Source organism: Vipera berus (assembly GCF_964194415.1).
Source record: "Vipera berus genome assembly, chromosome: W".
Taxonomy (NCBI): Eukaryota; Metazoa; Chordata; class Lepidosauria; order Squamata; family Viperidae; genus Vipera; species Vipera berus.
The window spans coordinates 32744414-32816502 of NC_138210.1; positions in this window are offsets into that span (position 1 = coordinate 32744414).

Sequence of the window (72089 nt, forward strand, 5' to 3'; positions counted from 1 at the left end):
TGTAATTCACAAGTCTGTGCAAACCAACTTAAAAGCAACTTTCCTGTTTCTTCCTTCTATTATCCATTCCTTCACTGCCATTCTGCCACTCTGACCTAACTTCTGTCTTTTTTTACATGAGCCAACTGTTTCCCTTAGCTATTAATCAGTCCTCTACATTTCTCTTCTCCAAAAGTATTGAAGACTCCATAAGCATATTCTCCTTTTCCCTTATTAACAACGTCAACGCTTGCTGAAAGGCATAAAATGCACAGGTTAGTGCTGACCAAGGGAGGGAAATTCTCCCAGCTTCCACTCACATTTTCTTCCTCCCCATCTACTATCGCACCTTCATTATGTCTTTCTTTTTGTCTTTTGTTTTCCCAACTACTTTGCTATGAACAAGTGGTTACCTCTTTTCGTCTTTCTGATTTAAAATTACCCACACTTAATAAAAAATGCTAACCACCAAGACTTCCCCAAATGTCAATTTTAGACAAAAATACTACTGGCTGCCTCTTTTCCCCCACTTCTGGGTCTAAACCTCCTCCAAGCCATTTCTTTGACTATATTTACAAACAAATTACCTAGTGAAGCCAACAAAGGAGCACTCACCAAACTCTGTTAAAGCTTGTTAACATTAGGCTCCTTTTCTAACAGTTTTCAATACAATTTTTTTAATCAAAACAGCATAGCTCATATATATAATCCCCAAAATTTTCTCAACTCCTTTGTTTTAAACAAGGGTTGAATTACAATTTCTTCAATTCTCTTAGGTATTATTTTCTATCAGTGTGTCCTACACAGGGGGGGGGGGGGAAGTAAAAGAAACTTTACAAACATCTCACCATTAAAAATAGTTTGCTCTCCTTTACATGCATTTTCCATAAATTTACTCACACATCCTCCATGGCTTTTACAACAATAAAATCTGCAGTTTACTGTTCCTTTCACAGCCTCATCCTCTCGTCCCTCGTTTCTGACATTCCCTCTGCCAATGACCTTCTTCCCCACAATACGCACACTGATTTAGCCCAAGCGGTATCTTCCCTTACAAAGCTACCGCCAACAATTCCGTTTTCCTCTGCATTCGTGCTTCCCTCTCTCTTTCTCTCTATTAACATACACTTTCCTATGCCACCTCCAACAATTCACTGGTATTCTTTCCCAGAACTCCTTCCAACCTCTGTAACTTCTTCCTAATATCACCATAACTTTGTGTTATAAATCTCTCATTCAGCATTCATACATTATCTGCGTGTCTCAGATCTATCTGTGTATACAGCTCATAAGCCTCTATCAGCCGTTGCAAAAAACTCTCCGGGCTTTCATCTGCTCCCTGCATTACCAAAGACAGTTTAGACATATTCACAGGGGTTTTTCCTGCCTTCCGAAGCACCTCTACCTTTAAATTCTGATATTCCCACAACAACGTCCTTTGCGCTGCATCTCTAACGTTTCAATCTGGATCCTGCTCCAGTGCCCTTGTCTGTAATTCTGCCTGTATATTCTGCACATTAGGATACCTGTCTATAACACACTTCCTAACCGCGACTCTCCACTTGTTTTAGTTCGATTAACTCTTTGGACTTCCCTGACAGATTTGTAACATTGTTTCCAATTGAACAAATCAGTTGCGGTGAAGGGGACATACTAGCAAACAGGTTGCACCTTCGCTTGTCCCATGGCATCAATGACTCTCTGATCAGCCTGCCTTCAGGGCGCCATTAGTTCCCCCCTCTCCTTTTATGCTTGGCTACCAGGGACGCCACCCCTATTTCTTCATCTTCCTCCTCTCTTCCGCCTCCTACCTCCATCTGGACTCGAACCAGGGGGTTCATTTATTTGGCTGTATTGCCATCCTTCAAACTTTTCTTGGTGGCTTTCAGATAAGAGACCCCATATTGGGCATAATTGAAACATGTATCAAACATGTACCTCCACCTATCTCACCACTCTTGCTCACAGAGAAACCCCCCTTGTCCTTAGGAGCCATCGGCTCCTTTCTTCTCTGCTTCTATCTTACTGCTGACTGCACTTTACTTTAGCGCTGCAGCAGCTGCTGCCTGACGTGGCACATACGGAGGGGGTCTAAGAATCACCTCCTCCTCAACCAATACCTCTTTTTAACACAACCTCCAGCTTCTTTCCTTTAGATCTAGCAATACAGAGGCGAACCATCTCAGCCTGACATTGTAACAAATCCTCTGCCTTCTCTTCTACTGCATTACACCACTGATCTATATACTGATATTGATTGGGGTACTTTTCCTCATTTGTTGCTATCATGGCTCTGAGGTCATTGATGAGCTGGTTTTTGAATGTACCCTCTGGCGGCCACCCAACTCCCATATGTGACCACTGTTTTTCACATAGAAACCTCAGTCTCTCTTTCGTCACCTTAGGATAGGGGACTTTATACTGCATATGATTAAAATAATCATCAAAACCTTTCAACATACAGTCCAGCGGTGTGCTGTGAACACTGCTTCTCCCCCCCATTCTAAAAACACTGCCACTGACCTACAGTGCCGGACGTTCCAATGGTCACCAATAGGAACTGCAATGGCTTAACCTCCCACACACACACAACCTAACACGGACTACTTTAGGAATCGCCGTCCCGAGTCCAGGAGGGTGATCAGTCCCCCTCTTCTATTTTCAGGTGAGATAGGTACTTTACAACTTTAACTTATACACAACCTAACACACGGACTAGTCCCAAGTTCAGGAGGGTGATCAGTCCCCCTCTTCTATCTTCAAATGAGATAGGTACCTTTCCCCTTTAACACATAGTCGCCTGAGGCGTCTTCACACTTCATCAACTCCCCGTCCTGGCCAGGATTCGCGTTCAGACCTCTTTTCCTTTCCTCAAGAGATCTTAGACTAGCCGTCAGCACCCTCAGCCCTGCAGAGGTGTCACTGCTGTCTCCCGGAGGTGCTTTCCCCCGTGGCGCCTGGAGAATGTTTCAGAAGTGGCCTTTCGTCGGGTCCGAGGGGTCGGGCTGCCCTCAGCGAAACATCGCCTAGCAATGAAGTCCCACCAGAGTTGCCATGGAACTGTTGTAGAAAGAAGAGACTCACACCAGCTCTTCAGGAAAGGAAAAGTTTAATGCGCAGGTTCAGAAGGCTTGAACAAAGCAAAAGTCTGAACCCCGAAGGGCTCATAAACAGACATTCTTATACACCTCTAATTCCTAGTTATGCATTGTTATACATTGTTATACATTGTTACTTTTGTGATTAATATTCTATACATTCTTATTCTAAGACAGTTTACAGAAGAAAATTACTTGCAGTACGTGTAGTTTCACAGACAGGATATGGTTATCCCAATCAACATCTGCCTTAAGGACAAGACTATGTTTGCTTAAACAAGGACTTTGGTACATTCCTCTTTAAGACAGTCACCGGGGAATACATGTAGTTACGCTAACAGGATTATGGCTTCCTTGATCAATGTCTGTTCTAAGAACAAGAATACTTTTGTTTCACTATTATTTTAGTATATTTCCTCTTTAAAGCGGTGAGAGAGACAGAGAGACAGAGAGAGAGGAAAGGATTTTGGAGGAACGTGTGTGTGAATGGGGAGTATATTGGAGGAACGTGTGTGTGTGAATGGGGAGGATATTGGAGGAACATTTGTGTGAATGGGGAGGATATGGAGGAATGTGTGTGTGTGAATGGGGAGGATATTGGAGGAACGTGTGTGAGAATAGGAAGTGCCGGGTGAGCCATGCTTTGCAGGATGGAGTGGGCAGACCTATGCCAGCAGGCCTGTTGGCGTCAGGAAGGCTCCAAAGGAGGTAGCTGCGGGGGGTGGGGGGAAGCAGGAGGCTTTTCAGCAGAGGCCACCAGGCCTGAAAACACAGCACTGCCCCTCTCCTTTCCAACTCCGAAATACTGGAGTAAAGTTGGGCAGCCTTTGAGCACTGCTGACAAGCTGCAAATCTGCTGTACTCTAGGCTGCTGCCCCCTTCCTTGGCTGAGCGAGGCTGCAAAATTGATTCATTATTCTTGCCTTTAGCAGCAATAACTGCATTCTTTGACAACTTTGCTAGCAACCTGCAGGCTGTTAACTTTCCTTTCCCCCTTGGGAAAAGAATTCAGGAGTGCTAGTTTTATTTTTCTTGCTAATTACAGTATACTTTGTGGGGTTTTCAAGGAGCTTATGAGAAAAAGATGTGTCTGAAAATTAAAGGATGTATGGATTGAGTTGTGAGACAGGGAAGGGAAGTACATGAACTTATGCACTTCCAGTTGCTGACAGGTGTGCCACTAATATTCTGACTGGACACCTGCATGCTCTCAGGGCCCAAAGATTATCTTCATTCTTCATAGGGTGGTATTGTGGATTAACTACCGTATTTTCCGGCGTATAAGACGACTGGGCGTATAAGACGACCCCCGACTTTTGAGAAGATTTTCAAGATTTTTCATCTTATACGCCGGAAAATACTTACATGCCAGTTGCCAAGTGTCCGACACAAGCCCGATTCAGACCCGTCTGATGCAGATGGTGCAAAGCCCTGCCGGTTCCCGCCGGTGCCACCTCGAGAGGGAAGGGCGTGAGGCGCCTGCCACGGCTCCCCAAGGACTCCTTAGCAGCCGGAGAGAGCGCGTGTGTGCAGGACTGCCCTGCTGGCTCCCGCCCAACGCCGGACGGCTCCGCCGGTGCCGCCTCAAGAGGGAAGGGCATGAGGTGCCTGCCACGGCTCCCCGAGCACTCCTTAGCAGCCGGGGAGCGCGCGCGTGCACAGGACTACCCTGCCGGCTCCCGCCCGATGCCAGCCTGCCCTGCTTCCTCCACAGTGAGAGGGGAGGGCATGCCTTCCCGGGCTCGTCGACTTGCAGCCACGCCGGAGCCGAAAGGGGCTTTTCCTTCCACCCACCCTTTGGAATAAACACAAGAGCTCCCGGGGTCTGGCGTTTGCAAGGGGGAGAGGAAGGGGCTTAGAGGCTCTTGGGGGTGGGAAGGGAGAGTCACATTGGAGGGGGGACTGGACTAAGGAGGCTTGAAGTTGCTTTGCAAGAACGGGGGCGCTCGATTGATTTATGTACTATTTTCCGGCGTATAAGACGACTGGGCGTATAAGACGACTGGGCGTATAAGATGACCCCCCAACTTTTGAGAAGATTTTCATGGGTTAAAAAGTCCGTCTTATACGCCGGAAAATACGGTAATTTTTTCTGGGTTCTGATTTTAAGGTGAGTGTCAACGCTGCTAACATTGGATGTTCTTGCTTTGACAACATGTGGAGAGGCAGCTTTGCTTCTTTAAAACTTGTGTGTTACTTTTAGAGTTAGAATTAGTTGATGCTGGGGGGAGGAGGAAGAATGTCTCTCAAGGCTGTTTTGAAATAAGAGAATTTGGTGGGTTGTTAAACAGGAGGGAAAGCTTACAATTCAAACTAATTGGAGAATGTGATTTATGATGGTTAATTAGAGGGAGGAACTGTGCTTTGATACTGTGTGCTTAGGGGAGGGGAATCCAGATTTCGGCTTGACTATGTACGTGCCGAAGCTATGCTCTTTTGATTAAAGACTCCTTAAGGTAAACAATGCCTTGAGGTTCTTTGAAGAATTACATCTGTCGGAACCATGACAGTGAGTATCCTTAGCTATGGAGGACTTTGATCTTCTTCTTAAATACATAATAATAAAATAATGAGAACTAAAGGCTCATAGGGAAGACAGATTAGAAAGAACAAGACCTTTGGGGGTCTTTAATTCCCTTCCTGTTAAGAGTTCCTTAATAAGGTTTGCTCTTCCTTCCTAACATCAATAAAGGTGGTTTTTCCAGAAAATATATGAAGAGCTGTAATTAGTGATTTAACTATGTTTTCTTTTTGGCTGTGTTTTAATTTATATATAATGTATGTTTAATTTGAGGAGGGCTTGGAGAGGTAAAAGTGGCCAATATGGAGGCTGCACCTTGCCCTCCAGATCTCTGTCTCCCCTGCAGATCTCTGGAGAGGAGGAGGGGGTGGCAGGGGAGCTGTGTGAGGGAAGCCTGGCCCAACAAGTCAGCATCCTTACCACACATGATTGGAAATGGAAATTCCATTTTGAGAAGGGCCAGGCTCCCTTGTGCAGGACCCAGATCTCTCCAGAGATCTGTCAAGACAGAAGTTGGACTCGGAGGAAACTGCTTCCTGCAAACGTCCTCCACCTCCTGCTTTGCCGGGAGGGGGCACCGGATAGGGAAACACTAACAATGTATGGGATTGGGAAAATAACATCTCTTTAGTGTGCTATACATGCACACACGCAAATATTCCAAGCTTGGAGACTTGTATCCACATCTGAGCTAGCAAATTGCCAATCATGCCTGGGCTTGGGGAGAAGGTCCTCTCCTTCCTCTGTGGATAAAAGTCTCCAAACCTGGAATGTGGTGTGTGTGTGTGTGTGTGTGTGTGTGTGTGTGTGTGCATGTGCTTGACTCCTAGCAGTTTGGGGAGGTGAGGAGTTTGTGGGGCACTGAGTTGTCCCCACATTGAGTTAGCCAGTGCGACTTGTTCCGTTCCAACCCAGCTGTCTTGAGTCAGCTGTGTCCAGTGAGTGGCGTCGAGCAGGCCACGCCTACCTGCTAGGTGACTGGTGGTACTCAAATATTGCCATATCTTGAAAGTGGTACAATCTCTGAAAAGGTTGAAAAGCCCTGATCTAGAGAGCATCAACAGGAAAAACAGATTGATTAGGCTTAGTGTTCTGTCCACTACACGTTATCCTGTGTGCAACTTGACATGCAGCTAAACCCACCTAGCCTCCAATAAACCAGACTGTGTGCGTAGATCTGGGTTCTTTATTAAAGGAACAGAATGGGTTAAACAGGGAAAAACAGAAATACAAAGAGTAAAAAACCAAATACATAATAAGTGGTGTTGAGTTGCTGGTGAGCATAACAATTAACAAAACTGATAAATCTAAATCTAAATCTAAATCTCACCAGCGATGCTGTGTGTATGGGATGTGGATTTTTGTTTTCATATGAACATGTGTCACAGATTAGGCTGGATTCTTCCCTGTGCTTCTGTTTCCTCAGAATGCTAAAGGAAAATGGAGTCTAGCTTCCCAGGATGCACTTATTTTTGGAATGAGGGATGATGGGAATGAAGTTCTTAAAGCCCTGGATCAGTTTCAAAACAATAAAGATTGGTATTTAGCCCTGGCCACTAGATGAGGCCAGAGAACAGCAACAGTATATACACAATTTATATGCTGGGAGGGCATGACACTCCGCACCTGGACTCAACTGATAACACTCTTTGAGTCTTCAGACGGTAGCAGTGGTGGCAAAGGAAGGGACTCTCAACTTTGTACATTGAGAGTGAAGAGTGGCATGTTCTGGTCGCATGGAATGCTACAATCCCAACACTGACATGTCCCTATCAAAGGAAAAATGAAAGATGGGGTAGCAGGGACAAGATATGGGTCCCCTCAAATATTTCACAAGAAAGATCAGCTTCTAGCTGTTGACAGGTACCAAGTGGTTCCATTTTTAGTAGGGATGAATTAAAGCAGGGCTTTTCAACCTTTTCACCGATTGTACCACTTTTAGGATATGGCAACATCCAAGTACCACCAGTTGCCTAGCAAGGTGTCAAAAACTTGATGACCAAAAAAAAAAAGGAAAAAAGTGATGAAGTACAGGTAGTCCTCGACTTACAACAGTTCGCTTAGTGACTGTTTGAAGTTACGATGGCACTGGAAAAAGTGCCCCCCAAGCCACAGCCGAGCAAGACACCTGCCTGCCCGCCCGGCAGCGCTCTTCTTCCTGTCCGAGGTTTTCATAGTTGTGAGCATTTCTGTTGAGGATTGGCAGCAGGGGTGGGGTGGGGGGTGTTTGGTTTTTATTCCCCCCATCTGCTGGATGGTTGCAGCAGGATTTGGACACTTCACATGACCCTGGGACACTGTGACCATCATAAATATAAATCAGTTGCCAAGCATCTGAATGTAAATCACAAGACCCTGGAGATGCTGCAACATTCCAGCTGATCGGCACTTCTTCTGGGCTCAGCAGAAGAACCAGGATCAGCACCGAGCTCCAGCTGGAGCCTGGCACTGATCCTGGTGCTTCTGCTGAGCCCTGACAGCCCTGAAGAAGTGCTGATCCTGGCGCTTCCATTGAGCCCTGACAGCCCTGCAACTCCAGCCGTCTCTCGCTCAGGCTTGTGCGGTGCTGCCACCGGTTCAGCTCATTCCCCTCCCCTGCTACCACTTTTCTAGGATGGTTGCGTACCACCTGCCAGGTGCCAATGTACCACAGGTGGTACCCATACCACTGGTTGAAAAGCCCTGAATTAGAGGCTATTCCCTGCATCATGTTACTGGAAGCGTTTAGCTGGTGTACCAGGGATAAACCCAGAACAATTGCACGAAAATATTAGGTGAGCTGCCATTGCTTTTTTCTTAATATGGCTGTTGATAGAGTGATGTGACTGCAGTTTCCGATGTGACTGGGAACTTGACAGTGATCTAAGTTTGGAATATAAGATCCCATTGCAAGTCTCTCCCTTAGAATTGCTGAGGTCATCTGATATATATCCAGCACTATTTTGTAGCAATGGAACACGAGTCAAGTCTGAAGGAATCTGGGCAATGACTTGGCTTTGAGGCTGGCACATCACTGCTTCTGTTACTGTGAATTTGTCTTCAGATTCTGCGTTGGATGAAGAATTTCCATTCATCAGGGATCTGTGAGATGTTGAACATTCTTTCTTCAGAAAATGCTCTTGCTTGTGAGCCACATCCACTAGCAAATGTAGATCAGAGGATTTGCCCTTCTGTGAACTGCTTTTTCTTTCTCTGCATTTGGTTTGGATGGATGAAACTGAATCTTTGGCATATTTGCTGAGAGGACCCACCTCTGAAGCGAGGAAACCAATTTGTTCTGAGGATGCAACAGTCTCTGATGTATTTGTCTCACACCTTATGTTAGGATCCTCCTATGGCTGATTGAATGGAAGTTCCTCTTGAACAAATACCGTGGAAGACACTGCAGAAGACTGGTTCAATTGCTCTTTTGACCTTTGCTGATGTTTGTGGTGTGCAGGGCTTTTTTTCTCATAGAACACTCAGAACGGAGTTCCGGCACCTTTTTGGGATGGAACCTTGTAGGGTAGGCAAGGAGGGTTGTATGACATGTGTGAGTTCCGGCACCTTTTTCTTTTACAAAAAAAGCACTGGTGGTGTGACTGTGGGCTGCTGCACCATTTGAGCTGTGGTATTCTCCACATGTTCTGTGGTATGAATAGCATAGATAAACTGGAGACTCTGGCAAGGATTGTGCTATAGTTTGTTCCTTATTGTTAGGTAGGTGTCGCCTCTGTAATCTGAAGGGAAGAGGGCCAACCCAGTTGTCAGTATCTTCTTTGACTAATCCCTGCTCCATCATTTCTAAAGGGAGTTTGTCAATAGACATTGTCACCCAATTGTCATATTTTGTCTTTTGGAAGACTGTGCATCCTAAATCATCTTGGTCACTATCACAAGAGACGTTGTCACTAAAGGACCCTATGAAGGAACAAGGCAAATGGGTAGTGTATAGTGATTCCTTTAAGATGAATTGGTTGTGGCGTGGCTGAAAAATAGAAGGACGTCCATTCGCTAATGTGCTTGTAAGCGTGCTGTTAACAGAGGTTGGTTTGTGCATGCTTTCTAAACAGACATCTCCTATAATGACCCATCCTAGGTCTAATTTCTGAGTGTACAGAGCATTGTGGAGACCACTGATCTGAGCTCTTGCTTTGTGGACTCATAAGATATCTCTCCCTAGGAGCAAGATTATCTGAGCCTGAGCATCAAGCTCTGGTATCAGGTGTGCTATGCGGTTCAAATGTGGGTGATGAACACTGCATCTGGTGTAAGGATTTCAGATCTATGGTCAGGAATCTGGTTGCATTCAATAAGAGTTGGTAAACTCAGGCATGTTTTCCCATCTACCGACTTGACTTGGTAACCAAATGCTCTTCTCCCTGCCGTCTCCACAATTCCTGCACAAGTTTTTAAGGAATAGGGAGTGCTGGGGCCTTTAATGCCAAAGATATCAAAGAAGGTTGAACTGGCTAAAAACCTGTTACTTTGGTCATCTAGAATAGCATAAAGCTTAATGACTTTGTTCCTTTGGCCTGCTGGGTAGACTCTGACTAAACAGATTTTGGAACAGGACCTGCCAGCTACAAATCAAATTTGTTTGATTTGTCTCATTCATTGGAACCATGACATACAGTTCCTTTGCAGACTTTTCTCCATTTTGAAGTGATTTCTGTTGTGGTTGTAGCAGTGTGTTCTTCCTCCCTGCCATACTCACTGGCACTGTGAGTGTGTTGTAAAGTACGTGGAGCTTGCCCTGGGTATAAAGCTGTGTTGTGACCTGTGCTGCCACATTCTGTGCATTTTACACTGACCTTATAGTCCTTGACAAAGTGAGGGGCTGATGAGCAGCACTTGTAGCAAATGTTGTTTTCTTTCAGGAAAGCTTTGTGGACTTCCATTGACTTCTCTCTGAAGTCTCTGCATTTTAGGAGAGGATGTGGCTTCTGGTGTAGAGGACACTGCTTATCAGAATCTCTGGTCTCAGTTTCTGTGTGAGAGGAGCTGGCAGTCCTTTTAAAAGAATCTGGAGGAGTCACGTTAGCTTTGTAGATGGCTATTGGAGGTTTGCGGGGATCAAATGCTGAAGCACATGACAATGCAAAGTCAAAACTAGGATCATTTATTGTTTTAACTTGTTGGCACACAAAGTCCACAAAAACAGAGAATGGGGGAAACAGAACATTGTACTTGCTTTTGTGTTTGAAGCCATGTGTGATCCACTGCACTTGCAAGTTATAGGGTAACTTTTGTACAATGGGGTTGACACCTCTGGCTGTGTCAAGGAATGCAACGTTCAAAGTTACATGATAAGCGCCCCTTAGCGTTTACAAAAAATTCCCAAAATTATGAATGTTGTCGCACCACAGCAGTCATTCACCTTTTCAATGACCACAGAGGCACTGCAACATTCACCCTGGCTATTCTCTCCCCCCGCCTGCTCCGGGTCTCCCTAGGCACTAGATCTGTGGATACTCACCTTGCGAAGATCTAGAGAGTCTTCGCTTTCTTGGCTGTCTCTGTCAACACTGCTAACATCGGATGTTCTTGCTTTGACAACAGATAAAAAGCAGCCATTTTCTCTTTTCCCTTTCCCTTGCTTTTAAAATTAGTTGGTGCAGGGAGGGGGGATTGGGATGCAAGCTCAGTTACCCATAATAATAACTCTCTGTGGGAACTCAAGGACAAACTGGGTCCGGAGCTGATAACATTTTGGTGGGCTGGAGAGCTGGGGAGAAAGCCCGTGCTATAAGCTAATTAAGGAATGTGCTTTATGACTGATTATTGGGGGTGGGAATTGAATTTTGTTACTTTCTATCCAGGGGAGGGGAATTTAGTTTTGGGGTTCAACTATCTAGTGCTGATACTTTGTTTCCCGAATAAAAGATTCTTTAAGGAAAACAATGCCTTGAAGTTCTTTTGAAGGGTTTCATCTGTCGGAACCATGACAGTCTCACTACTTCTGGCCTTCAGTGTGTTCACAGAGAATAGAGGCCTAAAGTACCACAACATCACATGAGATCAGTGGTGCAAGATCTCATGCTACTGATCTCGCATGATCTCACAGTACTTTGGCCTCTGTTCTCTGCAAACGGAGGCCTGGATGAAATCTGCAGCAAAAGGCTTTGCAAATGGAGGTAAGGGCTGAAACATCGAAGCCTTCCCTCTGTTTGCAAAGCCTTTTGCCATCTTTGCAAAAAGCCTCTGCTGTAGAGAACAGAGCCCTGGGTTGATGCGCCTGTCTCCACTGGCCTCCATTTCACCAGCAGAGGCCTTTAGGCCCCCTTTAGGCCACCCAGAATGGGCCTATGGAGCCACGTGGCTGCCCCCCCACCTCTCTTCTGGGCAGCAGAGGCTTGGAGGAGGCTTCCGATGCCAGAATGGGCCTCCAGAGCTATGCAGCTGCCCCGCCTGACCTCCATTCTGGGTGGCAGAGGCCTGGAGGAGGCCTCCAATGCCCAGAACGGAGGCTGGGGGTGGCAGCCGCATAGGTTCGGAGGTCCATTCTGGGCGTCGGTGGCCTCCTCCAGGCCTCTGCTGCCCAGAATGGAAGTCAGGGGCAGTGGCCGCGTGGCTCTGGAGGTCTGTTCTGGGTGTCAGAGGCCTCCTCCAGGGTAAACACTTTTCGGCCAGAGGCTGAAAGCTTCTGGGGGCCATGATCTACTGCTCAGGCACCCATCCGCTTTTTCAGAGAATGGTTCCTGACTTCCTGTGACATTAGGGCATCCAGACGTTTTCAGGCTCTGTGTGAAAAGTGTTTGCACACCAACAGGAGATTTGAAGCAATATGATTTCATTGCCCCAAACCTTCTTTCAGCGTGGAAACACTTTTCCGCACTGAGCCTAAACCCTTTGGAGGAGACTCACCGAGGTTGTCTGCCACTCCAGAAGTGGCTGGCAGCCAGTGAGTCAGAGAAGCCAAGCAGGGCCCGCTTGTCCTGCTTTCCCACTGGTCTTGCCAGGAGAAGACAAAGAAACAGAGAGGCTGGAGAGGAGACAGATCTTCACAAGGTAAGTGACCTGGCACAGTAGGATGGGGGGGAGCAATTGTGCTTTTACAACTCAGTGTACTCTTGTGTTTACTGTGTGACTCTTGCTGCTCTCAGTACCCTTCCTTGTCTGTGCAACTCTTTGGTAGCACAAGGAGACCTCTGCACAACAAATTCCTTAACAGTGATGTCCATGTGTAGAGCCGTCTCTTGGGTTGTTGGAAAAGAGTGTCTGCTATGACCATCGTATTCTCTTGACAAAATTCTATCAGCCTGTGCCCTGCTTCATTTTGTACTCCAAGGGCAAACTTGCCTGTTATTCCGGTTATCTTTTGGCTTCCTACTTTAGCATTCCAATCCCCCATGATGATAAGGACATCATTTTTTGGTGTTAGTTCTATAAGGTGCTGTAGGGCTTCACAGAACTGGTCAATTTCATCCTCTTCAGCACTGGTGGTTGGGGCATAGACTTGGACTACTGTGATATTGAATGGTTTGCCTTGGATTCGAACTGAGATCATTCTGTCATTTTGGGGATTGTATCCCAGTATTACTTTTCCTACTCTTTTATTGACTATGAAGGCTACTCCATTTCTTCTGAGAGATTCTTGCCCGCAGTAGTATACCTGATGGTCATCTGAATTAAATTCACCCATTCCTGTCCATTTTAGTTCGCTGATTCCTAAGATGTCGATGTTCAGTCTTGTCATCTCTTGTTTGACCATGTCCAGCTTGCCTTGATTCATGGATCTTACATTCCAGGTTCCTATGGAGAAAATTTTTTTACAGCATCGGACTTTCCTTTCACCACCAGATACATCAACAGCTGAGCGTCCTTTCGGCTTTGGTCCAGTCGCTTCATTCTTTCTGGCACTACTAGTACTAGCCCTCTGCTCTTCCCCAGTAGCATATTGGACGCCTTCCGACCTGAGGGGCTCATCTTCCAGCATCATATCGTTTTGCCTTTTGGTACTGTCCATAGGTTTTTCATGGCAAAGATACTGGAGTGAGTTGCCATTTCCTTCTCCAGTGGATCACGTTTTGTCAGAACTCTCTGCTATGACCTTTCCGTCTTGGGTGGCTCTGCACGGCATAGCTCATAGCTTCATTGAATTACGCAAGCCCCCTCGCCATGACAAGGCAGTAATCCATGAAGGGGTTGCACTGTATATAAATATGGAAAATCATTTGCAATCAAATTACTTGCAGTTGGAGATTGGTTTAAGGGATGGATTTGGCTCTCCTTTCCAGAAATAGAGAGGAACTGCATAAGGAGCAATATCTTCTCCCAACCAAAACTCCACTTAGCCTCCCACACACACACACACACAGAGAGAGAGAGAGAGACAGACAGACAGACAGACAGACAGACAGACAGACAGACAGACAGTACACAGGTGATGGCTACATTTACCCTTGTCAAACTTGCTATTCATTTATATTGAGTTGCTTTGCAAAATGAGGTGGGCAGCATATAATTAAATAAATAAACAAACAATTGCCAAAAATGGATCAGGAACATATCTGTGAGTGAGAAGAAGCAAGACAGGAAAAGTAGCTGTGGGAAAACAATCCATCTCAATCCAAGGAGGCTTCAGATAGTTTTCATTTAAGTAAAGGGATCACTATAACAAATGTTGGGAGTTGTGGGCACTAACATGCTTGAACAATACCCAATTTTAAATCAGGAGTTTGCATTTTTATTTCCAACTTGCCTACAATGTAGTTTTGCACCTGCAACGTCTTCAAATTCTAAGCTTATTTTTTTAAACACTACTGCAGTGTTTTACTTCCTTTTTAAACCAGAAGTCCTAAATTGACATATCCCAACAGATTCTAGAGAAGTATCTATTTTGTTCTGTTTCAGAAAAAAAATTCCAAGAATGAATCTTATGGTACCAGCAAATTTATTATAGCAAAACAATACATTCCACAGTTAGGATTCCACAATAGAGAAATATCAACTGCTTCAACAACCATCTCTATAATGATGCTCTTCCACACAGCAACATATAAGTTGTTTTATCTAACAAAGAAACATGAATGTACAATTTCCATCTGGCTTTTTAAAAATTCCTCAAAGCATCATTTCAACTCTCCATAAAATCCTTCTAAAACTGGTAAAATCCTTCTAAGATTAACGTTTAAGAATATAAATTTCAGTTTAATTTTTCTTTTTTTAAAAATCTAAATTTTGGGAATTTTGCAAATGAACTTCTAGAATTTTTAAAATTTTGCGGGAAAAATCCATTTAATGAGGTGGCCCAGTGGCCCAACTGAGAGTCAGCCCAGCTGAGAACTGTCCCAGTCGAGAGGAGTCCTGGAGGCCCATCTGAGAGAAAGAGACACAGCCCGGCAGCCCAGCTGAGAGACAGGGAGGCAGCCCAGCGACCCAGCCCGGCAAATGGAGGCCACTGAACAGTGGTGAAATGGAGCTAGGTGGCAGCAGACCAGTGGCTGTGAGCAGCACAGCAGACCAGCTGAGCAGCAGCAGTGTAGAGCTAAGTGGCAGAGGAGCAGAGCACCCAGAGGAGTGATTGAGAGCAGTGTGGCAGACCAGCAGCAGATGAGATCAGCACGACGGACCAGCTAAGCAGTGGCAGAACAGAGCTAAGTATGACAGTGGACTGGAGTCAGTGGTGGGATTCAAATATGTGAACAACCAGGTCTCTGTGTGGATGCCGCTTCCAGAAGTCCGTTCTGGGCCTGGGCAACAAAAAATTAGCTACCGGTTCTGCCGAACTGCTGTGAACTGGCTGAATCCCACCACTGACTGGAGTGCCCACAGCAGTGGCTGAGAGCAACACGGTGGACCAGATAAGTAGCGGCTAAGAAGAGCAGAGTGCCCAGATTAGCACATCGTACCTGAAAACCCCAGCAGTGGCTAGGCAACTGAAGGGCAAGAAGTCAGGGATGGAAAGGATAAATACAAAATCCTTGTGGACAGGGAGGAAAAGTATGAACTTTGAAGGCAGGGAGTAGAGGGTTAAGAGCAAAGCATCTCCTAGAAAACAGCCTGAGATTTCCAGCAAAAAGAAGGGCATACCACTTCATAAAGGGCTAGGAACCTTTATAAATTTTTAAAATCTCTCAACTTTTTTTAAAAAAATGTTTTTTAAATGTTCAAATTTCTTTTTTAATTTTAAATTTCTTTTTCCATTTTTTAAATTCTTTTTTCAATTTTTAAATCTTTTTCAATTTTCAATTTTTTTTTCAATTTTTTAAAAAATTATTTATTCATTTTTCAATATTTTTTTCAATTTTAAATCTTTTTCAATTAAAAGATTAAAAAAACAGTTTGCTTATTTAATTCTTTAGAAATTTTTAAATTCTTAATGATCAAAGAGGAAAAAAAATAAAAAATAAAAAAATCACAGAACAAGAAACAGGCACTTCAAAACAGGGAAGATAGTGATGAATATTTTGAAATAGAATAAAGAGCCAAGAACTTTTGTAAACTGACACTTCACAACAGGGAAAATATTTAATTTTTAGAAATTTCTAATTTTTTAACAAACAAAAAGTAATTATAAAAGTTCATTATAGTAGCTTGCAAAATATGTCATATGTTTGAGCTTATGCCCACAGAACACCCAATTTATGTTTGTATCAAATGTAAATTATATGAATTACTAGAAGAAAAAGTTAAGCGTCTAGAGGCAACTCTAGCCACTCTGAAACTCAATGAACAAAGTGAGAAATCCCAACTTAAACAAGACTACACCAAAATTAGACACAATAAGGAGCAAACACCTGAGGACTTCCTGTTTGGCAGCCATCGGGACAACTGGGAAAAGCCGCTGCTCGGCTTTCCAGATTGGTTTTTCTTCGTCTAGCGACCCTTAAAGAGTCAGAAAGTTGCCCTGGAGGGGCAATGAAGGAGCAGGGATACTTCAGGAGCTCAGATCGGGGGGTACCCAATCAGAGCAAACTGTAGGACCCTCTGGAAAAACGAAGGAAAAGGCTGTTAAAATCTATCAGCCATAGCCGTCTCCAACAGGAAGCAGAAGGACCATAAATCAGCGGAATTTCAACTCCGTGCTGAAGCTGGGTGAGCAAGATTTTCTCTTTCCTTCTCCTTGAGGATTATAAATGTTGAGCCCCTGATTGGAAAGGGCTGGAAAGTAAAGACCCCCAGAAGATTTATGAGTGGCAAGTAATTATAACAGGGGGAAAGACTCTTTGTTAAAAATATCGGACATTGATAAATAAGCCAAGGAGGACATCTAGTGGTGAAAGAAGAACAAAATTTCTGATATATTGTTGTTGATTGAAGTTAGCCTTGACAAAAGACACCTGCAATGATAAGACTGCCTTTTTGTGAGACTGAGATTCAAAGCTACTTTTATTGACTTTGGCTAAATTTAAATAGACGTTGTTTTGGCTGTAGATTGTAAGCTGTAAAATGACTTCATCGAATATTACTAGACTCATGAAGAAAACTTCTTCTGCACCCTCAGTAGGACAATCCAGTCCTACAACACAGGGATCTATTGAAGCAATGTTGCATAGGGAAAATGTAAGTACTTCTCAAAGTGAAAGACAGATTTCATTAAAATTTCTTCAAGATCTTATGTTAAAGAATCAAGAGACTTTGGACAGGAATCATTTAGAAATGCGAGAAAATCACAGAACTACACAAAGTAAACTGGAGAAATTAAATGAAGAAATTTTGGACATAAAGGGAAAATTTGAAACTCAGAATCAAATGATAATAAAAAATCAACAGACGATACACAAAATTGAAGAAAAAACAGATGAGAATGATAAAAAGATAGAAATGCTACTACAAGAAAATGAAAAATTAGAGAACGCAATTAAGATTTTAGACATGGAAAAAGCGGAACATTATTTAAGATTTCAAAACATTCCTGAGGATAGAGAAGAAAACATAGCGGAGGTGATTATTGACATCCTGGAGGAGATTTTGAAAGCGGATCGAGGAGAAATTCAACTTGAGTTAGATGATATTTTTCGCTTCAATTCAAGCTATGCAAGAAGAAATAAGCTGCCAAGGGAAGTACATGTACGGTTTACAAAGAAGATAACAAGAGATGAAGTACTACGGAAAGTTAGAGATGAACCAATACAATATAAAAATAAAGAGATTGTTATAGATACACGAAGACAGTACCATTTTTTGACCATGAAATTGATTGCCAATGGCATAAATTTTAGATGGTTGATGCCGGAAGGTATCTTAATAAACTGGAACAATACAAGGTATAGACTGGACTCAATTTGGAAAGCAGAAGACTTTGAAGTGAGGAATAGGTCAATTCTAGATGAAGGAGTAAAATTAAGTCAAGGGGAGAGTAAGGAGCAGAAACAAGCAGAAGAGAGGACTCAAGGAGCAACTGCACAAACAGAAGAACAGAAAGAGGAAGATGACCAAAAGGGCGAGGATGAAGGACTTGCTAGAGAACAAAGGACTACTAGATCTACTAGACTGAAATATAAATAAATAGAAATGGATACAGAAAATGGAATCTTCTCAGTAAACATAAATGGACTGAATTCTCCAATTAAAAGAAATAAGATTTTTTAGGAAATTACGGAAATTGAATTTGGATATAATTTGTTTGCAAGAAACACACATAAAAGTAAAGCATCATAAATTATTGGAATATACAAAAATTGGGAAACTTTATTATGCATCAGCACAACAGAAAAAAAAGAGGAGTCGCTTTATATATTAAAGAGACAATAGATTCTAAAATGGTATATTCAGATGAAGAAGGAAGAATTTTAATGGTAGAAATTTATCTGCATCAAAAGCAAATATTATTAGTGGCAATTTATGCAGCGAATAATAATCAAAAAATTTTTTACAAAAACTTACCTAGAAAAATAATAGAAATGGAGTATCAAAATGTTTGCTTACTAGGAGATTTCAATGCAATAATAGATGGAAAAATTGATTATAAAAGTAACAAAACAGGGAAAAATGGAAGAGGAAGATTACCTAAGACATTTTTTGATATGGCGGAGGAAATTGGAATTCAAGACGTTTGGAGGGAAGTGAATGCACAAAAATTGCAATATACTTTTTATTCAAATAGCCAGAAATCCTGGTAAAGGATTGATATGATTTGGATGACTGCCAATCTGAGAATGAATGTTCAGGACATTGAAATAGAAACAGGCATATGGGCAGATCACAATCCCTTGAAAATGACCTGGAAAGGAATACAAAAAGGGCCAAGATGGACTTTAAATCATTCCATATTAAAGGAAAAAGAATTTATAGAGTTAACAAAAAAAGAAATGGAATTTTTCTTCAAAGAAAATAGAAGATACTACTGTAGAAAATCTATGGGATACAGCTAAAGCTGTTGTGACCCCGGCCCCGGAGGGTGCTTTATCGTGGCATACCAACTCGGAGGATGAGTTGGAGGAGGAGGAAGCTGGCACGAGCGGCGTGCCGGAGGGGCCGACTCCCTTGGTGAGTCAGCAAGAACTGACTGTGGCTGACGTGCCTATGGACCCCAGCCAAACAGAGGGGGAGGCAGAACAGCAGGCAGAGGCTGGCAGCACCGAGGAAGAGCCCCTTTTGGATGCAAGGGAGAGACATAGAATACGTCGTCAAAAACAGCAGCAATTGTTGCAACGTCCCAAGTGGCATGGCTGGGAGACGTAGGGCCACACCCTACAGAGTATAAAAGGGGTGTGGCTGCACAGGACAGGCATGGTGGACAATTTGTTGGCGTTTGAGTTTTGTAGCATGTCTGCTTGTCCGTATCTAGGCTCTGAAGCTGCTGGCCATCTGCCAAGAACCTGGGAACATTGCCTGGTAATTACAACATTGCTGTCTGATATAAACTTTGGAGAGAGTTAACTGTTAGAAGTCCAGTTTTCATTTGTTCAGCTTATGTTTGGCTTCTGTTGGACTTTTGAGCCTCTTTGAGGCTACTCAGTGGGAGAGGACAGAACAAAAGCGTATTTCAGAGGTATAGCGATAATATATATGACAAGAAAACATAAACAGAGAAAACAGCAATACGTATTATTAAAAGAAGTATTTGGAAAGTTAGAATTAGAACTGCAAAAAAAATCCACAAAAAAGACTTTAAAAAGAGAAATGGACATAATAAAACACAAATTAAATTTGTTAGACTCAGAAAAAGTGGCAGAACAGATAAAAAGAGCGAAACAATTTTTTTTTAAATGCCAACAAGCCAGGAATATGGCTAGCTTATAAACTTAAAAAACAGAAAGAAAAAAAGATGATACATAATTTACTTGATGGGAAAGGTTATTTACAATATAAAAATGAAGAAATAAAAAAGATAGTTAAAGAATTCTATAAGGAACTGTACGATAAAGAGGAGACTTCAAGAGAGAAAACTGTAAAATACTTGGAAGAAAGTAATCTTCCAAAGATTTCAGAGACATTTAAAAATATGTTAGATGAAGGGGTTACAATGATGGAAATAACAGAGGCCATAAAGAGACAAAAAAATGGGAAAACTCCTGGTCCAGATGGACTTCCAGCAGAGTTATATAACAACTTACAAGAGATATTAAGCGAACTGTTGAAAGATGTTTGTAATGGACTTTTATTAGAAGCTAAAATGCCAATGACGTGGATTGAAGCAAATATTATTTTAATACCAAAAGAAGGTTCAGATTTGACTCAGATTAAGAACTATAGACCGATTTCATTGCTCAATGTGGATGATAAAATTTTTACTTCAATAATGGCGGAGAGATTGAAAAAAAACTTGGTTGAATTTATACACCCGGATCAAAATGGTTTTTTTACCAAAGAGACAAATTAAAAATAACTTAAGAGTGATAATAGATGTATTGGAATACTATGAGCTACATCCAGGGAAACAAATGGCATTAATAATCCAAAATAATCAAGAATGCCAGCAAGGACTGTGATGTGGAGGCTATTGTACATCTTGGCACTAATGATCTGTCCCAAAAAGATGTACTCTCTGTGCAAAATGATTTCCAGAGCTTGGGGCAGGAACTTAGCAGAATAGGCTGTAGGCTTACTTTTTCAGAGGTTTTACCAGTGTATAAGGAGCAAAATGGAAAAGGCCAGCGTATAGCAGAATTTAATATGTGGCTAAAGGAGTGGTGTAAAGGAGAAGGCTTTGGTTATATTAGTCATGATGTCTGTAGCTGGTCCAATGAAAAAATGTATAAAAGAGATGGTCTGCATCCATCCAAGAAAGGGACTGAGTTACTTGGCAATAAAATCACAGCTTTTTTGGAGGAACATTTAAACTAAATAATGGGGATAGTGAGTTAATTGATACAGTACATCACTGTCCCCGGCAATCTAAGAAAATAGGGGAAGCCAGGCACCACACAAGTTATGCAGCAAGTAAACACAGCGTCAGTCATAAAGGACTCAAATGTCTATACACTAATGCACAGAGTATGAACAGTAAGCAGGGTGAACTAGAAATCCAGGTAAATGAGGGCAGATATGATATTGTTGCCATTACGGAAACATGGTGGGACAAAACCTACCAATGGAACACACAGCTAGAGGGATTTAAACTATTTAAAAGAAACAGACTAAACAAAAGAGGAGGAGGAGTTGCTCTCTATATAAGAAATAACCTTATCTCTACAGAAATAGAGCACAACAATGACGAAAACTGTAAACCTGAAAGCATTTGGGTTAATATAAAAGGGGGGAAAAATGACATTGCCATAGGTGTATACTATAGGCCGCCCAACCAAGCAGAGGAAATAGATGAACTTTTTGCTAGTCAGCTAACTAAGGTATGTAAGAAGCACACCACAATAGTAATGGGGGACTTTAATTACCCTGATATCAACTGGGAGACAAACTCTGCACCAAGTGGAAGATCAAACAGATTCCTGTCAAACCTAGCAGACAACTTTCTCTCCCAAAAAGTAGAGAAGGGAACTAGGGGATTAGCCATATTGGATTTAATTCTCACTAACAGAGATGAAATGATAGAAGGTGTCGAAGCCACAGGAACCTTGGGGGGAAGTGATCATGCAATATTGGAATTCAACATTCTGGAGGCACAAGCAATAGAACACAGCCAAACTAGAGTCTTGGACTTTAGAAGAGCTAATTTCAATAAACTTAGAGAGACCATGGGAAGAATTCCATGGATGAGAATCCTAAAGGGGAAAACAACTCAAGAAGCTTGGGAAATTTTGAAAAGTGAGATAATAAAGGCCCAGTCTAGTACAATACCAACAAAGAAGAAAAATAACAGCTCTCAAAAGAAACCAGCATGGCTGCATAAAGAACTCTCTGATAAATTGAAAGATAAAAAGGACAAGTATAAGAATTGGAAAGAGGGGCACATAACTAAGTCAGAATATCAGCAAATAGCCCGTGCCTGCAAAGATGAAGTGAGGAAAGCTAAGGCTCAAAATGAACTAAGGCTTGCGACCAAAGTCAAAAATAACAAAAAAAGCTTCTTTCAACATATAAAAAACAAGAAAAAAGTTAAGGAATTGATTGGTCCATTAGTGGGGGAAAGTGGCAAGAAGGTGACAAGCAATAGGGAGAAAGCAGAACTATTTAATTCGTTTTTTGCATCTGTCTTTACACAAAGGGAAAAAACAGTCCAACCTACCCAAACCAGTGCCATAAAAAACAGAATAGAAACGCAAGTTAAGATAGGCAAGAAAATGGTAAGTGAGCACCTGTCCAGCCTAGACGAGTTCAAATCACCAGGACCAGATGGATTACACCCCAAGGTTCTTAAGGAACTGGCAGACGTGATCTCAGAACCACTGAACTATATTTTTCAAAGATCCTGGAGCACTGGGGAACTACCAGAGGACTGGAAGAGAGCTGATGTAGTTCCCATCTTCAAAAAAGGAAAAAAAATAGACCCAGGAAACTATAGACCTATCAGCCTGACCTCAATACCTGGGAAGATTCTGGAAAAGATAATCAAACAACAAATCAGCAAACACCTTGATGCAAACAAAGTCATCACTAAAAGTCAACATGGGTTTGTCAAAAACAGATCATGCCAGACAAATCTTATTACATTCTTTGACCAAGTGACAAAATTAGTGGACCAGAGGAACGCTGTAGATATAATTTACTTGGACTTCAGTAAGGCATTTGATAAAGTAGATCACAACCTACTACTTGATAAGATAGAAAAATGTGGGTTAGATAGCATTACCACCAGATGGATTCGTAGCTGGCTGACAGGCCGTACTCAGCGTGTGGTCCTCAATGGAACCGCATCTACATGGAAGGAAGTGTGTAGTGGGGTGCCCCAGGGCTCTGTTCTGGGCCCAGTGCTCTTCAATATCTTCATTAATGATTTGGATGAGGGGATAGATGGGGAACTCATCAAATTTGCAGATGACACCAAGCTGTCAGGAATAGCCAATACACCAGAAGATAGGCTTAAGATACAGAAGGATCTGGACAGACTCGAACACTGGGCACTATCTAACAAAATGAAATTCAATGGTGAAAAAAGTAAGGTTCTACATTTAGGCAGGAAAAATCAAATGCATAGGTATAGTATAGGTGGTACCTTGCTCAATAGTAGTAACTGTGAGAGGGATCTCGGAGTCTTAGTAGACAATCACTTCAATATGAGCCAGCAGTGTGCTGCAGCTGCCAAAAAAGCCAACACAGTGCTAGGCTGCATTAACAGAGGGATAGAATCAAGATCAAATGAAGTACTAATACCACTTTACAATGCTTTGGTAAGGCCACACCTGGAATACTGCATCCAGTTTTGGTCACCACGATGTAAAAAAGATGTCGAGACTCTAGAAAGGGTACAGAGAAGAGCAACCAAGATGATTAGGGGGCTGGAGGCTAAAACATATAGGGAACGGTTGCTGGAATTGGGTATGTGTAGTTTAATGAAGAGAAGGGTGAGGGGTGACATGATAGCAGTGTTCCAATATCTCAGGGGCTACCACAAAGAAGAGGGAGTCAAGCTATTCTCCAAAGCACCTGAAAGCAGGACAAGAAGCAACGGATGGAAACTAGTCAAGGAGAGAAGCAACCTAGAACTAAGGAGAAACTTCCTGACAGTTAGAACAATTAACCGGTGGAACAACCTGCCTCCAGAGGTGGTGAATGCTCCAACACTGGAGGTTTTTAAGAAGAGACTGGACAGCCATTTGCCTGAAATGGTATAGGGTTTCCTGCCTGAGCAGGGGGTTGGACTAGATGACCTCCAAGGTCCCTTCCAACTTTATATATTATTATTATTATTATTATTATTATTATTATTATTATTATTATTATTATTATTAATATTTTAGATGCTCAAAAGGCATTTGATAATCTTTCATGGCAATTTATGATTCATCAATTACAAACAATGGACTTTGGACAGAATTTTATAAATATGGTAAAAACAATATATAATAAACAAACAGCCAAAGTGATTGTGAATGGAGATTGCACTGAGAGCTTTGAAATAAGGAAAGGCACAAGGCAAGGATGCCCTCTATCCCCCCTTTTACTCATTTTCACTTTGGAAGTTTTAAATCGAAAGATAAGACAAGATACAGAAATTAGAGGGTTGGGGATAAAGGGTGAAACATATAAACTACAGGCATTTGCTGATGATTTAGTATTTATTTTGGAAGAACCCTTGGAGATGATCCCAAAATTGTGGGGGAAAATAGAACAATATGGTGAAATAGCGGGATTAAAAATAAATAAAAAGAAAACCAAGATAATAGTTAAGAATCTTACGGATAAGCAAAAAAGCCGAATGTCAGAAGTAACAGAGGTACAGATAGTGAAAAAGGTAAAATATTTGGGTATATATTTATCAGCTAAGTGCTCAACAATAAAAGAAGATAATTACATAAGTTTATTGAAACAAATAAAGCTAGACTTGGAAAAGTGGAAGAATTTAAATCCGTCATTATTAGGAAGAATTGCTACAGTTAAAATGAAAATATTGCCTAAGATTTTATTTTTGTTTCAAACAATTCCGATAAAACTTGGGAAATTTTTTTTTCAAGAGTTGAATTCATTAATTTTGAAGTTTGTATGGCAAGGAAAGAAAGCCAGAAGAAAGATGAAAACCTTGCAAGATACTCAGGAAAATGGAGGCTTTGGCCTACCTGAGTGGGCTTTATATTATCAAGCATCAGTATTAACATGGGTGAAAGAATGGATAATGCTTAGGAACAAAAGGGACATGACTTACAATTGGGGTGGCACGCTTTTTTGTGGTATGGTAAAAACAAAATCCATAAGTATTTCCAAAATAACTGTATTAGAAATGCTTTGATAACAGTATGGGAAAAAATTAAAACGAAAATATATGTAAAAATTCCAGGGTGGTTATCAACAATTGAAGCTTTTTCACACAAAAAATTGTTAGATTTTGAAAAAACTTGGACATATAGAGATATTTTAAATACTGATGGGACATTAAAATAGAAACAAGAGCTGGAAAAATCAGGGTATCAACATACAAAATAGATATGAAAAAGATATGAAACTGTATGGATTCTATAAAGATCAAACTGTATTTGATAAGATATTATTAACTTCTGATGAGAAATTAATTAAGAAAATGTATAAGTTTTTGTTAATTTTAGAGATGGAAAGTGAACAAACCAAAGAGACAATGATAAGGTGGGTGAAAAACTTTGGTTATAATATAGAATTAGAAAAATGGCAAAAATTATGGAGAGAAATTATAAATTGACAATGTCAACTGCGTAGAAAGAAAATCTGTATAAAATGTTTTATACATGGCACTTGCCTCCAGCAAGATTAGCAAAAATGTTTAAAAATGTATCAGGTAATGTATCACATTATCCCTTAGCTGTCTTTATGGCAGGAAGCCAGATTGGTCTTCATGAATATATACCTGTAAGATCTTCTTTAGTCTTTCTGCCAGAATTGCAGCAAAGAGTTTATAGTCATTGTGCAGTAGTGAAATTGGTCTATAATTCTTTGTCTTTGTAGGATCTTGACCCTCCTTCAGTAATCACACAATATTAGCTTTCTGTCAGGACCCACCTCAATCCACATCTTAGGAAATAAGAACTCTTGGATGCAAGTTTAGTCCAAAAGGAAAATGTTTACTAGGATGGAATCGATTGTGGGAATACAAGACGGAATCTGACAAAAGTTACATTTCAATCCTATATAAACCATTCCCATTTCAGCCCCTCCCCTCATCCATTTGGTCAGGCTGTCGTCAGTTGCTAGGTGTCAGGTCCTTCCATGGGAAAGGGAACTCTCCTTGGTTTTATGGTTATTGCTTTCCTTTTCAGTTGTAAATGAAGATACAATCCAGACCTGTCTGTCCCCCTCCCTTCCCCAGTTAAAACATCCCCTGTTGTTTGAAAATCGCTTTAGTAACCATCCTCTCCCCCCCCCCCTCGGAGAGATGGCAGAATCCCCAGAAATAGCACGTTGTTCTACCTATACAATTATGAAATGTGATATAAATGGATTCTGACATTCGGCTCTCCTTTCAGAAAAAAGATGAGTCCATCTGTGGGGAAAGAAAACATATAAATGTTAGCCTGGTTTGTTTGGATATTCTGTATGAAACCTCTTAAGCAACTTAGGTGCTTTAACATGGAGTTTGTTAACCCACTCATTTTCTGAGGAGGGGAGGTGTTTCCATGCCACTAAATATTGTATCGTTCCATGGTGTTTTCTGGAATCTAAGATTTCTTTCACTTCAAAATGTTGTTCTCCTTCCACCATGATGGGGGGTGGTGGTGGTGGGATTTTTTCTCGTAGTGGTGATTGTTGTTCTCTCTTTAATAGACTGCACTGGAAGGTTGGGTGTATTCGTCTAAGATTTTTGGGTAGTTCTAATTCAACTGTTACTGGGTTTATGATTCTTTTAATTGGAAAAGGTCCAATATATTTTGGTCCTAGTTTTTTACAGGGTTGGAGTGATTTCAGTGATTTTGTGGATAAATATACCATCTCTCCTACCCTAAATGGTGTGGGATCGGTTCTTTTTTTGTCTGCCTGTGTCTTGTATGCTTTTCTGGCATCTTCCAACGCTTTCCTAACGATTGGCCATGTATTTTGTAATTGAGCAATCCATTCCTTCAGATCAGGGATAACCGGTTCTTTTGGGGTTAGTTCTGGTATTGGGTTGAAACTCTGGCCTGTAGCTACTTGAAAAGGAGTGTAACCTGTGCTTGAGTGGACTGCATTATTATATGCTACTTCTGCAAAAGGCAGTAGGTCCGTCCAGTCGGACTGCTGAAAATTAATATAGCATCTCAGATATTGTTCAAGTATATTATTAAGTCTTTCCGAAGCTCCGTCTGTCTGAGGATGGTGACTAGATGACAGTCCTTGGGTGGTTCCTAAGAGGGATAAAAATTCTTTCCAAAATGCCGACGTAAATTGCACCCCTCTGTCAGATATGATGCGTTGTGGTACCCCGTGCAATCTGTAAATATGCTGTACAAAAAGTTTTGCTAATGCTTTTGCAGTCGGGATTTTTTGGCAAGGTATGAAATGTACTTGCTTAGAGAACAGATCTGTGACAGTCCAGACTACGGTGTTTCCATTACTTTCTGGCAGTTCTACGATAAAATCCATGGCTATTTCTTTCCATGGGGCTGAGGGGTTTGCCACCGGTTGTAACAGACCTGGCGGTTTCCCTTGCAGTCTTTTGGCCATCGCGCAAATTTGACAGCTACCCACATAGCTTTCTATGTCCTTTTTCATAGATGGCCACCAAAATTGCCTTTTAGTTAAGTGCAAGGTTTTTACAAAGCCAAAGTGTCCTGCTGATTTTGTATCATGGCACAGTTGCATGAAATTGATTCTCTGTGTGGCAGGTATATATAGCTTCTCCCCCACCCACGGCAGTCCATCTTTAATTGTGCACACATGTTTATTTTTCTGGAACCATTCATCACTTTCCAAAGATTTCCTGAATTCTATTCCAGTTTGGCTATCTACCTTCGGCTTCATTTTTTCTTGTGCCCTGGTGGTGACTGGTGCTGCCAGTTGTTGTTCCGGTACAAGTGGTTTAAAGTCAGTAACTCTTGTGCTGTTATATTGGGGCATGCGGGATAATGCATCTGCCAGGAAGTTCTTTCCCCCCGGTAAGTGTTTGAGAGTGAAATTGAATCGGTGAAAATGTTGGGACCAGCGGGCTTGCTTAGGAGTGAGCTTCCTGGGCGTTTTTAGTGCTTCCAAATTTTTGTGGTCTGTCCAGACCTGGAAAGGTATTTTATTTCCTTCTAAAAATTGGCGCCATGTTAGTAATGCCCACCTCAACGAGAATGCCTCTTTTTCCCATATTGGCCAGCGTTGTTCTGTTTCTGTGAGTTTTCTGGATGTGTATGCGCATGGTTGCAATGTCCCCCCATCATTTTCTTGTAATAGTACGGCTCCTACCGCTACATCACTCGCATCTGCCTGTATTACAAAAGGTTTGTCGGGATCTGGGTGTTTTAGGACAGGTTCAGCAGAAAAAAGTCTCTTTAGCCTCTCAAATGCTGCTTGACATTCCATTGACCATTTCAGAGGCTGGCTGGGTTTCACGGGTGACCCCCCCTTCGTTTTCAACAAATTTGTGAGGGGCATGGCTATTTGGCCAAATGCGGGGATGAATTGGCGGTAGAAGTTTGCAAACCCCAGGAAACTTTGCAATTGCTTCCGTGTGCGGGGGGGTGCCCACTCTAGTACTGCCCTGACCTTCTCAGGGTCCATTTCGATGCCCTCTGGAGATATGCGATATCCCAGGTAGTCGATTTTTTCCTGATGGAATTCACACTTCGATAATTTAGCATATAAGTGGGCAGCTCGCAACTTCTTCAGGACTGCTCTGACTAGTTTGATATGTTCCTCTTTGGTTTCTGTGAAGATAAGGATGTCATCGAGGTAAACCAGGACCCCCTTATATAGGTGCTCTCTCAGCACGTCATTAATTAATTGCATAAAGACTGCGGGGGCCCCTTGCAGTCCGAATGGCAATACTTTGAATTGATAGCACCCCATTGGGCAGTTGAATGCAGTCTTCCATTCGTCTCCTTCCTTAATCCTAATACGGTAGTATGCTTCCCTCAGGTCTAGTTTGGTAAAAATCTTTCCTTTCGATAGGTGGGATAACATATCCTTCATTAGGGGAAGGGGGTACAGATTACATTCACTAATTGTGTTCAAATTTCTATAGTCCACAACCAAACGAAAGGACCCATCCTTCTTCTCTCTGAACAGAACCGGGGCGGCCACTTTGGGTTTGGCAGGCTCAATAAATCCTCTTTATAAGTTTTTCTTTATGAATCTCTCCATTTCTGCCATTTCCCTTGGGCTCATGGCATACATCCTGGGTTTTGGGAGTTTTGCCCCAGGTTTGAATTCTATGGTGCAGTCTGTGGGGCGGTGGGGGGGAAGCTCATCTGCTCTTTCCTCACTGAAAACCTCAGCCAGGTCCCTGTATTCCTCCGGTATCTCTGGTAATCCCTTCTCTTTCCCCACTGCTGCTGTCTCCTCCCTCTGGGTTGGGGGGGGGGTGCTTTTGGAGTCTAAGTTCTTCTGCCCCCCCTTTGGGAAATTGAGTTCTGCTGTCCTCCAGGTTATCCCGGGGTTCCATTTCTTCAGCCATTCCAGTCCTAGGATCATTGGGCATTCCATGCCTGGGGCCACTATAAACGTTATGTCCTCCTCATGGGGCCCCAGTGATAGGTGGATTGGTAAAGTGGCTAGGGTGGCTGGTCCTCCCCCTGCTATTGTCCCATATAATTGACTAAAAGAGATTGGTTGTTTTAGCCTCCTCACTGGGATGCTCAATCTCTCCACCAGCGTTGGGCTGATAAGGCAGCGGATGCACCCAGAGTCTATCAGAGCTTTTATTTTGGCTGCTTCAGGCATAGGGGAAGCTAATATAGTCACTGTCTTAAGTATGGGTGGAAGGGGTCCACTTACCAATGGTTCTCCCTCTGAGCTGTCTTCCGAATTGTCCACCGTCCCTGCGGTGCAGGCCGGAGTCCAGTCCCAGTTCCTGGCAGGAATTGTGGACTCTACAGCCTCTGTCCCCTTCATGGAAGATTCTTTTGTGTTGCCTTGGGGCTTCCCCGGCTTCTTGGAGGATGATGCCTCTGGTTTTCGTGGGGGGGGCTTTTGAACGACATTCTGCAGCACGGTGGCCCTCTCTCCCGCAGTTGAAGCAACTTGTTGATTTTTTGGCTGTGGCTGGTGGTTTTTCCCCCTCGCGTGTTTGCTCGGGTGGCAGGCGGCCCCATGGTTTTCCTCTGCGGTGTCTCTTCAGTAGGTCTATTTCCACTTCCTCCGCCAGGATGTACCAGTCGTCGAGGTGGGGTGGGTCTCCTCGAGGCAGGCAAGCATCATACAGGTCGTAGTTCAGACCGTCTTTGAAGTGGCTAAGGAGGATGTCTTCTGGCCAGTTCAGCTTGCTGGCAATGGCTCGGAATTCTTGGGTATAATCAGCCACTGCTCGCCTGCCCTGCCTCACCGTTTTGATTCTCTCCCGGGCCTTACGGTCAGCCAAAGGATCCTCGAACCGTCGCCTCAAAGATGACGTGAATCGGTTGAAGTCGTTGAGTTCTGGGGCGTTGGAGTCATGCAAGTTCACCACCCAGTCTGCAGCCGTCCCGTCCAGGGCAGATTGCACAATTCGGATGCGTGTTTTGTCACTGGGGATGTCCCGTCCGTACTCTTCCATGTAGCTGAGGACTTGGGTTAGGAAAAATCCCAGTCGTGATGGCTCCCCCTTGAATTTGACTTCCAGGGGCGGGAGTCTTTGGCTGGAGCGTTGTCTGCGCCGTGGCCGGTATCGCTCCTCATCCTGGTCCCCATCTGTGGTTCTGGGGGGGGGTGGGTACTGCTGAGGCAGCAATTCCTGTTCCATTGGATGGCCCCGGGGTTTCAGGTGTTGGATCCCCTCCGTTACCTTTCCAGTTGCGTCCCCAGGCGCTGCCTCGGTTGCGATTTTCAGCTCTCTCCTCCCTCAGTGAACTCAGGGTTGCTTTCATCAGATCAATGGCCTTTTCCAGGATCCGCTCCTCCTCGCTGGCGTGCAGGGAACTCTCCATCTCTTGCCTCCATTCCGGTTGGTGGTTACTACGCCTCAGGGTCGTTTCTCCCGAAGCCTTTTCCCACTCACTTTTCCTTCCAACGCCCATCGACCACCGGGGTTTTCGGTCGTACTGCTCCACCGCTTCTTCCCCGGGGGAATATGCTGCTTCAGCTTCCCATTGTCTCTGGGATTCCATTTGGGGGGAAGACTCCCCCTCCATGGGGCTTCCCTCCTCTCTTGCTTCGTCGCCAGACATTGTATTTGTTGCAAAGTCCCCCGGTAAGGTTTTCCCTTCCAGGTTGACTCTTAAAGCAGATTCCGTCTACTGTCAGGACCCACCTCAATCCACATCTTAGGAAATAAGAACTCTTGGATGCAAGTTTAGTCCAAAAGGAAAATGTTTACTAGGATGGAATCGATTGTGGGAATACAAGACGGAATCTGAGAAAAGTTACATTTCAATCCTATATAAACCATTCCCATTTCAGCCCCTCCCCTCATCCATTTGGTCAGGCTGTCGTCAGTTGCTAGGTGTCAGGTCCTTCCATGGGAAAGGGAACTCTCCTTGGTTTTATGGTTATTGCTTTCCTTTTCAGTTGTAAATGAAGATACAATCCAGACCTGTCTGTCCCCCTCCCTTCCCCAGTTAAAACATCCCCTGTTGTTTGAAAATCGCTTTAGTAACCATCCTCTCCCCCCCCCTCGGAGAGATGGCAGAATCCCCAGAAATAGCACGTTGTTCTACCTATACAATTATGAAATGTGATATAAATGGATTCTGACACTTTCTTCCATGTTTGAGGTATCCTTCCCTCCTGAAGTATATCATTCATTATGTCCTTTAGTGGCTGTAGAGGTTCCTCCTCAAAGCACTTATACTATTGACTTGTAAGACCATCTGGTCCTGGAGCTTTACCGGTTTTCATTTTTTAATAGCTTCTGATATTTTGAAGACTGTTATTCGGTCATTCATAAGTTGCCTCTGGGATTGTGATAACTTAGGTAACCTTTGTCTTAAAACATATTCATCTATTTTGTTGTTGTTAGCTGCGAAGTCGTGTCCGACCCATCGCAACCCTATGGACAACGTTCCTCCAGGCCTTCCTGTCCTCTACCATCTTCTGGAGTCCATTTAAGCTCACGCCTACTGCTTCAGTGACTCCATCCAGCCACCTCATTCTCTGTCGTCCCCTTCTTCTCTTGCCCTCAATCTTTCCCAGCATTAGGCTCTTCTCCAGTGAGTCCTTCCTTCTCATTAGGTGGCCAAAGTATTTGAGTTTTAGCTTCAGGATCTGGCCTTCTAAAGAGCAGTCAGGGTTGATCTCCTCTAGGACTGACCTGTTTGATCGCCTTGCAGTCCAAGGGACTCGCAAGAGTCTTCTCCAGCACCACAGTTCAAAGGCCTCAATTCTTTGGCGTTCAGCCTTTCTTATGGTCCAACTTTCACTTTTACATTGCAACTGGGAAGACCATAGCCTTGACTATACACACTTTTGTTGACAGGGTGATGTCTCCGCTTTTTAGTGTGCTGTCTAGATTTGCCATGGCTTTCCTCCTGAGGAGCAAGCGTCTTTTAATTTCTTGTCTACAGTCCCCATCTGCAGTGATCTTGGAGCCCAGGGAAATAAAATCTGTCACTACCTCCATTTCTTCCCCATCTATTTGCCAGGAATTGAGAGGGCCGGATGCCATGATCTTGGTTTTCTTAATGTTAAGTTTCAACCCAAGTTTTGCACTCTCCTTCTTCACCCGCAACACGAGGCTCTTTAGTTCTTCTTCACTTTCTGCCATTAGAGTGGTATCATCTGCATATCTTAGGTTGTTGTCCGGCAATCTTAATTCCAACTTTTGATTCATCTAGCCCTGCCTTTCTCATGATGTGCTCTGCATATAAGTTAAATAGGCAGGGCGACAGTATACAGCCTTGCCGGACTCCTTTCCCAATTTTGAACCAATCAGTGGTTCCGTGTCCAGTTCTCACTGTTGCTTCTTGGCCCACATATAGGTTTCTCAAGAGACAAATAAGATGGTCTGGTACTCCCATCTCTTTAAGAACTTGCCACAGTTTGTTGTAATCCACACAATCAAAGGCTTTAGCATAGTCAATGAAGCAGAAGTAGATGTTTTTCTGGAACTCCCTAGCTTTCTCCATGATCCAGCATATGTTGGCAATTTGATCTCTAGTTGCTCTGCCTCTTCAGTTCAGTTTTCAGTTTCAGTTTTATTAAATTTTTATACCGCCCTTCTCCCGAAGGACTCAGGGCGGTGAACAGGGCATATCATAAAACTACAAAAATACAAAAGTTAAAAAAGAATTAAATTATTGCCCACAGTAAAAACAATAGAAAATATATATAAATATTAAAACCCTAAATAACTCCCCATCAGGCCAGGCCAGCTTGTTCAAATAAATGGGTCTTTAACCCGCGCCGGAAGGAACGGAGATCCGGTGCCATCCGGAGCTCAACCGGCAGCTGATTCCACAAAGCCGGAGCGCCCACAGAGAAGGCCCTCCCCCTGGGGGCCACCAGCCGACATTCTCTGACTGGAGGCACCCTGAGGAGGCCCTCTCTGTGGGAACGCACGGGGCGGAGGCGAGTCGACGCCGGCAGCAGGTGGTCCCCGAGGTATTCCGGACCCATGCCATGTAAGGACTTAAAAACCATCACTAAGACCTTGAACCTCACCCGGAAGACAACTGGTAACCAATGCAGCTCGCGAAGCAAAGGTGTAACATGGGAGTACCGGGAAACTCCCAAGACAACTCTCGCGGCCGCATTCTGTACCAGTTGGAGCCTCCGAGTGGTCTTCAAGGGAAGCCCCATGTAGAGAGCATTGCAATAGTCAAGACGAGAGGTCACGAGCGCATGAGTGACCGTACACAGGGCATCCCGGTCTAGATAGGGCCGCAACTGATGCACCAGGCGAACCTGTGCGAAAGCCCCCCTAGTCACGGCTACTACATGATCTTCTAAGGTAAGCCGTGCATCTAGGAGGACTCCCAAGTTGCGAGCCCTATCTACGGGGGGTAAAGACTCACCCCCCATAGAAAGTGATGGAACATTTTGAATGTCCCGGGATGCCGGAATGCACAGCCACTCAGTCTTGTCAGGGTTGAGTTGAAGTCTGTTCCTCCCCATCCAGACCCGAACCGCCTCCAGGCAACGGGACATCACAGCGAGGGCATCACTGGGGTGGTTTGGGGTCGAAATGAAAAGTTGGGTATCATCAGCATATTGATGATACCCAACTCCAAAACCACGAATGATCTCACCCAGCGGTTTCATGTAGATGTTGAACAGGAGAGGCGAGAGAACCGAACCCTGAGGAACTCCACAAACGAGAGACCTAGGGGCCGATCTCTGCCCCCCTGCCAACACCGACTGCGAACGTCCCAGGAGATAGGAGGAGAACCACCGAAGAACTGTGCCTCCCACTCCCAATCCCCTGAGACGCCGCAGCAGGATACCATGGTCGATGGTATCGAAAGCCGCCGAGAGGTCTAATAGGACTAGGACAGAGGAATATCCCCTATCCCGGGCCCTCCAGAGATCATTCACCAGAGCGACCAATGCCGTCTCCGTGCTGTACCCGGGCCTGAAACCCGATTGGTACGGGTCCAGATAATCCGCTTCATCCAGGACCAGAGGGAGCTGATGCGCCACCACACTCTCAACAACCTTCGCAAGAAAGCGAAGGTTGGAGACTGGACGAAAGTTGTTCAAGACAGCTGGGTCCAAGGCAGGCTTCTTGAGGAGAGGTCTCACCACCGCCTCCTTCAAGACGGTGGGGAAATTACCCTCACTCAAAGAAGCAGATATCACCGCCTGGAACCAGCCTCGTGTCCTCTCCCTGGCTGCATAAACCAGCCAGGAAGGGCACGGATCCAATAAACATGTGGTGGAGCTCAACCTCCCCATAATCCTGTCCACTTCATCAGGGGTCACAGAATCAAACTCCTCCCAGATAACATTGACAAGACCGCCCGTGTCCTGATCGTCAGACTCTGCCCAGCTGGAGTCCAAACCGGTCCGAATCCGAGCGATTTTATCTGACAGATGTTGACCAAACTCCTCGGCACGACCCTGCAAGGGATCCTCCCTCACCTCCTGATTAAGGAGGGAGCGAGTCACCCTAAACAGGGCGGCCGGGCGATTATCTGCGGACGCGATGAGGGCAGAGAAGTAATTGCACCTCGCTTCCCTCATCGCTGCGAGATAAGACCTAATATAGGTTCTTAACCGCAACCGGTCGGATTCGGATCGGCTGGACCTCCAGCAGCTCTCTAGGCCCCGTTTACGACGCTTCATCTCCCGGAGCTCCGCAGAGAACCATGGAGCTCGATGGGATCTGCACCGGGTCAGGGGCCGCAAGGGTACAACTCGGTCCAGTGCCTCAGTGGCTGCCCTTTCCCAGGCTTCCACTAAGGCATCCACCGAGCTGTGAGCGACGGAGGCAGGTGGGGATCCCAGCGCTGCCCGGAACCCGTCAGGGTCCATTAAGCGTCTGGGGCGGTACCATCTAGTTTGTTCCGCATCCCCACGGTGGGGGGTGGCAAGACGGAAGACCAGCCGCAGGAGGTGATGATCGGTCCATGACAGGGGCATAATAAATGGAGAGCCCCCACCAAGATCATCCAACCACCGTCCAGATAAAAAAACCAAGTCAAGGGTGTGGCCTCCCTCATGAGTTGGTTCAGAAATTACCTGCGTCAGGTCCATGGCCGTCATGGAAGCCATGAACTCCCGGGTTAACTCAGATGACCCTCCCAGGGATGGTAGATTGAAGTCACCCAAAACTAGAAGTTTGGGGAACTCAATCACCAAACCGGAGAGGACATCGAGTAGCTCGGGCAGGGCTGCCGCTGTGTGACTAGGCGAAACGTACACCAGCAGCAAGCCCAACTGCGCCCCCGAACCAAACCTCAAAAAGAGAGACTCACACCCGACTATCTGAGGAACGGTGGTCTCCCGCGGACATAAGGTCTCCCTAATAACTACCGCCACTCCCCCGCCCCTACCTTGAGCCCGAGGCCGGTGTAGCGCTCGGAAACCTGGTGGGCAAAGGTCAACCAAAGGGACCCCACCCTCTGGACCCAACCAGGTCTCGGTGATACAAGCCAGGTCCGCATGCTCACCCTCCACCAGATCCCGCACAAGGGGAGCCTTATTAACCACGGACCTGGCATTCAGGTACACCAGCCGGAGCTCAGGAGGCTGCACATCCTCGCTCCCGGCACCTCGGGGAAGAACCAGAGGGTCGGAGCGCCTTACCGCTTGCAAACAGCGGAGACGGCCCTCCCGGTAACGATACGGCCCTCTGTCCATACGCCTGCTGCCATACCCCAGTGTCGTGGGAATCGGTAATCCCACGACCCGCTCCCGAGCCCCAGATGTAACCACAACCCGCTCCCCCCGAACGCCATCGGACCCAGGCCTGGCCTGCAACACGGTTGTATGGCCACCCCCCATAGTCAGACAACCATTACCCCCCACCCCCCTCCCTAACCCTCTAAAAAATTTGACTTCGAAATCCTACCTGTACTTCTGGTAGTTCTCAATCCACATACTGCTGGAATCTAGCTTGTAGGACTTTAAGCATAACTTTACTAGCATGTGAAATGAGTGCAATGGTGTGATAGTTTGAATATTCTTTGGCACTGCCTTTCTTTGGAATTGGAATGTAAGCTGATCTTTTCCAATCCTGTGGCCACTGTTGAGTTTTACAAATTTGCTGGCCCCCTATCACCATTATTGTTTGTTTTAACATTAGAGATTTTATTAATTAAAATTCGAGAGTCCTCTATGATAAAGGGAATTAAAATAAAACAGAATGATTATAGATTGAGAGCTTTTGCTGATGACTTGGTTGTGACAGTATCTCAACCGTTACAGTCAGTTATAGATTTGATGGAAATTATAACTCAGTATGGTAAGGTTTCTGGGTTCAAGGTGAATAGTAATAAGACTAAGATACTATCTAAGAATTTATCTATGAGTGAAAGGGACATGTTATCTAAATTAACAGGTTTTGAAATAGTATAAAAGGTTAAATATTTAGGAGTGTATATTGCAGCTTCAAATGTAAAATTATATAAGAATAATTATGAAACACTATGGTTGAAGGTACAAAGGGATTTAAATAATTGGAAAAAATTACAATTATCCTTATTGGGAAGAATTGCAGTTGTTAAAATGAATGTTCTGCCAAAGTTTCTCTTTTTGTTTCAAATGATACCTATATTGAAAAAGGATGCCAACCTTGATCAATGGCAGAAGGGTATTAATAAATTTATTTGGGCGGGGGAAAAACCAAGAGTTAAATTTAAGATTTTACAAGATGCTAGGGAAAGAGGGGGACTTAAGGTGCCGAATTTGAAATTGTATTATGATGTGGTTGCCTTGACGTGGGTTAGTGATTGGCTTAATTTAACTAATAAGAGAATACTTCATCTTGAGGGTTGGGATTTGGTATATGGATGGCATGCATATTTGCTTTATGACAAGAAGGTGGATAGGGCTTTTAAATCTCATATTCTTAGAAGTGCCTTGTTGCGTGTCTGGAAAAAGTATTATTATAAGTTAAATTATAAAATACCGATTTGGGGAATTCCTGGACACGCGATAGAGGGCGTATCTATGGGAGTGAGTTTGGATATGGTTTCCTATAAGGAATTACTTAGATTGGAAGGGAATGATTGGCAACTTAAATCATTAGAGGAGTTAAGACAAGAAAAAATAAGTTACTCTTGGTTTCAATATACCCAATTGAAAGCTAGGTGGAAGTTAGATCAAAAGGTTGGCATCACAATTACAGATCAAAATTTAGTAAAACAAATTAGAGACTTAAATTGTGCACATATAAAGAGGATATATAATGTTTTAATTGAATTGGACTCGGAAACGGAATTAGTTAAAGATTGTATGATAAAGTGGGCACAAAATATTCAGGAACCAATTTCGCTGGATACTTGGGAGATAATTTGGGTTAGAAATGTTAAATTTACTCAGGCTCAAAACTTAAGAGAAAATTTTTATAAAATGTTTTATAGATGGCATTTGGATCCCAAGAAGTTGTCTAATATGTATCCTAACCTGCAGTCTAAATGTTGGAGATGTGGTAGTTTAGAAGCTACCTATTTTCACATGTGGTGGACTTGTAGAAATATAAAAGCTTTTTGGATTAAAATTTGGTGGAACATTCAAAAGATTTTTAAGAGGAAGATAAAGTTTTCTCCGCAATTGTTTTTATTGGGCATTGTTGTAGATTGTGATGTTAAAGAAACTAACTTGATGTTGAATATGATAACAGCAGCACGGTTACTGGTGGGACAATATTGGAAGAAGGATAGTTTGCCTACTATAGAAGAATGGGTGTTTAAAGTTTCGAATCTTGCAGAAATGTCTAAGATTTCTGCTTATTTGAAAGATCATTCACAGGAAAGATATATTTCAGTTTGGAGGAGATGGATAGATTATATTCAGAATAAATATGGGACTAAAAAGTTCCATTTAGCTTATGAGTAGATTTTAGAGGGATATTGTTATCTTAGTGTTAGTACTTTGTATGTATCTATGTTAAAGGGGAGTTAAAGCACATTATGAATTTGGTTAATTGTATATTATGGATAATTCTTATTTAGAATATGATTATTATAACTATAATCCTGTATTTAGCTCTGGGAAGTCGGGGGGGAAGTGGGGTGGTTTGGGCTGGGGGGGATTCGGGGATATATTGTAAAATCTTGTTTCTGTAAAACTCTTTAATAAAAAAAAGAGAGAAATAAGATGGTCTGGTACGCCCATCTCTTTAAGAACTTGCCACAGTTTATTATGATCCACACAATCAAAGGCTTTAGCATAGTCAATGAAGCAGAAGTAGATGTTTTTCTGGAAATCTCTAGCTTTCTCCATGATCCATTGTATGTTGGCAATTTGATCTCTAGTTCCTCTGCCTCTTCGAAATCCTGCCTGTACTTCTGGTAGTTCTCGATCCACATACTGCTGGAGTCTAGCTTGTAGGATTTTAAGCATAACTTTACTAGCATGTGAAATGAGTGCAATGGTGCAGTAGTTTGAACATTCTTTGGCACTGCCTTTCTTTGGAATTGAAATGTAAACTGATCTTTTCCAATCCTGTGGCCACTGTTGAGTTTTCCAAATTTGCTGGCAAATTGAGTGTAGCTCTTTGACTGCATCGTCTTTTAAGATTTTGAATAGCTCAGCTGGAATACTGTCACCTCCACTAGCTTTGTTGTTGCTCAGCTTTTCTAAGGCCCACTTCACTTCACATTCTAGGATGTCTGGCTCGAGGTCAGTGACCACCTCATTGTGTTTATCAGGGACGTTAAGCGCATTCTTGTATAGTTCTTCTGTGTAATTTTGCCATCTCTTCTTAATCTCTTCTGCCTCTGTTAGGTCCCTGCCATTTTGGTCCTTTATTATGCCCATTTTTGCATTAAACATTCCCTTCATCTCTCCAATTTTCTTGAAAAGATCTCTGGTCCTCCCTATTCTATTGTTTTCTTCTATTTCTTTGCACTGTTCATTTAAGAAGGCATTCTTATCTCTTCTAGCTATTCTCTGGAATTCTGCATTCAATTGGGCGTATCTTTCTTTTTCTCTCTTGCCTTTCGCTTCCCTCCTTTCCTCAGCTATTTGCAAAGCTTCCTCAGACAGCCATTTTGCTTTCTTGCATTTTTTTTCTTTGGGATGGTTTTAGTTGCTACCTCTTGTACAATGATGCGAACCTCTGTCTATAGTTCTTCAGGCACTCTGTCTATCAGATCTAATTCCTTAAATCTATTTGTCACCTCTACTTGTATATTCAACAGGGATATGATTTAATTCATACCTGAGTGGCCTAGTGCTTTTCCCTACTTTCTTCAGTTTAAGCCTAAACTTTGCAATGAGAAGGTCATGGTCTGAGCCACAGTCTTGTTTTTACTTACTGTATAGAGCTTCTCCATCTTTGGCTGCAGATCATATAGTCAATCTGATTTCTGTGTTGACCGTCCGGTGATGTCCATGTGTCGAGCCGTCTCTTGGGTTGTTGAAAAAGATTGTCTGCTATGACCATCAAATTCTCTTGACAAAATTCTATCAGCCTGTGCCCTGCTTCATTTTGTACTCCAAGGCCAAACTTGCCTGTTATTCCGGTTATCTTTTGGCTTCCTACTTTAGCATTCCAATCCCCCATGATGATAAGGACATCATTTTTGGTGTTAGTTCTATAAGGTGCTGTAGGGCTTCATAGAACTGGTCAATTTCATCCTCTTCAGCACTGGTGGTTGGGGCATAGACTTGGACTATTGTGATATTGAATGGTTTGCCTTGGATTCGAACTGAGATCATTCTGTCATTTTGAGGATTGTATCCCAGTATTGCTTTTCCTACTCTTTTATTGACTATGAAGGCTACTCCATTTTGTATGAGGGATTCTTGCCCGCAGTCATCTGAATTAAATTCACCCATTCCAGTCCATTTTAATTCGCTGATACCTAAGATGTCAATGTTCAATCTTGTCATTTCTTGTTTGACCACGTCCAGCTTTCCTTCATTCATGGATCTTACATTCCAGGTTCCTATGGAGAAAAAATCTTTACAGCATCGGACTTTCCTTTCACCACCAGACACATCCACAGCTGAGCGTCCTTTCGGCTTTGGCCCAGTCGCTTCATTCTTTCTGGCGCTACTAGTACTAGCCCTCTGCTCTTCCCCAGTAGCCTTCCCCGGATGCCTTCTGACCTGAGGGGCTCATCTTCCAGCATCATATCGTATTGCCTTTTGGTATTGTCCATAGGGTTTTCATGGCAAAGATACTGGAGTGGGTTGCCATTTCCTTCTCCAGTGGATCACGTTTTGTCAGAACTCTCTGCTATGACTTTTCTGTCTTGGGTGGCCCTGCACGGCATAGCTCATAGCTTCATTGAATTACGCAAGCCCCTTTGCCATGACAAGGCAGTAATCCATGAAGGGGATTCATCTATTTTAGACCTATCTAACTCCTGTTTTTTATACAAGTTAGAGTAAAAATTATGAAAAGTCTTTTCAACAAGTTCATTATCAGTTATTACCTTATCCCCTTCACAAATTTTCTGAATCATTTGCTTTTCCCTTTCCTTCCTTTATTTATATGCCAACCATCTCCCTGGTGTATTTGCAAATTCAAAATGTCTTTGTTTCACATACTAATTTTGTTTCTATTTCTTGAACTGTTAACATAGACAATTGTTGCTGTAACAATTTAATTTGATATGAATTTTTTACATCTGTAGGTGTCTTTTGCAACTCAATTTCTTTCTGTCTAATCTCATCTAATATTTTTTGCATCTTTTCCAGGGATTTCCTCTTCTCTAAACAATTATACTGTATGAACTAACCCCTCATAACAGGCTTACTTGCATCCCACACAGTTATTAAAGCTGTTTCTCCACCTAAATTATTATCAAAATACTCTTTTAATTTCTTTTTACAGTCTTTCACAATCACCTCCTTTTGCAAAATTACTTCATTTAATCTCCATCTATAATTCAACCTCTTTCCTCTAAGTACCAAAAGCACTGGGTTATGATCAGAGAAGGATTTAGGTAAAATATCAACTTTTAAAATTTTATTTGCAAGATTTTTAGAAACAAAATAATATCAATCCTTGAAAAGTATATTTGTCAAGGCTGCTAATATCGAATGTTATTGCTTGACAAGAGATTTAGTTTTAGGTTGGGAGGGGGGACGAGTAGGATTGCACCTTTCAAGGCCATCTCTAACTAGAGAAGATAAGACCTTGGCGGGTTTTCTAACGGAAGAGAAACTGATTCTTTAAATTAATTGGAAAATATGATTAATGACAAAATTAGAAAGGTGGAGAATTGTGTTTTAATATATTGTGCAAGCGGCGGAGATTTCAGATTACAGCTTCCTTCAAACAAGCATTTGCCGGTGTATTAGGCTAATAAAGGACTTTTAAGGTAAACAGTGCCTCAGAGTCACTTGAAAAGCCCATACGTCGGAAACTAAACCTTAAACTAAAACTTTTAAACTAAACCTTAAACTAAAACTTTTAAAGCAATACACAGGTTTAACATATGAAATGGCTACTTCTTGATGTCAACGCTGTCAACGCTTCCTTCGAGCATGCATTTGCCAGTGTATTAGGAAACTTGGTTCTAGCAGAACCATTTTTATATCTCCATGAGTCTATTAATACTAAGTTATCCATCATGTCAGAGAGTTGTGGTCTACAGTACTTTATCAAATGCCTGACTGAAATCTAAGTATACTATGTCCACAGCATTTCGCTGGTCTACTAGATTAGTCACTTTATCAAAGAATGAAATAAGATTGGTTTGTTATGATCTGTTTTTAACAAACCCTTGACTTCTGTTGAAAGTCTTTGTTCATTCTGAGCCTTTGCTTTCCTGACTTCATCTTTGCATGTTCTGGCTGTCTGCTCATAATCAGCCTTAGTTATTGAAGTTCAGTATGACATGGTCACTCTCACCCAAGGTTCCAGCAACTTCAACTCACTCTATCACTTCTTCTCTATTAGTAAGAATTAGGTCCAGTATAGCTTTACTTCTAGTTCCCTCCTCTAACTTTTGGATGACAAAGTTGTCGGCTAGGTTGGTTAAGAATCTGTTTGATCTTCCGCTCGCTGCAGAGTTTGTCTCCCAGTTGATATCTGGATAGTTAAAGTCTCCCATGTTGACCCAGAATTAGAAGACAGCATAGGAAGTATCAATTGTGAATATGTGCAGATGGCCCTGTTAGATGTTTTTGTGCCTTTGTGCCAGCCATGGCAGTTCCCCAAAAGGTCATCACCCAGGTACACACTCCGCGGCTTTGGGGGCAGGAGTAGCAACGCCTGCCTGCCAGGCGGAAGAAACAGGAAGGTGGTGGTGGCTGCAGCGGCCGCGGCGGCTGCTGTTGAGGCAGCTTAGTGCCCTTGCTGAGATACTGGAGGTGCTCCAGGCCCATGCTCCACGGCTTTGGCAGCTTTGGCAGCAGGAGTAGCAAAGCCTGCCTGCCAGGCAAAAGAAACAGGAAGGCGGTGGTGGCAGGGCACCGGGCAGGCAGTACTCGGCAAGCAGGCATGGGCAATGCACCGGCAGCTCCCGCCCCTCCAAGTACCAGGTGGTGCTGCCCGGAAACACCGCTGCTCCTGCCGTCAAAGCTAAAGCCACAGAGCACGGTGGCTCTGCCGGGCCTGGAGCACCTCCAGTATCTTGGCAAGGGCACTAAGCTGCCTCAACAGTGGCCGCTGCTGCCGCCGCCAACCTTCCTGTTTCTTCCACCCGGCAGGCAGGCATTGCTACTCCTGCCCCCAAAGCCCCCAAAGCCACCAAAGTCGCCAAAGCCGCCAAAGCCGCCAAAGGCGCCAAAGCTACCAAAGCCGCCAAAGCCACCAAAGCTGCCAAAGCCGCCAAAGCCGCGGAGCATGGGCCTGGAGCACCTCCAGTATCTTGACAAGGGCACTAAGCTGCCTCAACAGCAGCCACCGCTGACACCACTTCCTGTTTCTTCCACCCAGCAGGCAGGCGTTGCTACTCCTGCCCCCAAAGCCGTGGAGCGTGGACCTGGAGCACCTCCAGTATCTCAGCAAGGGCAAAAGCTGCCTCAACAGCAGCAGCCGCTGCCACAGCCACCTTCCTATTTCTTCTGCCCAGCAGGTAGGCATTGCTACTCCTGCCGCCAAAGCTACCAAAGAAGCTCCAGCGTCTCGGCGAGTGCACTAGGCCGCCCCAACAGCATCCGCCAGTGGCGGAGCAATTGCCCAGTCCTTGGGGCTTGCTGCTGCCATGGGGGGGTGGCACGGGGATTTGTTTCTTTTTTTTTTTATTGAAAAGTTTTATCATACATTTTATCTTTAACAAACCCCCCTACCCCTCCCCTATCCCTCCCTCCTTACCCCTCCCCCCCTCCCCCCCCCGACTTCCCAGAGCTAAGTACAAGGTATAAAAAACAAAAAAAAAAGAATCATAAACAACCATATGTTAACAACCGTAAACTCTAAAATCTATCACTCTCTAGCTCATATAGGATAACTACAAACACTATTAATATAAAATATATAAAAAAAGAGAAAAAAGAAAAAAAAAGAGAAAAGAAGGAAAGACTTATTCAAATGCTACATGAAACTTTTTAGTCCCATATTTGTTCTGGATATACTCAATCCATTTTCTCCACTCCATAATATAGCGTTCTTGCGAATGATCTTTCAAATAGGCCGATATCTTTGCCATCTCTGCCAGGTCAAAAACCTTTAAAGTCCATTCTTCTATAGTCGGCAGTTCCTCCTTCTTCCAATACTGACCTATTAAGAGTCTTGCTGCCGTAATTAAATTCAACATCAACTTAGTGTCCACAACTGTTGCATCTGTAATTATTCCCAACAAAAAAAGTTGCGGACAAAACTTTATCCTCTGTTTAAAAATCTTCTGCATATTCCACCAGACTTTTATCCAAAAAGCCTTAACCTTTTTACAAGTCCACCATATGTGAAAATATGTTGCGTCTTCGTCACCGCACCTCCAACATTTAGGCTGATAATTCGGATACATACTTGCAAGCTTTTTAGGATCTAAATGCCATCTATAAAACATTTTATAAAAATTCTCTCTTAGATTTTGAGCTTGTGTAAATTTTACGTTCCTCACCCAAGCACGGGGATTTGTTTCTGCGGGGGAGGCAGAGGCTGACAGAGATGCAGCAGACCTCCAGTGTCTCTCTCACCGCCGCCGCCTCCACCGCTACTGTCGTTGGCTTCCGCTACAGCTGAACCTGGGCAGCCTCCTCCACCCCCAGCAGTGGCATCTGGGGATTCTCCAGTTCTAAGCAGCAAGTGAAAACATTAGCAGTAGCAGCACTAGCGGGAGCGGTTTTAATCAGCCCCTTCATTGCCAAGCATCCCCATGGAAGTCAATGGAGGCGCCGCGGCTGGCCTTTCGAGTTGGTGAGTGAATGAGAGCGAGAGAGAAGCATTTTCGAGCAAAGTGTGAGTGAATGAGAGTGTGAAAGAGGCTTTTTAGAGCAAAATGTCAGCAATTAAGCTGACTTTGTAATAATGCCGCTTGGGGGGGTGGGTGTGAAAGCCCTAATAAGCAGGCATATACATAGAATGAAGGCTACTGCTAAGCTTGTAAGCCGCCCTGAGTCTTCAGAGAAGGGCGGGATATAAATGGAATTAAAAATAAAAAAATAAAAAAATGAGAGCAAGAGAAGCTTTTGCAAGGAACGTGTGAGTGAATGAGAGATCAAGATAAAAGCTTTCCTTTTATCCCTTTCCTCAGACACCACCTTCCCCCCGGCCGTTTCTCCCGAGTCACCAACCTTCACAGCTCCCTGCCGCTAGCAAGAACCATCTTTTTGAGTTTTTTTACTCTTCTTTTTCCAGGCTAAGGGAGTGCCAGCCCTGCTGATTTAGGAAAAGTGAAGCAGAGGCCCTGCTGGCTCTCCAGAATAGAGGGTCCACTTCCTAATAAATGCGGCTGGTCAGTCTTAGTTTCTTCTGCAAGGAATGGTTGGGGGAGGGGTGCATTTGCTTCACCTTCCTCCCCCAAAAGTTTCCCTGCTTGGAAGGAGGAACGTGAAAGGGGTGGCTTTTGGTTTCTTTCCTTCTAACGGACAGAGTGGTGCCCAATGGGTATTAGGGAGGGTACAGATCGGGAAAGGGGATTGCGTCTTTTGTCATCCAGCAAAACTGGTAAGAGAAAGCTTGTGGGCTGACCAACTAAGCTGCTAAATCCCCTCTTTCTAGTGGACCCCCCTCACTGGGAAGAAACCTTGGCAATGAATGGATTTGGAGGCCCGCACACACACACACACACACACACACACACACACAGAGAGAGAGAGAGAGAGAGAGAGAGAGAGAGAGAGAGAGAACTCCCCCTCCCCGGCATGCCCCATCTGACCGACCCACTCACCTTTCCAGCAGTCCTCCTGTCTCTTCCTCCTTTGCCACCATGTGCAGTCCAAGGAAGAAAAGAGGTTTGTGGGCAGTCCCACAAACAGCTTGTGGGAAGTCCCACAAACCAAAGGGCTTCAACCAATCAATTCAAGCTTCACAAGTTTTTTTTCCCATGAGAAGTTTGAATTGATTGGTTGAACTTTTTTTTTGGGACTGCACATGGCAGAGGACTGGGAGCCGCAGGAGACGGCTGAAAGAGCCACATGCGGCTCCTGAGCCATGGGCTGCTGACCCGTGACTTAGACACATGGGCTCAGCCCACGGAAGACCTGTTAGAATGAATAAAAAGAAGGAATGTGCCCTCAGCGCCCTTGAGTGTGTTGTAAGGACCTTTGGTAAACTTAAAACCCATTGGGATATGAAAATGAAACTCTAATTAAGTACAATGCCCCCTGTCACCAGGACATGCCCACTGTCTGGCCCACAGGGGGATCCATAGATTTAGGAGTTTTTGAAACCATGGGAGACTATGCTTAAAGAGGCATGAATCATGATCAGCAAGCTTAATATGCACTTTTTTGGACCTTACAAAAGAATAAGCAGGTGCTTAAAGACTGTGGGTTGTGGTGACCTTCCACTGCACCACCTTTACCTGCTTTAGCTTCTGCTCCACCACCCTATAAGGGGATCTACTCCCTCACAGGGCAGGTAGCCATTGGAAGGGGGGACACTAATAAGGTCCTGGTTCATACCCCCTTCTCCACATCTAACCTTTATGCATGGAAGGACCGATTAGGTTCTTACACTGAAACCCCACACAAATATTCTGAATTGGTTCTGTCCATTATTCGAACTCATAACACTAACTGGGCAGACCTTCAAGCCATGTTGGATGTCTTTTTAACAACGGAGGAAAGGCATATGGTAGAAAATGCTGCTAAAAAGTTAGCTGAACAAAGGGAGGTCCTTTGTCCTGAAACTGACCCTAGATGGGTCATTGATGAAAGCAGAGACTATTAACACTTAAAAGGTTTCCAAGACATTATTGTCACTGCATTGCAGACTGCCCTCCCTAAACAGAAAAATTTGGGCAAAATTTATGATGTTCATCAGTTGCCAGCTGAAAGCCCCAGTGACTTCCTTGAGCACCCCAGATTATCAAAGCCATCCCCTGATGAAGCAATCACACGAAGAAGCGAGGTATGGTTGACAACTAGGATTTCTTTATTCATGAAAAGCCCAGCTCTTACAAAGTCAGCGTTGGGAGCTAACTGCCCCAACGCCCCTTTAATACAGTGCGTGTCCAGCCCCACCCTTCCTCATTCAAACCAGCATCTGGCTGGTTCGGGATAAATCCCACCCATTTCCCATCTCCCCGCGTGGCCCGGCACTTGAGCTCTCATACTGCTCCCTGCAGCAGGTAGGTGTGTGCTCTCAAGCCTCCCGACGTGCCTCCCAGCCCTGCTGTTGTGCTCCCCTCCACCACCCAGCGTGTCACCGCCACAGCCCCTCTGGCCCCAACCATCCTGGTGACCCTTTGCCGCAACCCATTGTCCGACCCTAGCTGCAGCTCCTCTGGCGTCTCCGCCGAAAAACAGGCAGCCGCAGGGACACAAATGTTCTGGCGGCTCTCTTCCGGATTGCCTGCGGGGCCTTCCACCGGCCCCGTCGACGCAGGCGCACCTGAAGGCCCCCAAACAGCTGTTTGTCAGGGAAGAAGCTGCAGGTCCTGCGGAGATGCACGTGGCGTCTGGTTGTCTGGCTGCTGAGTGTGCCGCTCCCAGGTGAGCCTATGCAGGCGTGCGGTTCGCATGCCCTCCCCCGGGCTCCCCTCGTGATGTCGGGCCCACGGGGCTTGACACAGATATTAAGTGAAAATTACAGAAGATGGAGGGGACTTCAGCTGACAATAGAAAAATTGTTGGAAGGAGCTTATAAACCCTGGATGACTGCAGAGGTACGAACACTCCTGAGAGCCCGGGATTCTGCCTTTAAGGCAGGGGACAGGGACACATGCAGAGAGGCCAGGGCAAATCTCAGAAGAGGCATTAGGATGGCGAAACAATATAAACACAAAGTGGAGAACCACTTAGCAGACAACGATCCGAGGCAAGTATGGCAAGGACTGCAGCACTTAACCACTTAACTTAAGGGCAGTACGAGGAGCATGATTAACACCGATGCCTCATTGGCTGAGGAGCTGAATATCTTCTTCGCTCGCTACGAGGTAAAAAGACCAGACCCCGTAGCCTCTGCTGGCCGGCCTTCTGATTCTCAGCCACTCACCCTGTGTGAACACCAAGTGAGAGCTGTATTGAAAGCTGTGAATCCCAGCAAAGCCGCAGGCCTAGATGGGGTGCTGGGGATAGTGGTTAGGAATTGTGCCGACCAATTAGCAGGGGTCCTGACAAGGATTTTTAACATCTCCTTGCAAACGGCATGTGTACCATCATGTTCGAAAGCAGCTACCATTGTCCCAGGCCCCAAGAAAACTGCAGTTGAGTGCCTGAATGACTACAGACCTGTTGCATTAACGTCTGTAGTCATGAAATGCTTCGAAAGATTGGTTCTCCAACATCTCAGGACATGCCTCCCACTGGATTTTGATAAACAACAATTTGCCTATAGGGGAAATAGGTCGACAGACGATGCCATAGCTACTGTTTTACACTCTGTAGCAAGTCATCTTGAGAAACCTGGAAGTTATGTCAGGATGCTTTTTGTTGACTACAGCTCGGCTTTCAACACCATCTTACCAAGCATTCTCATTGAGAAGCTGACTGACTTGAAATTCTCCCCCGCCATCTGCGATTGGATTCAAGACTTTCTCAGGGACCAGTTACAAACAGTGAGGGTTGGGTCTGCTTTGTCCACCCCCCTGAAGCTTTGCACCAGCTCGCCACAGGGCTGTGTGCTTAGCCCCTACCTGTACTCTTTATACACATATGACTGTGTATCATCTGACCCATCCACTGCAATAATTAAGTTCGCAGATGACACAACTGTGGTGGGTCTTATTACAGGTGGAGATGAGACAGCATACAGGGCGGAGGTACAAAAACTATCCATATGGTGTAGTAACAACATCTTGCACCTGAACATCGGCAAGACGAAAGAGATGGTGCTAGACTTCTGGAGGAAAAAGGAGGAACCTGCCCCACTTTACATCGGGGGAGGGCTGTGTGGAGAGAGTTTTCTCCTTTAAATTTCTGGGAGTCTACCTCTGTGAAGATCTGACCTGGAAAGTTAATACAACCCAGGTGGCTAGAAAGGCCCAACAGAGGCTTCAGTTTCTCAGGGTCTTGCGGAAGAACAGGGTAGAACAACGGCTAATGACCCTCTTTTACCGGTCTACTATAGAGAGTGTCCTCTCGTATGGTATTGTGGTCTGACAGCCGCAGATAGGAAAGTATTACAGAGGGTGGTGAGTACAGCACAAGACATTGTGGGCTGTTCCCTGACACCACTGGATGACATCGCCAGGGCTCGTTGCCTTGGAAGAGTGAGGAAAATCCTCAGGGACGACTCACACCCTGGACGGTATCTCTTTACTCTCCTACCATCGGGTAGGAGATATAGGTAGTATAGCCAGCCGCACCAACAGGCTGAAAAACACCTTTTATCTGTGGGCTGTTAGGCTTTTGAATGAGAAATAACTTGTGTGAATTTTATGCAGAATTGACTTGGGAGTCCGGTGTGTGGTGTAGTTGGTTCACATGGTGTAGTAAGATGGAGGGTCTGTTGTCACTGTGTGTTGGGGGGTGGGAGCACAAAGTGAGGCTTAGCTAATCTCAATGTATACATAGTTGTACTTTGACAATAAAGATTCTGTGAAATGGTCTCACGAAGTCGATGGATCGTTAAGGTGCTTCCAAGTAAAAGGCATCACGCAGGGATGCAATCATTCAAAGCTTTATTTAACGATAAAGTAAATAGAAAGAGTTTCCTGGCATGGAGGCCTCCATGCCTGGATTGTAAGCTAGCAGAAGAGAGAACAAAGAGAACAGAGAGCAAGCAAGCAAAGCATGACAAAGAGCAGCCCCTTGAGCAGAGGTATTTATGGGGGGTCTCAGCCCCTCCCTTACCATAAAACTCTCTCGCCAATGGGGCTGCAGGGGCCGGGGACCCCTGACCCACCAGTGGGAGCAAAGAAGCCTCTTTGCTCCCTTCTGATGACCTTTTTGGGGAACTGCCATGGCTGGCACAAAACATCTAACAATTCCCCTTCTTGCCAGCCAATGACAGGGACCAGTGAATGTGTGTGAGGGGCGAGCAGGTGTCATAGACATGCATAAACACATTCAGAAGACCAAACACAAACGCTTACACAGAAGGTTGTGCCGGTCAATGGGAACAGGTTTGGTGAACAGATCAGCTATCTGGTCAGTTGTGTTACAATGCTCAACATGTATAAAACCCTCTTTGGCAAGCTGCCTGACATTTTTATAGCGTATGTCTATGTGGCGGGACCTAGAGTCCACTGCATATGCCCCCGAGATTGCAATTGAAGCCATATTAGCCTCTTGAATTTGGATGGGCAGAGGGGGAGATGCCCAGATGCTTGTTATCAGAGCATCGAACCAAATCAAATCATTTGCCGTGTCTGACAGGCTGGCATATTCAGCCTCGGCCGTGGAGCAAGAAATAAATTTTTGCTGCCTAACATGCCAATGGATAGGACAGCCATTTAGCAATATGAGGAAACCAGAGGTGCTCCGTCTACTCTTGGTGTCGCCAGCCCAGTCTGCGTCTGAGTAAGCGGAGAGCTGGGCCGTCTTCCCCTTCTCTGGTTCCAGCACAAGGAGAGCATCGGTCGTGCCCCTGAGGTACCTAAGTACCCTCTTAACAGCAGTCCAGTGGAATTCCTTTGGGTGTTCCACGTGCCTGGACAGTAGATTCACAGCTAAAGCTATGTCAGGCCTGCTCCAATTGCTGATATATAGCAAGGAGCCAATCACAGATCTGTAAAGCGTATTATCTGTGAACTCAGGACCGTCCTTGTGAGTGTGATTGTAATAGTCACTTTGTATCGGGCTACGCGTTGGGTTAGATTCTGCCATTTTGCATTTGGCCAATAACTCCTCTATCTTTTCTTTCTGAGATAGGGCGAACCCCCCCTTAGTGGCCAAGATGTGCACACCCAAGTACTTGTCAACCCGCCCCAAAGACTTCAGGGTAAACCTTTCCTCCAGGGCCTTGGCAAATTCATCACACCCTTCCTTGTCAGGCCCTACATATAGTAGGTCGTCCACATAAACTAACACCCGTTCTGTGGTACCCTTGGAGTTGCGTGTGAAAACACATTCATCTGCATGGGATGCAGTGAAACCAACTCGTTCTAAACTTTTTCTAAGGCAGTCGTACCATAGTTTCCCCGACTGCTTGAGGCCATATAACCCTTTGTGGAGCAACCATATATTTCCCCCTTCCTGCTGGTAGCCAGGAGGGTCCCTCACGTAGATCTGCCGGTCCAGGTTGGCGTGGAGGTAAGCCGTCTGGATGTCGAATTGGAAGACTTCCTCCCCCAGAGCGGCTGCAGTTACGAGGGCGGCTTTGACGCTCTCTGCCCGGAAGGTTGGAGAGTAGGTCTCCCCGTAGTCCTCCATGTAGCGCTGAGCGAACCCCTGAGCTACCAAACGGGCCTTATACAGGTAGAGGCCATTGGTAAGTGGTTTGGCCTTGTAAACCCACCTTGTGCCAATGACTTTCCTCTCCTTTGGTGGTTGCTGGGGGGGTGAAGACCTTGAGTTTCTTCAGGCTCTCCATTTCCTTCTCCATCGCGAGCTGCCATTTCTCCTGTTCTTCGATGGGCAGCTCCTGGATGTCAGAGAAGGATTTTGGGGTGACCACAATGCTGTTGACAGACGCGATGTGCCCAATGTCGATTCTCTTTGGCGGGATCCCTTTGTTGGACCGCTTTGACCTCCTTACCTTCTGCCACTCACCGCCCTTTTCTTCCGCGGGTCTCTGAGGCGTCGCTGGGGGACTGGACGGCTCATCCTCCCCATCTGATCCAGGTAGGATGACATCTTCGTCTTGTTCCTCACTTTTGTCAGTGGCAGGGTAGGTCGTCGTCTCAGGTGATGTCGTGGTCAGTGTGTCCTTGCTGGGTCAGTTGATATATGGGCTCAGATCATTTGAGTGGATCTGGGTCCAATTGGAGCCCTCTTCGAAGGAGGCAGATTGGGAAGTCACAGTCCTGCCCCCTTCTCCCAGGAAACGGTAGGCCTTGGAGCCAGGAGCATAGCCCAAGAACCTCAGTCTCTGGGAGACAGATCTCCCCTTCTTCCGCAGCTGCTTGGGGATGTGCACCCAAGCGTAGGAGCCAAACACACGCAAGTGTCGCAGACTTGGTTTCCTACCGTGGACCAGGAAATATGGGGTCTGGTTCACAACACTGCTCCAGGTGCGGTTTAAGGTGTAATTGGTGTATTTCACCGCCTCTGCCCAGTATGATTCTGCGACCCCAGCGTCCGCAATCAGACTACGCACCATAGTTTGCAGGATTCCATTTCTTTTCTCTGCTACGCCATTTTGAGCAGGGGTGAATGGCGCAGTAAGAAAATGGCGGATGCCCTTACGCCTTACCCAGTCCTGGAATTTTCGGGACATGAACTCAGCCCCGCGGTCGCTCTGCAGTTGTGCGATCTTGGTCTTATACTGGGTCTCTACAAAGTTGTACAGTGATTTTCTAGCGTCAAAGGCTTTGGATTTTTCTGTGAGGGTATACACATGGCCATACCGTGAAAAATCGTCAACGGCAGTGAGAAAATACTGACTTTTCCCTAGGGATGGTGTGAATGGCCCAACCAAATCAACATGTACTAGTTGGTACGGGTATTGGGTCCTACGCAGTGACACTTTAGGGATGGGGGCAGCCTTCCTCTTTGCCCTCTTACAGATAGCACAGTCCAGGAATACCTCACAATCCTTGCGCTGGAGTCCCTCAGCAAACTCTCCCATCTTTTTAACCACAGGGAAGCTCGCATGACCTAATCTTCGGTGTAAGAGATGGGCACACTTATCGTGGAGCGGCTTCCCCACTGACACTCTCTTGGCTCTGGTTTCCTTGAGCGGTGCTGTAGGTGACTGCTGAGGTTCGGGTTTCTTGTCCACACTGCCCTTGGAAAGCCGTGGGGCTGGCTGAGGTGGCTTGGGTGCAACCGCTTCGGCCTTGCGCTCCTTAGACAGTCTTGGGGCTCGCTGTGGGGGCTCTCTCTCTTCCCGTGCGCAGGCCCCTTCTGAGATGGCACCCGGTGGACTGTCCTCTGTGGGTGGTTTTTCAGGGGAGAAGTATGGCAAACCATTTATGATGGCAATATTTCCAATGACCCTCTGGTTCCGGGTGACATGACCTCCCCCTTTGCGAAATAAAACTTCCACCTTGTCATCGTCACAAAATTTGATAATGCTTAATAGGTTGTTGGCAATGGAGGGAGCATGCAATACCCCTTCAACTTTTCCTAACCCGGGTACAGAAACAGTGCCCTCCCCAACAACCAAAGCCTTATCACCATTGGCCACCTTGACAGATGAGTTAATTTTCTTTAACCTTTGAAACCCTTGTTTCATATTGGTAATGTGAGATGAAGCTCCAGAGTCCAGTAACCATAAGTCAGTGGGGTTATCAGCCTTTGTGTTGGGGGTGAGAGCACAAGTACACACAAAATTGCCCTTGGCACTACCTTTGCCCCCGCCAAGTCCCCTTCCTTGCCCCTTCCTTGGTTGGGACCGGGCTTGGGGCCTTGTTGGTGATGGGGGCAGTCTTTCTTCAGATGTCCCTCAGAGCCACAGATGAAGCACTTAAGTAGAGCATTAACCTGCTCTGAGTTGTGGTGCCTCCTGCTGGCTCGCTGGGTGGTAACTCTGGCATATTCTCCTGCATCTCTTCGTCTCTTATCTTCCTCAATGAGCCTCCATGTGAGGTAGGACAGAGTCATGGCTTCCTTCGTTGTCCCCTCCAGTGAAACAATGAAGCTGCTCCAACTTCTGTCCAGGGAAGCCAGAATGACGGCAACCATGTTAGCCTCAGGTACAAGGTAATCTCTGGACATCAGTTCTGCCCTGAGCGCCTTTAATCTTCCCAGGTGCTCAGGCATGCTAGATCCAAATCTGAGTCTGGAGGTGTAAAACTCAGTTGTAAGTCTGGTGATCGAACCGATGCTGTCGCTGTTGAATAAATTGCATAATAACCGCCAAACTTCACCAGCTGTGAGCCCATCTGGAATGCTGGAGTACAAGTTAGTATCCAGTGAACTCAGTAGAGTGGTGTATGCTTTCCTATGGTACCACTCTTGTTGGGGTCCCCAGGGAAAAGGTGGGGGGTTCAGAACCATCTCTAGAGTCCCTTGCTCTAATAGATACATCTGCACTTCTTTACTCCATCTGCTGAAATTTTCCCCTCCAAGTTGCAGTTTTTCAAAATTATTTAAGAATGCAGGAACAGATAAAAAAGGAAAATTTTCCTTGGCTCTAAATCCATTGATAAAAATCTGTGAATTTTCCATTGATGTGAATGGAAGAGGGACCCCTCTGCTGGTAGATGGTGGTATTTTTATCTGATTTTTGGATGGCCCCGACTGGGCATGCTCAGAGCTCATTTGGGCCTGGGAGGCGGAGAGAGTGGGTGTCTGTCTCTCTGCCTCTGGAGTAGAACAGAGAGCAAGCAAGCAAAGCATGACAAAGAGCAGCCCCTTGAGCAGAGGTATTTATGGGGGGTCTCAGCCCCTCCCTTACCATAAAACTCTCTCGCCAATGAGGCTGCAGGGGCCGGGGACCCCTGACCCACCAGTGGGAGCAAAGAGGCTTCTTTGCTCCCATCTGATGACCTTTTTGGGGAACTGCCATGGCTGGCACAAAACATCTAACAGATTCATTCATAAAGTCTACATCAGGGCTTTTCAACATTTTCACCCATTGTACCACTTTTAGGATATGGCAACATCTGAGTACCACCAGTCACCTAGCAAGTTGTCAAAAACTTGATGACCCCCCCTTCCCCAAAAAAGTTAAAAGTGATGAAGTACAGGTAGTCCTCGACTTACAACTGTTCACTTAGTGACTCTTCAAAGTTACAATGGCACTGAAAAAATTGCCCCCCCAAGCCACAGCTGAGCAAGACACCTGCCTGCCCGCCCGGTGGCACTCTTTCTCCTGTCCGAGGTTTTCATTGTTGTGAGAATTTCTGTTGAGGATTGGCAGTGGGGGTGGGGTGAGGGGGTGTTTGGTTTTTATTTCCCCCAATCTGCTGGGTGGTTGCAGCAGGTTTTGGTCACTTCACATGACCCTGGGACACTGTGACTGTTATAAATATGAATCAGTTGCCAAGCATCTGAATGTAAATCACAAGAACCTGGAGATGCTGCAACATTCCAGCTGATCGGCGCTTCTTCTGGGCTCAGCAGAAGAACTAGGATCAGTACCGAGCTCCTGCTGGAGTCTGGTGCTGATCCTGGTGCTTCCACTGAGCCCTGACAGCCCTGAAGAAGCACTGATCCTGGTACTTCCGTTGAGCTCTGACAGCCCTGCAGCTCCAGCCCTCTCTCGCTCAGGCTTGTGTGGTGCTGCCACCGGTTCAGCTCATTCCCCTCCCCTGCTACCACTTTTCTAGGATGGTCACGTACCACCTGCCAGGTGCCAATGTATCACAGGTGGTACCCGTACCACTGGTTGAAAAGCCCTGGTCTACGTGACATGACCAGAAGTGATAGCCAGGGGGGCTAAAAAGGATGAAAAACAAAGCATTGTTTTCCTGGTTCAAGATCTGCAACAGGTGCCCCTAGTGGAAGGGGGACTCATGGAAGAGGATGGTGAGGAGTGGTAGGGCTCCCTCAAGAGAGAAATGGGACAATGTTACCCAGGTTCCAGGCCACCAGCACCCCAGACCACCCACTGCTGTTTTCCTTTTAGAGGCTGCTGAAAAATTAACTTTTGGGGCTCCTATCACAGTCGAAACACCTCATTCCATCCAGGACTTGTTAGCATCCAAGGGGGGCCACCATTGGCTTATAGCCTCCTGTCTGGAGCAGTATCAGATTGCTCTCCTTGACAACCTGCAAGTTTATATCAAGTGCAGTAGCAGGTTCAATCCAGCAACCTTTCTTCCCCAACTGGAACAGGATGGTGATCATGATTGTGTGCAAACTATTACTGTGGTGTTTACTGGCCAGCTGGATTTAACTGACCAGCCACTAGGGGATGCAGACAGGGACCTGTATACAGATGGCAGCAGTTTTATGAGACAGGGAGAAAGGCTAGCTGGCTATGCCATGGTCACATTGGATCACGTACTGGAAGCAGCAGCTCTCCCTGCAGGTGCCTCAGCTCAGAAAGCTGAACTCATTGTCTTGACGAGGGCCTTGGAAAAGTCAGACGGTGCAGTTGTTAATATATTTACAGACAGTAAATTTGTTTTTTTTGTGTGTGTGTTATACATGCACATAGGGCCTTGTGGAATGGGTGTGGTTTGCTCACCACTCAAGGCACTCCTGTTAAATATGGACAGGACATTTTAAGGCTACTGGATGCTGTTTTGCTCCTGCATAAGGTGGCTGTCATGCATGTGAGTGCCCAAGTTAAGGTTGATACTAAACATGGAAGAGGAAATGCCTTGGCCGACCGCCCTGCAAAGTCTGCCACTTCAGGTCCCCTGTCCCCTTGGTATGTCGGTGTGCTTGTACCTTCACTTTTGCCTGTGCTGGGTCGGACATATATTTAACAGGATGGGCACAGAGCTTTATAGACTGGATGCTGTTTATCATGAACGTAGGCTGGAGAAGGACGGGAAATGCCTTCTCCCAAAACATGAATTATGGGCCTTCTTACAAAAATTGCATGCCAGGACTCATTAGGGTTACTAGGCCATGGCTGAGTTTCTTATAAAAGACTATATTTCTCCTCAGATCTATAACAAGGCCCTCACGATGATCAAGCAATGTGTGATTTGTCAATGTAATAATCCTGTGGAAATTATTAAGTTCCCCTTGGGGAGGCTTGGGGCTGGCCAGGCTACTGCTAGTTTTTGGGAAGTTGATTTTACTGGGTTGCCATGGACGCAGGGTTTTAGGTACTTGCAAGTTTTTGTGGGTGCTTTATCTGGATGGAATGAGGCCTTTCCCTGTCATACTAAAAAGGCACATGAGGTGGTTAAGGCCCTAAGGATCTGGAGATTTTCACTGACGCTGTATGGGGAGTCTTCAGTAGTATATTCTCATTCCTTACTGGTTCACTCCAGGAATGGGGATGGTTTAGGGAACTAGTTATTGGTCTTCACTTTGTGGTGTTCCTTGTTATCTTTTTCTATTATATCTTTCACTACTTGCCCCTACTCACCTTTGCCTGTCCTCAACAATGTGGCCCACATACTGCAGAAGCTTATTCTGTGTCTCTCCAGTTTGATGATCATACTTCTGAGCACTGCTCAAAGTAGGAAAGGAGGGATTATGTTGACCTGGAATTAGGAGACAGCATAGGAAGTATCAATTGTGAATATGTGCAGATGGCCCTGCTGTCTTTGGGCACTTGCTGTTCTGTTCCAGCCTATGACCGGCCCTGTTTGTGTGTAAGGGACAACCCCTTCTTCCTTTAAACAATCAATAGGCTGGAAAAACCTAACCCAAATTTATTTACAGTTCAAACAAAAAAGCAATAGAATATTTCCTTCAATAAATGAAACAAAATATCAAACAAGAGTCAAGAAACAAGAGTTAAACAGAAGTATCAAGAACAGACCAGGATTCTCTTAGAATGTCTCCAAACGGTTGCCTTCAGCAACCAGCCCTGCCCACACCTTCCCCTTTTATTATCAGTCCCAAGGCGTGGCTTCTCACTGCCTTCTCCTCCTCTCACTGAGTTGCCTCATTGATGGCTGGGCAGGGACAGGAGCCTCTCTCTCAAATTTAATAAGAGGCCCCTGGTGTGTTTTTTAGCTAAATGTTTTGAGGGGTTAGGGAGGGGGGTGGGCTTATCGGCTCGGTTGGAAACTAGGGGGGTTCCACCAACCGTTTCTCAGACCAGGTCAGGGACTGATCGCGCCATGGTAGGGGCTGGGCTGGGGGCTTACGGGGCCCCGGGGCGGGGTGTGGGTTTATCTATTCCCACGGCGGTTGGGAATGGCCGCAGGTGTAGGAACAGAGGGCCACATCAATACCCGGGGGTGCGTCCCCGCTGTCTTCAAGCGGTGATGCGCTCCGACCCTCTGATTTCAGCACGTGGTACCGGGAGCGAGGATGAGCAGCCACCTGAGCTCAGGCTCGTGTATTTCAATGCCAGGTCCGTAATGAATAAAGCACCTCTCATTCGCGATCTGATTGAGGAGGAGCATGCGGACCTGGCTTGCATTACGGAGACCTGGTTGGGCCAGAGGGTGGGGTCCCCCTGGTTGATCTTAGCCCATCAGGTTTCCGGGTGCTGCACCAGCCTAGGGCTCAGGGTAGGGGCGGTGGAGTGGCAGTTGTTGTGAGGGAGACCTTATGTCCGCGGGAGGCCACCATAGTCCAGATAGCCGGGTGTGAGTCCCTCCTCCTGAGATGCGGTCCCAGAGCTCAGTTGGGCTTGCTGCTGGTGTATATTTCACCTAGACACGTGGCAGCAGCCCTGCCTGAGCTTCTCGATATCCTCTCAGGGTTGGTGGTTGAGTTCCCCAAACTTATAGTTCTGGGTGACTTCAACCTACCATCCCTGGGGGGATCATCTGAGTTAGCTCGGGAGTTCATGGCTTCCATGACGGCCATGGACCTGAAGCAGGTTATTCTGGGCCCAACTCACGGGGGGGGGGTCACACGCTCAATCTGGTTTTTCTATCCGGACGGTGGTTAGATGATCTTGGGGGGGGTTCTCCAATTAATTCACCCCTGTCATGGACCGATCATCATCTCCTGCGGATGGTCTTCCGTTTTGCCACTCCCTGTCGTGGGGTTGCTGAGCCAACAAGATGGTTCAGCCCTAGGCGCCTTATGGACCCTGAGCGGTTCCAAACGGCGCTTGGGCCCCCACCTGCCTCCTTTGCTCACAGCTCGGTCGATGCCCTGGTGGAAGCCTGGGAAAGGGCAGCCACAGAGGCACTCGACCAAGTTGTACCCATGCGGCCCTTGACACGACGCAGATCCCAACGGGCCCCATGGTTCTCCATGGAGCTCCGCGAGATGAAGCGTCGGAGACGGGGCCTAGAGAGCTGTTGGAGGTCCAGCCGATCCGAATCCGACCGGTTACGACTAAGGTCGTTTATGAGAATTTATCTCGCAGCATTGAGGGTGGCTAGGTCTAACCACTTTGCCACCCTCATTGCGTCCGCAGATAATCGCCCGGCCGCCCTGTTTAGGGTAACTCGCTCTCTCCTTAATCAGGAGGTGAGGGAGGAACCCTTGCAGGGTCGAGCCGAGGAGTTTAGTCGATTTCTGTCGGACAAAATCGCTCGGATCCGGACCGGTTTGGACTCCGACTGGGCAGAGTCTGACGAAGAGGATACGGGCGGTCTTGTCGATTTAATCTGGGAAGAGTTCGATCCTGTGACCCCTGAAGAAGTGGACAAGATCATGGGGAAGCTGAGCTCCACCACGTGTTTGTTGGACCCGTGCCCCTCCTGGCTGACTTATGCAGCCCGGGACGGGACACGAGGCTGGCTCCAGGCAGTGATTACTGCTTCGTTGAGTCAGGGTAGTTTTCCCGCCGCCTTGAAGGAGGCGGTGGTGAGACCCCTCCTCAAGAAGCCTGCCTTGGACCCAGCAATTTTAAACAACTATCGTCCGGTCTCCAACCTTCGCTTTTTGGCGAAGGTTGTTGAGAGCGTGGTGGCGCATCAGCTCCCTTTGTTCTTGGAGGAAGCTGACTACCTAGACCCGTACCAATCGGGTTTCAGGCCCGGGTACAGCACGGAGACGGCATTGGTCGCGCTGGTGAATGATCTCTGGCGGGCTCGGGACAGGGGTTGTTCCTCTGTCCTAGTCCTTTTAGACCTCTCAGCGGCTTTTGATACCATCGACCATGGTATCCTGCTGCGACGTCTCAGGGGTTTAGGAGTGGGAGGCACAGTTCTCCAGTGGTTCTCCTCTTACCTCCTGGGACGTTCGCAGTCGGTGTTAGCAGGGGGGCAGAGATCGACCCTGAGACCTCTCATTTGTGGAGTTCCTCAGGGATCGGTTCTCTCGCCTCTCCTGTTCAACATCTATATGAAGCCGCTGGGTGAGATCATTCGTGGTTTTGGAGTTGGGTATCACCAATATGCTGATGATACCCAGCTTTTTATTTCGACCCCAAACCACCCCAGTGATGCCCTCGACGTGATGTCCCGTTGCCTGGAGGCGGTCCGGGTCTGGATGGGGAGGAACAGGCTTCGACTCAACCCTGACAAGACTGAGTGGCTGTTCGTGCCGGCATCCCGGGAAATTCCGATTATTCCATCATTGGCCATGGGGGGTGAGCTATTACCCCCCGTAGATAGGGCCCGCAACTTGGGGGTCCTTCTAGACTCACAGCTCTCTTTGGAAGAGCATATTGGAGCTGTGACTAGGGGGGCCTTTGCCCAGGTTCACCTGGTGCGCCAGTTGCGGCCCTATCTAGACCGGGATGCCTTGCGCACAGTCACTCATGCGCTCGTGACCTCTCGTCTAGACTACTGTAATGCTCTCTACATGGGGCTGCCCTTGAGGTCCACCCGGAGACTCCAGCTGGTGCAGAATGCAGCCGCGCGAGTCATCTTGGGAGTTTCCCGATACTCCCATGTTACACCTTTGCTCCGCGAGCTGCATTGGCTACCGGTTGCTCTCCGGGTGAGGTTCAAGGTGTTAGTTATGACTTACAAAGCCCTTCATGGCATGGGTCCGGATTACCTACGGCAACACCTGCGACCGGCGTCAACTTCCCTCCGTCCAGTGCGCTCCCACAGAGAGGGCCTCCTCAGGGTGCCGCCGATCAAAGAATGCCGATTGGTGACCCCCAGGGGGAGAGCGTTCTCTGTGGGCGCGCCAGACCTCTGGAACCGCTTACCGGTTGAGCTCCGGACAGCCCCCGACCTTCGCTCCTTCCGGCGCGATCTTAAAACATTCTTTTTCGAACAAGCTGGCCTGGTCTGACGGGATGGGGTTGGGTTTTTAAAATTAGTTTTTAACTTAATATGTATTGATTTTATGGGCATGATGTTTAATGGTTTTTTAATTTTTGTACTTGATTTTTATTTTGTATTGCCCTGTTCACCGCCCTGAGTCCTTCGGGAGAAGGGCGGTATAGAAATCAAATTATTAAATTAAATTATTAAATTTTCTCTGCTCTGCTCTGCTGGATTGCCTTCTGCTTCTAGCGTCTCTGAACAGATTCAGCTGTGACTCCTCTAAGTCTGACACCTCGTACTCACACAGCTGAGCCTCATGAGGAACATGACTGGAGGGGCCAGGCTGAGAGTCCTGCAGTGCATCAGAGCCTCCCTCTGACACCAAAGGCTCTCCAAACCCCTCCTCCTCCTCCTCAGATTCATCGGACTCAGCTGCTGGGAGCACAGGCTGACACTGAATCACAACACTTGCAGAGTCATGGATGCAGGGTCATGAAAGGACAGCAAGGAAAACACCCAATGTCCTAACCCACCCGGGAACGTACAGTGTCTTTAGGGAAACACCCAAAAGGGAACATTTTTAGCTACTTCTGCTTTCTCCCTTCTTATCTACAGTGTGCCAGACTTACTGGGTGAAATCTTTATCGTATGTGTGTCACCTTTGCTGGGTGGATTGCTTATGTAATCATAAAGAATAAATACAAGGATTTCTTGTCATTTGGGGCTTCTCTCTTTTAGAGGAGCCCGTCTTTGTTCAGCTGAATAAAAATGTAAAGCTTAAAGGCAACTTCTGGTTTACTGTATTTTTTATCAAGCAAAACCTCAGAACCTGCACAACACCCAATACTACTGTGGTATGCTTCCTACATACATTTGTTAACTGATTGGCAAATAGTTCATCTATTTCTTCTGATTGGTTGGGTGGACTGTAATATACACCTATGGCAATGTCACTGTCATATTCTGGATGAAAAAGCCCAACCAAGCCAAACACTAGAGGCATGATGAGCTCCAATATTAACTTTATTAGACATAAAACAATCCGGCAAGTTTGAAGAAAAGCTAACTCTGAAACTATGGCAGGAACCAGATAATTAAAAGAGTAAAACAGAGTAGAAATAGTAAGACAGAGTAGAAATAAAAATTAAAATAAACAAGAAAATGGTTAGAGAACACCTATCTGATCTTGATAAATATAAATCACTGGAACCTGAAAGATAGCATCCCAGAGTTCTGAAGGGCCTGGAAGATGTTATCTCAGAACCATTGTACCATATCTTTCAAAAATCCTGGAATACCGAGGAATTACCTGAGGACTGGAAAAGAGCTGATGTGGTTCCCATCTTCCAAAAAGAAAAGAAAACAGACCCAGGAAACTACAGACCAATCAGCCTAACATCAATACCTGGGAAGATCCTGGAAAAGATAATTAAAAAAAAGATCTGCGAACATCTGGAAACAAAAAGTTATAAATAGTAGCCAGCAGGTGTTTGTTAAAAATAGATCATGCCAAACCAATCTTATTTCATTCTTTGATAAAGTGACTAAATTTGTACAGTAGACCAGAGAAATGCTGTGGACATAGTATACTTAGACTTCAGCAAGGCATTCAACAAAGTAGACCACAGCCTACTTTTTGCTAAGCTAGAAAAATGTGGGATAGACAGTATCACCACCAGTTGCATTTGTAACTGGCTGACAAACCGTACTCAATGAGTACTCCTTAATGGTACTACATCTACACAGAGGGAAGTAAGCAGTGGAGTACCACAAGGTTCTGTCTTAGGCCCAGTACTCTTCAATATCTTCATCAATGACTTAGATGAGGGAATAGAAGGAGAACTCCTCAAATTTGCATATGACACTAAGCTGTCAGGAATAGTCAACAACCCAGAAGACAAGCTCAGGATCTAAAAAGATCTTGACAGACTTGAACAATGGGCCCTATTCAACAACATGAAATTTAATATGGAGAAAAGCAAGGTTTTACACTTAGGCAGGAAAAATCAAAGGTACAAGTACAGATTAGGTGAAACCTGGCTCAAAAACAGTAACTGTGAGAGGGATCTTGGAATCCTAGTGGACGATTACTTAAATATGAGCCAGCAGTGTGCAGTAGCAGCCAAAAAAGCTAATACAATCCTTGGTTGTATAAACAGAGGCATGGAATAAAAATTATGTGAAGTTTTAGTACCGCTTTATAAAACCTTGTAAGACCAGACCTGGAATACTGTATCCAATTTTGGTCACCACGTTACAAAAAAGATGTTGAGACTATGGGGAAAAGTGCAAAGAAGAGCAACTAAGATGATTAAAGGCCTGGAGACAAAAATATATGAATAACAGTTGCAGGATTTTGGTTTGGCTAGTCTAGAGAAAGCAAGGACTAGGGGGGGTCAACTTATTTTCCAAAGCACCTGAAGGCAAGACAAGAAACAAACAACCTGGAATTAAGGAGAAATTTCCTGACAGTGAGAACAATTAACCAGTGGAACAGCCTGCAATCAGAAGTTGTGGGTGCTTCATCACTGGAGGTTTTTAAGAAGATACTGGACAGTAATTTGTCTGAAATAGTATAGGGTCTCCTGCTTGAGCAGTGGGTTGAACTAGAAGACCTACAAGGTCCCTTCCAGTTCTATTCTGATTGATTGATCTTATCTACCATCAATTTGCTTTGAACGTTAGTAGTTCAGCTTCTTGTAGAGAGCATTGGCATGCAATAAACCTATATTCATTTGAACAGCCTAGACTCCTGATTTCCTGCGCTTGTCATGCTGGTTTTTGGAAAAATCATCACAAAACGTGTTCATATGACAGTGGGATGCTGTAAACAGTCATAAATGTGACGATATTGCTGAGTGCCCAAAGTTTAATGATATGACTGCAGGGGTGGTGGTGGAAACTGTCAGAAATTTGAATTCAGGTTGTAAGTTCCCTTTTTTGGGTTAGTTGTAACATCAAACAATTGCTAAGTGACTGGAGGTAACTCAAGATGTACCTGTACACAGGTGAAATTCAGTAGCCTTTTGTAATGGCAGGAATGAATGCAAGTCATTGGATTTGTAACTAATTATCTTCTCATGGCAGCAGCAGACGTAACCCACCAAGTACACCAAATGGTGCTACAGTCCTCAAATTTCACTTCCCCCCAAGCAACAACCATAAAAATTATGGCTGTATTAGCAGAAAACCTATAATACAGACATGTTAAACACAAGGCCCGGGGACCAGATCGGGACCACAAAGTGGTTTCATGTGGCCTGCGAAGCCATCCTGGAAGTAGTGAGGGAATGGCCCCCACTGCCTTGGCCCTGGCCCAGGTCAGCCAGGAGCCAATGTACAATTTCATGGTGGCCATCTATGCTGAAATGCATTCAGTCTTAGCTCCACAAGGCCATCTGGAAACAGCGAGAGACCAGCCCCTGCCGCATCAGCCCCGCCCCCTGGGCTCGCGCTGAGGAGGTATCACCCTTTGTGAGGAATGAAGAAATGCACCATTGCCTGGAAGTGGCCAGCACATGGCCCTGCCTACTTTGGGCAGGCTAGGGGTTGGGCAGTGTTGCGCAGGTAACATCGACTCATGCTCCTCATGGCATCCCCTCCCCCAGAGCCCACCAAGCCGGATATGTGAAGTAGGCGAGGGCCATGTGCTGGCCACTTCCAGGCAATGGTGCATTTCTTCATTCCTGACGAAGGATGACACTTCCCCAGCTGCATTTCTTGCCTGTTTTTCTCCCTCTCTCATCTCAAATATTTTCCCACCACTCAAAGGAAGGAAGGAAGGAAGGAAGGAAGGAAGGAAGGAAGGAAGGAAGGAAGGAAGGAAGGAAGGAAGGAAGGAAGGAAGGAAGGAAGGAAGGAAGGAAGGAAGGGTCTGAGGGAAGTCCTGCCTTAGTCCTTCCCTGCTGCCCTTTCACCATCCACTTGCCCCCTGCTCTTGGCCTATCCTGGGGGGTCTCCTATCCTATTGCTAAGGAAGCTTTGGATACAAAGCCGGGTCTCCTCCCATGGAGAGGGAGTGGGCCTCCCTCTTGACTTTGCCCTCATACCCATCATTAGAACCTAGCTAAGGAGAGCAAGCACAGCAGCAGCAGCCTTGAGGAGGAGGTAAGTGCACTTGGGCACCCCCTTGGGGAAGTGGGGCTGGGCTTAGTGCTGCGGGTGCTTTAGGGCCAGGCTGGGTGTTTGACCTCTGCGCCACCATCCAACCCCCCACCTCCTGCATGGCCTGAGAGGAACAGTGAGGCTCCTGCCGTGGACCATGCCTTGGCACTTACTGTTCTGTTCCCCCCTCCGGAGTACAAACAAACAGACAAACAGACATGACTAGCAAGAGTTAATTCTACAGGCTGTAATTAATTGCCTTCAGATAAGGCCTTGGCAGCAAAATATGCTCGTTACCTCAAGCGTCCGCTGGAATGAGATAACGTCCAAACAAACAGTTCAGAAGCAGATGTACAGAAGCGTTGCCAAGAATTCAGACCAGGGTTTCAAACAAGAAGCAGAGTTCCGAAGATGTGACCAGAAGTTGTTTAAACTATTGTTCATCACAAAGTTCTGAGAGCAGCCACACCCCCTTTTATACCTAGTGGGGTGTGGCTCAATGACTCAGCTAATCCCTGGCCCTCCTACTCTTCCTACGCTGCTGTAAATGCTTGGCCCTGCATCTTTCTCGGGGGTCTAGCCATGAGTCATCTTCACTAGACTGTATCTGCTGCAGTTGCTCGAGCTCCATCCCAGCCTGGCTCCCAGCCTGGCTACTCCCAGGCTGCTCCTGTCGGCCTTCAGATGGAGATGGAGGCCTTGCCAGAGAGGAGGGTCCCGCAGAGGGAGGCCTTGCCAGTTCCTCCCCATCATCCTCAGAGTCCTCTTCCTCGGGTAGGACAGGCTCAGGGGTCAGGGCCACAACACTTACCCTGGTCCCATCTCCTTCTGCCAGAGACCCTCAGATCTGTCCCACTCCTGCCCGGGCCCCCATAGGCACCCTTGACGTGAATGATGTAGAGCTGGCCATTCCCACCCAGTAGGCCAAACCTACTCCAGCCACGCCCACCCAGTAGGCCATGCCCATCCTGGCCACACCCACCCGGCCCCCCGAGGGCAACCACAATGCTGATGTGGCCCTCAATGAAATTGAGTTTGACATCCCTGCTATAATACATTCACTTGGGACAAAATCAGCAACATAAAGCAGGGGTAGACCTGAGCCAATGTTTCTGGACAGAGCGGTTTCCGATGAGCTGGGATACAGGTCCATCTGCACGATTCTCTTTAGCGACTCCTTGGTTGTTCTGACTATGCGCTCCACTTGGCCATTCGAAGCCGGGTGAAAGGGGGCTGAAGTGGCATGACTAATCATGTTAGTCCTTAAAAAGGACTGAAATTCAGCAGCAGTAAATTGTACCCTGTTGTCTGACACTATTACATTGGGTAAGCCATGTGTGGCAAAGATTCTGTGCAGTTCCTGGATGGTCCTGGCAATAGTCATAGTAGGGACAGGTGCGACCTCCAGCCATTTGGCATGACTGTCCATGACAATGAGGAACAGCTGTCCCTGGAATGGTCCCGCATACTCTATGTGAATCCTTGACCATGGGGTTTGCGTGGTTTCCCAGCGATGTACTGGGGCTTGAGGCATTTCAGGTCTGGATTGCTGGCAAACGTTGCAACCTTTTACTTGGACCTCAATATCCTTATCCAACCCTGGCCACCACAGGTAGCTTCTTGCGAGTGCCTTCATCCTGACTATCCCAGGATGTCCCTCATGCAGAGATTCTAAGACTCTAGTCCTCATAGAGTGTGGAACTATGACCCGACTTCCCCATAGAATGCAGCCCTTGAATGCTGACAGCTCATCCTTCCTTCTGATGAAGCTGTAAAATTCTGTTCCCAGACTGGCTTCTGGCTACCCCCTCAGTACCCAGTTCAAAACACGACTGTTTTGTCAGTGGCTGTTTCAGCAGCCAGATCCCCTGCATGAAGGGGAGACTCTGGCAGGTCTTGGATTTCCAGGATGCGTGCAGCAGGTGTGAGGTCTGGTTCTGAGGGAGGGACGGAGGGGCAGCCTGCTGAGTGCATCAGCATGGCCTATTATTTCCTTACCCAGCTTATGGACTAGCCTGTAACTATAGGCTGCCATAAAGATTGACCACCTCAGCATCCGTGGGGAGAGGCTCTCAGGGGTTTGCTTGCCTGCAGTGAACAGACCCAGAAGTGGCTTGTGGTCTGTAAAGACTGTGAATGGACAACCATAAAGGAAATCATGAAATTTTTTTATGCCTGCCACAATAGCCAATGCCTCCTTATCAATTTGGGCATAATTCCTTTCTGCTGGTGATAGTTTCCTTGAATAGTATACTATGGGAGCTTGCCTCCCGTCAGCCATTAAATGGCTCAAAACGGCTCCTATCCCATATGAAGAAGCATCACATGCAATACTGTCTTCTCTTGCGCATGTCCAAGATGGCTGTCCACTGGTTTTGAGCTTTTAGCACAGAACGGTTTTCGGCTTTGCTGGGTGTCCATGGGGCTTTTTTGCTATCGTTTGGCCCCTGTTCAGTCGGTTGAATTTCCGGTGGAGCGTTAGCGCCCTCCCCCGTCTGGATGCAGTTCGTAATGATGGAGGATGGAGGAGGAGAAGCCAACCATCTAACACTTCGGTGAGAGGACGCTGGCGGCTGGGCGGGGCAGACCTGATTGTTTCTTTGTTGTGCCGAGCCTTTGTTGTGCCGAGCGGAGCTGGACCCCGAGTGAACTTGAGTCAGAATTTGGGCTCTGCTCGTGCCTGTTTGCTTTATTGTGAGAACTGGGTTATGGCAGGGGGGTAGGGGGCTTCGATGTCATGTATCCCCCCCTCTGCCACTCGGCAAGTTGGCTCCGTGAGCACGATGGACCTGGTGGTGCTGTGGTTGTGGCTGTGGGGTCTGCCGCTGCTGCTGTTCCTTCTCCTTGCCGCCGCGGAGGTCACAGCTGTCCCTGTCGTCATGCCTGAACCCGTTGTTTTGGGTCCATTGGCATTGTCATCAGGCTGCCTCCTCCCCCCTCTTCTGGACTTGTCATCTCTACCTCATTATGGCTTTTGCTGTCGCCGCCGTTGATCATTCCATTATCATCATGATTGTGGCTTTGGGACCTGCCACCGGCCGACTGAAGTTTTCTGAACTTTTCAACTTTTCATCGATTCCATCTACTGGCACCCTCCATTGCCTGATGTTACCGTTACCGTCTCCCTTTATATGCCAGTGTATACCTTAGAAGAACTTTACTCGCTGCGAGATTCCCCCCTCTCGCAGGAGCGTCCATCTGTTTTGCAGAAGATCTTTCTTGATGACAGGTTGTGGGACCCTGAGAGATGGCATGCTGCAAAGAGGACTTTGAGGGGATTTTTATTGAGATTTTTAAATAAAATTTTAAGGGGATCCGGGAGGGGGGAGGCCCAAGGGATCCGGAATGAACTTCTATGGACATGGTTTGGGACGCTAGTAAAGCTTATATGAGAGGGGTATTAATATATATGAATAATAAATACAGACGTAACTTGGAAGTTAGGAGGAAAGAATTGGAGAATGAAATTAGGGAAAAAGAAAAGGCCCTAATTTTGAAACCATCGGATGTTGAGCCACAGGATCTCTCTCGCTCTGTTAGCTTTTTTTGCAAGGGGAGATATGTGTCAAGCAAGGTAATCTAAATAGTTAACATTTGATTCTTAATTCTTTGTTAGTAATTTACACAAATATATGAACTGTCCGGTGTGACTACAGCCTGTTCGATGGCCTTTGAGATAAGGCTGAAAACAGGAAATAAAGATTTGCCCCATGTTTGGGGCCTAGCAAGGTAATCTAAATAGTTAACATTTGACACATATCTCCCCTTGCAAAAAAAGCTAACAGAGCGAGAGAGATCCTGTGGCTCAAGAGGTAAATACACTGCCTAATGTGCAACCAGCCCAGGTTCGAATCTCAGAAGGGTATGGCTGACTGATGAAAACTAATGAGTTAGAAATGCATTTCAGTCTCCCTTAATTCTTTGTTAGTAATTTACACAAATATATGAACTGTCTGGTGTGACTACAGCCTGTTCGATGGCCTTTGAGATAAGGCTGAAAACAGGAAATAAAGATTTGCCCCATGTTTGGGGCCTAGCAAGGTAATCTAAATAGTTAACATTTGACATATATATAAATATATATATACACACACACACACATACTTATATATATATATATGTATGTATATGTACAAATGTATAAATATGCATAAATGCCCATCGATAAGTTTGAAAGAACAGATACTGGCGACTCACAAAGAATAGTTTCCGGAGGAGTTACTTTATCGCAAGTTAATAACACGTTTCTAAGATGCGATGGCAGTAACACTGCAACCGACAATATCGATTTGGATTCTCACAAGATCGTTAATGTAGTGGATCCAACAGATGTGCAAGATAAGTCGACTAAGCACTACGTGGATGCTACTAGCAAAGTTTCAAAGACTGGAGATATAGTGACAGGCAATCTGTATCTGAGTATTGGTTCAGATACCAACAGACTGCTTGGATGTGCCGATCTAGCAGATGGCAAAAGCTTTACACTTGTGCTGGGAAATTTGCAAAACCGGCTGCACTTTACGGCTGCACTGACACCGGTTACTCTGGAAACCACACACGGATTTCTGGACCGTGCCGCCAGCCAAAACGTGTGCCAGCTCAGTACTACTGATGTAAAGATCCACAAGGACATTAGCATGATTGGCTGTCATCTCACGGCCCTCCAAGAGCCTAGTGATGCACAAGATGCAGTGACAAAAAACTATGTGGATAGTATGCTCAATCACATCTACAAAGGTGGTATTGAAACTTCTCTAACGAGCTGGCAGTTGGTCAGCCTAAATGCTGTTCGCATACCACGCGTTAGCTCACTGGCCTCTGATACAATTTCTCTTAACTCTGGCTTCTGGAGGCTTTTGCTTTTCTGCAAAACAAACCAAGACACGAAAATTCAGCTTATTATGATAGTTTTGTGTGAAGGTAAAGAGACTGAAATGAGTTTAATCGAAAGTGATATTAAAAATTGGTTTGAGCTTGGTCAGGTATTATACCAATATAACGGCACCATCATTAAAGTTAAGACAGAATAATGATGCTGCTGATTTGAACCTGAGCATCACATTATTGATCGAGAAACTAAAGTTTTCAAAACCTATTTAGGTTTGGAAATTACTGCAAAAACTGCTCAGTACACTTTTGACCCATCAGACTGAAAGTTTAGTATCCTGTCTGAAATAACCATCGCAAAAGCTTTTCTCCCAGCTTTTACCTCCTCATTGAATGTCACTATGACTTGAATGTCTACAGCCAACAATTTTAGTCTTTTGCTCTGCTTACTTACATCAAACACCATCATTGGGAACAGATCTCTGAAATCTGATGGGGAGATGTAAGTAGTTCATCCATCCCATAGAACTTCTCACTAAAGGATGTCGCATCCCAGTAAGCTCTTGAAAATTGTTGATTGGGGAAAGATAACTTGTACTTGATGGCGGGATATCATTTTTCGTTCAGCATAATGCATGTTCTTGAGATCAGAATGATCAAAGATCAACGGGTTTGCTTCTTGACTACCAGCGTGATCAGTTTGGAATGTGACTAGTATGTAGCTAGGCTTTGACAACGAGGTCCTGACATCCAACCTCCAAGTGAAGTCAGTCGATTGTGGTAATGTTATAGTATTGCAGCGTCTGGCTCGAAAACACACTGGTATCATCGTCTTTGATTTGATCGTTTTGTACAACTGCATTCACTCTAAATCTGATGGAACAACATGTGGCATGAACCATGAAATTTTACGTAGGTCCACCTTTCCAGTGGTAATTCCCTATGCTCAAAGGATTGCATTGTCGTCGGGCTGTCTAACCAGTATTACTGTGTGCTTGAACCCGCAGACAATCTTTTTTTTTATTGAAAAGTTTTACAATACATTTTGAATACAAAAAAAAAAGAAAAAACCCCTCCTCCCCCTCCCCTCTCCCCAACCCCCCCTCCCCTCCCCTCCCCCCTCCCCGACTTCCCAGAGCTGAATACAGGGTATAATAATACAAACAAGCATAATCTAAAATATGCTAACAACAATAATAAAACATCAAATTCTATCACACTTTAACTCTCCATAGTTAAAATATTAATAAAATAACTACTAACTAATTATACGTCATAAAAATCCGCTACTTATTCAAATGCTAAATGATATTTTTTATCCATATTTATTTTATACCCATATTTATTCTGAATATATTCAATCCATCTTCTCCATTCCACAATGTATCTCTGTTGCGATTGATCTTTCAAATATGCTGAAATCTTTGCCATTTCCGCCAAGTTAGAAACTTTCAAAGTCCACTCTTCTATAGTCGGCAGTTCTTCCTTCTTCCAATATTGTGCTACTAAAAGTCTCGCTGCCGTAATTAAATTCAACATCAACTTTGTTTCTATAACAGTAGTATCTGTAATAATACCCAATAAAAACAATTGCGGAGAAAACTTTATCCTTTTCTTAAATATCTTTTGCATATTCCACCAAATTTTAATCCAAAAAGCTTTAACCTTTTTACAAGTCCACCATATATGAAAATACGTTGCATCCTCACAGCCACACCTCCAACATTTGGGCTGGCAGTTCAGATACATACTTACTAATTTTTTAGGATCTAAGTGCCACCTATAAAACATTTTATAAAAATTCTCTCTTAAATTTTGGGCCTGTGTAAATTTTACATTTCTAACCCAAATCTTTTCCCAAGTGTCCATTGTTATAACTTCTTGAAAATTCTGGGCCCACTTTATCATACAATCTTTAACAAGTTCCATTTCTGAATCAATTTCTATCAATGCATTATATATCCTTTTTATATGTGCTTGACCTTGATCTCTAATTTGTTTTACCAAATTTTCATCAATCATCGAGAAACCACCTTTCTGGTCCTCTTTCCATCTTGCCTGTAATTGCCCATACTGGAACCAAGATTGTACAATCTTTTCTTCTTTTAAAATATTATATGGCTTTAATTGCCATACATTCCTTTCTAAACTTAAGATTTCCTTATATGTAGTCTCATCATGTTTAAATCCCACATTTATATTTTCTATTGCATGTTTAGGTATTGCCCAAATTGGTATCTTGTAATTTAACTTATGTCTATACTTTTTCCAAACTCGCAACAGAGCATACCTTAAAATATGTATCTTAAACACATTATCCACCTTCTTATCATATGCATGCCAACCAAATAACAAATCATGACCCTCAAGATTTAATAATCTCCCTTGTGTTAAATTAAACCAGTCACTTATCGATGACAAAGCAGCAGCCTCATACTATAATTTAAAATTAGGCATTTTAAGACCGCCTCTTTCACGCGTATCTTGCATTATCTTAAATTTAACTCGTGGCTTTTTCCCTGCCCAAACAAATTTATTAATTCCTTTTTGCCATTCCTCCAGATTTAAATCCTTTTTAAGTATAGGTATCATTTGAAACAAAAACAAAAATTTTGGCAAAACATTCATCTTCACTGCTGCAATTCTTCCCAATAA